Here is a 72,089-nt window from a genome sequence, read left to right on the forward strand (position 1 = left end):
TGCAATAATGGTGTCAATTTCACTTTATGTAATTCAATACCATTTAATGACCCTAACCATTTGATTGACAAGCATCTTTAGATTTATTTATTTTTTTCCTATCACTTTGATCTTGCAAATGGAAGCTGTTGATCAAACTGTAATGAGCAGCTGAGCAATGAGATCAATGGCTATGGCACATTGTGACCTACAGTTTGAATGGTCCATATCATGGGTATTTCATATCCACCTTTGTAGGCCTGTTTGGATGCGAAGAATCTTGAAGAAAACAATCAATTTTCCATTTATTTAACATTTACAAATGTTTCCATTGCAAAGAAAATCTTAAATTTTTGTAGTAGTAACTGTATATAATTTATGTAGTTAGCACAAAATACAAAGTGATTATTGTCTAATAAAAAATATAAATTTTATTAGCTATTCAAATGAAACCAGAATCATTATAGTTATCCATGTTCATGGTATGGATCCCTCGTATCCAAGGAATGCCTAAACGGTTACATAGCAGCCATTAAATAACAGTACCGATGACCATCATGCATAACAGGACCAAAACAAACCTTATAGAAAAATGGCCTATTTCAGCCCCAAAAAGTCCTATAATAGGACTAATAAATATATTTTCAAAACAAAAAAGAACCAAAAAAAAAAAAAAGACTTCTGATGATTGTTGTCGTGGTAGTAATAGTGGTGGCCGTAACAGTATCGTCACGAAATACCTAGCTAATATTCAAGTAGACTCTGAAATAATTAAAAAAAGATGGACTAAAAATACAATGTTGGGCATCTTCAAGCCACTAACATTTTCTAAGATTGTGATTACGAAAAATGGGTGGGAAATGCAACCTTGGCAATGGGTCCCGAACATATCTCGTGGCGAAAATGGAATTGATGAAGGTGGAGGATGCTTCTTCCTTGGATTGAACAACAGTAAGGACCATGATTGCTTGAGCCCGTAAAATCCAATCCAATCTAATTGTAATTTGGTAGGCCTCTATTTATATAAAATGGTAGTATTAGTGAATCCAATTCTTTATTCTTTGCTTGCATTTTTGGCTTTTGGATTGGATTGAGTGGGGTTCTTTGCTTTCTTAAATGGAAATCATGTTTACAAGGACTTGGTTTTTTATTTTTATTTTTAATTCCTTTCGTGCTTAGGCCCATCTAATCATAGTTTGCTTTGAAGAACTGTTTGGTGTTTCTTTACAGGAGAAAAGCTAATATCATAACAAAACATCACAGTCAATCCTTTGGGGCACATCTAATGCGTGTATGGTATAAGGATTTCCTTCCATGTCTTTTTATTGCTTTCTGAGAGAGATCCCCCAGCTAAAGGAATGCACGGTGTTTTTAGTTTGTGCATGTGGGCCCCTAATGAAGTGATAAAGAAGATTAGCCTGTTCTGGGCCCCATTGAGGATGGACCATGCCTCAGAACCTTTCATATTGGAGGGTTCAAGCAACAAATTGAAAGACTAGACCTGTCCAATTAAGGTAAATTTCATGGTATGGTCCATCCATAGGGGCCACAACTGACCAATGGCTTGGATCATAGTTCTAAAACTCGGTAACTCAACTCGGAGCTCAACCCAGTTAACTTGACTCGACGAGATTTCGACCCGAGTCACCCTAAAGCTCGGTTGTAAGCACGACTCGGCCGTGGGTTTTGAACCCAATGCCCTTATGAGAGGTTACAACTAGAGCTGGGCATTGAGCTGAGTTGGACCGAATTAGGGCTGACCCGACCCGACTCGGTATCGAGTCTAGAATGCCTGACCTGATCCGAGTCTGAGTCTGGCTTGGACTAACCCGGATAGAGTCCGACCCGGTCACAAGGATCAAGTTGGGTCGGGTCAGCACTGATTTGGGTTAGGTGTGGCGGGTAGGTTAGATTAGATTTAGGTTTATACACATACACACGCTATCTGAACCTGGGTTGATTCGGGCTTCAGATCGAGTCAAGTTAGTACCCAGTCAGATTTTGGGTCGCGTCAAGTGAGTTACTAGATGACACGAACTCGACTCGGTGTGAGTTCGGATTGGGTTAAGTCTACTTGGCTTGAATTGACTCACCCACTCGGTTCAGATTGAGTCAGGTCTAAACAAGTCCAATGAGTCGAGTCTGCCGAGTTGAGTTGTCCCATGCCCAACTCTTGTTGCTACCTCTCTAATCAAGATTCCATCTGAGTCATTCGAGTTCGGTGTGACCCCAACCCAAGTCCACAAGGCCCGAGTTATGCTCCTCCCAACTTGGTCAAACAAAAACCAAGTATAGTTTAATAATTCAACTAGGAGTATATGAGTATAAAATATGTAGTTTAAAACATGGAACCTGTGTTTGTTCAACTGGAAAATGCTGGTGGTTGGGTTGGGTGAGTTCGAGTCAACTGAGTCCTAACTCGATGAGTCAATCCAAACCTGAACCAAGTCAGACTCTTCAGCGAGTTACACAGTGACTCGGCTCGATTTCTAGTCTCACCGAGTTTTATAACTATGAATTGTGGCCCACCTGACTAAATGGATGGCTTAAATATTTCACATGCTGACATGTGGTGGCGTGTGCATTAGCTTGGGATCATGCACAATGTGAAAATGGAAAACGTCCATGGCCCACTTTATAAAATAAAAATAAAAGAAGCAAAAGTCTGTTAATATCCACTGATGGTCGGATAATCAGAGCCCTTGATTAGAGCAAAAAAGGGTCTTTCCATCTGCAGGCCTTGGATTGGAGGGCTGTAATCATCTAGTTTAGTTGATTTTGGGATCGTGCAATTCATGATGGACCTCTCGTACTTGGGACCCACAGATGGAATGATCGCTTGCGTTGGAATGTATGGTGATTACATTGGAGCTGTGTGGGGCCCACTGTGATTTTATGTGGAATCCAAACCATGAATCTGGTGTGAATCCATGAGCACCGTACATCCTAAGAATCATTCCTATCAGAAGATCATGTGGGACGCACTACAGGGAGCAATGTAAAAATCACGCCTAGAGTCTACATTAATGTTCACTTGTTGTGGCAGACCCACATTTTGAAATGGCTTTGTGTTTCTTGGGTCCCTTACTCCTGGTGAGAAGAACCTGATTGATAGACTGGATGGCATATATACAACACGGTGAACCCCACGTTCCATCTGGAAGTTTCTATGGTGGGCCTCCCCTCCCCAATGTCCCTGATTGTTTCCTTTGGTGTAGCTTACCTGAGTAATGGATTAGGCTGGATTTTGGGATCTAGAACTAACATTGGGAGGCACAGCTAATGGACGGCTTGGATGGTACCCACACGTCACAGTGCACCCCATACAGCTGGAACAAATTACAGTCCCATCCAACGAATGAGATAATTCCCAGGTAAAAAAACCTGGTGGAGATACTCGCAATTGGTCAGCTTCGAGATGGGTTGGGCTGTACTAGGCCCACATATCAATATGCCCGGAATGCCAGTCCTAGGCCTGAAATGCAGGCCTAGGATCCTGACCGTTGAGAAGGATAAATAGGCCAGTACCTCTCATTTGTTATACAACAATTCGGAAAAATCATGGTCCACTGATTCAGGCTGTTGTTATTATGGGCCCCACTAGGAAATGTAAATGCAGCAAAAATCTAGAAAATGAGAAAATTTTAGTCCTTAACAACTTTGCAAGTTGGGTTGGGTTGAGGGTCAACCCAAGCCCAACCTGACATCAAAATGGGTCAACCCATGGCCCAGGCCCAACCCAATTTACAATGTCCTCACCCCTGGCCCTAATTCCTCTCACGTTGATGATATGGAATGTTCGTTTTGGGCCTCATCCAATGTACATGGGACGTCCATCTCAATATTTTGACCCATCACCGATGGCCATGCTTCAAAAAATGGCACGTGTCGAGCTTGTTTGACAACTTATGTTTGGAATGTGTTGATGCAAGAATCTGGACCGCCCTCGTCAGACCTCCGAGCACCTGCACAAGAGAAGAACAAAGGAGACCCTGGCTAGGACAGGGGACCCTCGGATGCCAAAGTCAAGCTAGGAATCTGGGTCTATTCGTGTAAAAGCGTTTAAGGCGAGAGATCCTGCATACCTTTTCATGTAAATGGGCCCCTTATTTATAGTGTTCATACGGCAGGATAGTCCGTAATCTTAGGCACGATCTTAGCCGTTAGACGAGATGTGTACGAGTGATGAATGTCGACAGTTACCCTGAAATCACGTGGTGGACAGTTACATGCAAGTGATGGGCATTAGCGGTTACCTTTGAATCGTACATAGCCGAGGAAGATCATCCGCTCAGTCGAGGAGGTAGGTCGGCACAGTTCTAGTCGGGACGTCATAGGTTGGCACGGTATGGACCCCTTATCTTGTCCGAGAGGTGGACTCGTATATGAGTAATCCGAGGAGGCTATCAGGACTTATGAAGAAGTTAAAGGCTACAGAAATTGGACATCACAAATATTCGAGCTGAACCTTCATTTACTTATGTCGAAACCGAGCTGGATCAACCAATTGACCAAATGAAGTTGACCTAAATTGAGCCGAGCTGATCCCATGGATCAACTAGTCAGGGGTTGCTATGAGGAGCTCAGAAGTTTGGCATTGGTCGTCTGGTATTTTCGATTTTACCGAGCTAAGAGTTAAACCTATCTTCACATCGGTTTCATTTGTTCTCGACAAGCTCTTCTTCAACTTCACCAAGCCGATCAATCCCTTGGGCATGTTCTAGCAGAGGACCTTAGGACAATTCTTGTGAGGTATATGGTGGGGAGCTTGGGGACATATACTGTGGAGGACTAAGCTTGGGGGCGCGAAGTCTTCCATCTCTGGATGAGGTGGTGAATGAGCGTATGCCCGTCAGCCCGAGCCGACACTGAGGATGGTCGGATTATATTTCCCCACAACAAAATGCATTAGATTCAACCTAACAATTACCATGGAAGCTAAGCATTTGATTAAGTAAATCATCATAAATATGTAAGACTCTTATTAGATGGGCCACACATGATCATCGGTTTTGATCTGACCACTGGATTATTTAGATCAAGCGTTTTAGTGTGCCCACTATAGTTGTGATTATTGTCAATAGGTTTGGGGTGAGATGCTTGAACCATAGTCCCTATACATGGTTATTAAGCCGAATATGTAAACCTACCGCGTAGAGACCCTAGAAGAGAGAAGTGTGATGGGTAAGCTTCTCTAGCTCTCTTTCTTATAAATAAATGTCTTGGTTGCCTAACCAACCCAAGAAAGAAAACCCTAATCCCATTGAAGGTTCTCCCAAGAGTGTGAGGCGCGGAAGATCGAGATTTCAGTAGGTTATATTGAAGAATCAGGAATGTCTTTCCACTCAAGTATACTTTAAGGTTATGACTTTGAATCTTTATTATTGATGTATAGACGATCCATCAATTCCGTAATACATGTATAATAAAATACTTCAAAATGGTATATATATGTGGCACTTTAAATATTTGTTATAACAAGATAATTAAAATATATACTTAATGAGTTAATTTTGAACCTTAGTTGGGCCAAAAAATAGGCACATTAGTTTTATAGTAAAGCAAACCTCAAATTCTGGAGATGATTAAAGCTATCCAATCTCCAACATGTATTTAGGATTGATCTAAGAACAAACCACTCTTCAAACAACACTTTATTTGAGAAAGAAAACAAGAAAAAGAAGAAAGAAACTAAACACAATACATAAAGTAATTTATCTAAAGCTCTATTTTAATGATTTTTTTTTCTTACAATGATCTTTTGAAAATAAGAGAGAGAAAAAATTTCTAAAGCTCCAAATCTATAGATCTATGATAAGATGACAAGGATCACTTAATCCAGACTGTTGCATACTTTTTATCAAAGATTGTCAACCAGTAATCGTTTATATTTTTCAATGATGGCCCCTGATAAGATGGCAAGGATTACCTAGTTGGTGTTGTGTAACGCCCTGAAAATCGGGGGTCGCGCATCCGCTCAACTCCCGAGTTTCCGGGAGTCACTATTATCAGGTTACCATTAATGTGCATTATATCTGTTTGAGTAGCGCAGCCGGAAACTCCCTGAACATGAAGCATGAACGCGCATTGCAGCTGAAATGAAGAGGGCTGTCATATACATATATACATATACAAGTCCAAATAAGATAAAATGGGTCGCACAAGGCGTTGCCCAATCCAACTACAAAAAATACTATGGTCCAAAAGAATGAGGCCAAGCCCAACGCCCGGCCATCCCAATCCTGCCGATCATGCCGGCGGAGAACCCTCCATCAGCTGGAAGTACGATAGCTCGTCCAAGCTCGTCTCGCCAGGCTCCTCCAATCCCGGGTCACCTGCATCTATAAGAGGGTCTGGTTGGTGTTTTAAAACACCGTCCCAGAGTGGGAGTGAGTGATCAACTCAGTGGGTGCTATTAATCTCAAGTTATCATATGCATCAATTTTAATACAGTCTTAATGAAAAGCATATAATCACGTACATCTAAGTAGTCTTATTAATGCGCATGTATGCAGCATGATATGATGCATGCCCTCACAACAACGCTCCCTCGTGCGACAACATCTAACGATCGCCAATGCCAACACTCCCTCAGTGCGACCTCGACTGCCGAGTCGCTAACCTACCTAGTGCGATGCGATGCGATCGTGTTAGCCAAGTTATTAGTTAAGTCCATTCATCTAACAGGTTTGGGAATCTATCACACCTCACATATCATATGCCCTGAACTAATTGTGGGGCCAAGGCCCCCCAATGCGTGAGGCCGAGACCCCGCGGTCCTTGACCCCGTCGGGTTTTCCCCATCCCCGACTTCAAGCACATGGGGGTGCTGAACATGAGGTCGCTCGCGGTCACTATGGGGAGGCGCGTCACCCTAGCGTAGGCTGACAGCTCGAACACAGTGTCCCATTCCACCATGCCCGGCTCACGAGGCTGTGGTCCATTTCTAGGTGGATTATTGATGGGCTACCTTGGTTGTAGGGTGTCACAGGTTCCATATAGATGTGAGCAAACAGGGTTAACAATCATGGTTGGTCAACGGTAGGCTAAACCGCACGAGTCCAGGCGAATACATGGCGGTGCGACATCGGGTGCAAGCAACCCATGTAGTCCAACTACTATCGCCCTCCCGCACTCGCCCAAATCCACGGGTTTAACCTCAAGGCGGTCCTACCAACGGGACCACCTCGACTCTCCATGCTTTCTTGACCAATCCCTAGGGTTTGGATGGTGGTCCACAACAAGTCAACGAATAGGGTTATCAACTGGCAAAATCATCATCACAATCTCATACATCCACATATAATTCAAATTTATCTACTAAGCAGAACATCATCATTTATGAGTAATGGTGCATGTATAGTGTGTGTGTGTTAGTGAGGAAGTTGATCACTTCCCACAACTCATGGGAAAACAAATTTGCATAGGAAACCATTAAGGCATGCATGCTATAGGGCAACATCATAAGTGCAATCCAACAAAACATCAACAAGTAATCAACAAATTTACACCAAGTCATGTAAGAAGCAAGTACAAACATCATGTGAGGAAATCAATTAAAACATATAATTCCATAGCACTCCAATAAGCATGAAATGAAATCCTAAGTTTTTCTCTATATTCTCTAAACACACCACCAAGCAATCAAAATCATTAATCTCATATTGAAATTGGTGCTAGACCACCTAGGAGTAATAGTCCGCACCTATGGTTCGTTGGAGATTCGAAAACGCCCTAGGAAAGAGGGCTTTCGGGTCGATCGGTCGGAATTCCTAAATCAAGGTATTGCATGTTAGAATTCCAAACCAAACCCACCTTACTACATGAATTTCAAGAAGGATGGGTGAAAATCTCACCTAGGCAACCCGCGGACGGTTGTTGAAGCTAAGGAAAGGAGCTTCTCCTTGCAAGAGAGGCAACGAGTTGGAAGGGTTGGCTTTTCTTGGGACCCCACCTTGATCTAGGGTCCCACAAATCTCTTTCTTCCCTCTTTCTCCCCTTTACTCTCCTTCTCTCTTGGTGGTTGTAGCAAATAGGAGAGGGATTTATGAGGGATAGGGTTTATTCCCTATACTTGACCCTCTTGGCCTTAAGTTCCCTCAATTTCCCAAATTAGCCTCTTAGGGGGTATTTTTGGGGTTGGTGTGACCCTAATGCTCCTTTGGTCACCAAATTTGGTGGGGAGGTGCCTTATGGCCCGATTAGGGCCCGTGTAAAATTTGGGAATAAACGGACGGACGAAAGTAGGGTCTGAGTCAAAGGTCCTGATCTTTAAACGGCCCTGTGGGGCCCATTCTGGTGATTGGAGAGATTTTAGTGGTCCCTTGGCCATAAAATTTCTAGGTTGGATGCTTCATGGCCCGATGAAGGGCCATGCAAAATTTGGGGACGATCGGACCTGGGGTTTGGTCGTACGGGTCCGATTTGTGATCGACGGTCACCGACCCACGATCGGGTCCCAGAGTTGGTGGACGTGCGTAGGAATATCCACTAGACCTCCACCATAAATATGGAAGAGATCCAATGGTTGGATAGCCTGGAATCTCAATTTCATTTGCAAGCACCAGATTCCGGCCCTAGCGAGGGTGGGGTGCACTAAGTCAGTGCCAGATCCCATTTCTAAGTGTCTGCTGGGCCCGCGGTCCGCGATTGTCCACAAGCCCAGTGAGTCCTAAAATCCCCTGAATTTTTAGATTTTTCTAACCCTCCGGCGTCGCGGTACAGCCCGCACGGGCTGTAGCTCCATGTAAATGGTCATCCGGCTTGGCGGCCCGCACTTGGTCTTGCCATGCCATGTCCGGCATATTCAAGTGGGCTAATCCTAGATTAATTTGCTCATGGCACCCCCACCACAAATGTTTTAAACGCTCGGTCCTGCGAAAAGTCCGTCGTGGATGCCCCAGGACACTGTACCGACTGGACGGGTTGTTACATGTTGATTTTTAATCCTTAGCCGTCTATGGGATGGTCCTTTAGATGAACAGTTCCACTCATACACGTTCCTGTCATCCTAGAGGAGTCAAATGGTTCAACAGTGTCATTTTCCATCCAAGTTTGCAAACATCAATTGAAAACTACTAAAAATTATATGTCTAGGATTTTCTGATCAGAAAATCTTTAGAGTATGATTTGTGTAGTGGTCGATTGTATCAACAATCTAAGAGACATGGTGGGCCTCACTTTTGAAAATGAAAATCGAGGATTCTTTTCTCATTTTTAACTGTCCTTAGGATGGTAATAGAGGGAAGATCGATTCATTTGCTCACGCCATGTTAGTCCATGTTTACATCGATTTTTAGTACATTTACGTAGATCAATGAGATGTTGCCATGTGTTGGAACTATGCGTTAAATAATGGGTGAAATCCTACTCATGCTCAGTGAGAATTCCCTCTCAAGATTACATACCATTACATTAGTCAAGTATAGTTTAAATAAGAAAATATACAAAACAATCCGCGATACAATCTTATTTGAATGCGTGAATGCACATCAATTGGGGATGCTTATCCAATTGGCTTTTAGGAAAAATCTACTGGTGGGGAGAAATCCACATGCAAGTGGTCAGTCACCAACGAAAATACATCAAGTACGTGTGTAGTGACTGGCTCACACAAATTGAGTCGATTGTCGGTGATCTGGGAGCTAGTGACAAAGGATACATGCTACAATATCCAGAATTAGCCATATACTTGTCATCGCCCATATGTCATGAATGTAGAATGCATGATTAGCCCAACCATTATTATTCTAATTGCAAATAACCATATTAAGAAAGCTTGAAGGTCACTGGGGGGTCATCACCCAATATGTTGACAGCTCGAGTATAGTGTCTCATATACCACCATCCTCGACTCATGAGACTCTAACTCTAGGATATTTAATGGTAACCTCTTCACCTAACGGTCAATCATAATTCAACAAGTGGAACTTACCATCACGAGATTATACGAAAATAATCCATCAAAGCCACATAAGGCAAATAGTTTATCAAAGCTACACGGGCCAAATATTCCATCAAAGTCACATAGAACAAATAGTCCATCAAAGGATATGATAAAAATGGATTATTCCCAAAAACCACATAGGCTCAAATGATTTAACAAAAAAAAAGAAGATAGTAAGTCCACAACAAAATTCATTTAATCCATTGGACAAAAATGTCACTAGTTCAAGAGGCCATTATAATCTCAATCAATCAAGTTTGCACCCCAATTCTGGATACATATATAAATAGAATTTTTCACTAATCAATGTAGTAATTCAAGCTTCATAAATAATATACAAGTATAAGAATATATATATTTATGTATAACATAAAAGTATTTGTATTAGATAAATATTAAGCATATGATTTGAGGATCTATTCTCATAACAAACACAAGTAAACATTAAGTATAGATATTAATTATTAGTTAAAATTAAAAAGGAAAACTATCACTTAAACTAACATGAAAGCGGCAAGTCTAGGGGAAAAAGGTTATCACCTTACGAGTCAAATCACCTACTAATCTTGCTAGGGAATGCATATGCCTTTAGATTTGAATTCTCTTATTGATTGACTAAAATACAATTTCGTGCCTTAGGGGCGAATTATACCCTAAATTACCACAATGAATAGTTAGGATTAATATTATGGTCTAAATCATGCAATCTAATGAACTCTAATCTAAACTTTAATATAGAGTTACGGTTTTGAAATATTCGAGTTTTGTAATTATCTAATCAACTTATCAATTCTATATTTCTACACAAGGTCATAGAGGTCACTCACCCTCAACTTGAGATTGTACTTATTAACTCGGATCAACTAGATTGTCGACTTGATATAATTCAATTCTACATGGACATGCATGCATGGTTTTAATTAACAAAGAAGAAATTGAGAGATTTCCAATTCCTTCATAAAATCAGAAAGTTAACTCATTACTCTAGTTTAAAGTTCTTATTTGAACACCCTGAGAGATTAGAGAGATGACATACCTCAATCAACCAAGTCAATCTAACCCGGGACTTAACCCGATCTCAACTTGGCTGAACTCAGCTGAACCGAGTTAAACTAGGCTAAACTCAACTGAACTCGCCTACCATCGCCACCCTTCTCCTTTTTCTTCTCTCACTTCTTCTCTCTTATTAGAATGCACTTTAGCAAATCTGGATTGTGACCAAAAACCTCATTAGAGAGCCCGTGTTAACAAGTTGATATGGTGCTCAACTCAGCAGTGAGTCATGCCAACTGCTCCCAACTCGTCCTGAGATTAGATCCGGCAATGTCCCAAGGTGAATTGGGACCCCTCCCCTGCAAACTGTAGGTACTGCCTGAATCCTTCTAGCAGAGATGACCTGGATCAAGCCAACCTCGACTTGGCAGCGAATCAGGCTCCTGAATCCGATCCATTTCCACAACTGCACCACAGCCACCGCTTCTCTCACACTCCATCTTCTCTCTCATTCACTTCTTCTCTTTTCCTTGTTGCTTCCTCTTCTTTCTCTGCACGGACGGTCTCCACTAGACCTGGACTCGATTTAGATCCAAGACCAAATGTCACAGCGAGTAGGAACTTGACACAGATTTGCTTGACTCAGCAACTACAGCATCGACTTGATTGGGTCAAACTTGATATGACAACCGGCTTGGATTATGGACAAATGTTGGATCAGATCTTGCTTGAGCAACTGATCACTACACCATGATCGAGTGGGCCCAATAAACAATCATGAAGGTTTTAATGGGCAGATAATCCCTCTCAACTGTTGTATGTGGTGTGGCTCACCTAAGTCACGGATTTGACCTGATTTTTAAGCCCATGGCCCACCATGGAATGGTGCATCTGACACACATCACGGTAGGGCCCACACAACTCTTCCCATGAGGTCAAGGTCGACATCATACTACCATCCCCCCCTTCCCCACACACACACACAACTCGAACCCATGTTGAGTCGGATTTCGAATCGAGTCGAGTCGAGGTACTGGGTGACTCGAATTTGACTTGATTTGAGTTTGAATTAGGCGAAGTCTACTCGGTTCAGATCGACTCACCCATTCAATTCAGGTCGAGTCGGGTCTAAAGGAGTCAGACAAGTCGAGTCTGTTGAGTCGACTCATCCTGTGCCCAACTCTATACATAGATGAAGGGAAAACACAAATATCAGCTTGATTCAAAACTTTTATGGCCCATAGAAAGTTTTTAATAGGCATTCACCGGGTTTCCTATAGTTTGGTCCACCTGGGATTTGTATCTGCCTCTTTTTTAGGCTCATGCCATATATGAGTCAGCAAAACAGATAGACATCGTAGATATAGAATGCATGCATCGAGGTGGGCCCCATGGTCAGGTTCCACCCACATCACTGGTTCCAGGGTCCCAGCCTAGTCGCACCGGCTCTTGGAATGGTGAGTATGCAGGTTTCAATGCGTACTATTTTGCATGCTTATGCAGGATGCATGTCGCTAGGGACTGTGGGCCCATCATGATATATGTGTTTTATCCACGCCATCCATCCACTTTGCCAATTTATTTTGGGGCATAATCCCAAAATTGAAGCATATCCAAATCTAAATTGGATCACACCACAGAAATAGTGAGGATAATGATGGCCATCATTAAAACCTTCCTAGGGCCCATACTGACGTTTATTTGTCATCCAACCTGTTCATGAGTCCCAATAGACCTAGATGAAAGGAAAAAACAAATATTAGCTTAATGTAGGCCTTAAGAAGTCTTTAATGATTGGGGTCTAATCCCTATTGTTTGATTAGGGTTGGATGATCTGAGAATGATGACATGCTTATTCTTATATAGAGACGGATTGAGTTGCCTCTTAAACCTATATGAGTTTTTTTTTTTTTTGTAGTGGATTAGGTGTTACCCATATTAATGGGCATTTTCCTGCTCATGGACCCCGCCTTAATGTATGTGTTGTACATCCATGTCATTCATCAATTTTTTTAGTTTATTTTAGGGTAAACTCTTGTGAGTCTACCATAGAGGCATGAGTAAGGACCCCACAGTCGAATTTAATGCCCACGATTATAATTTTTTTGAGGGCTACAAAAGTCATGGATCAACTTCATTCTGACATTGTGATTATTGCCATATCCGCAACAACTGCTTGACTTTGGGTGTGCAGGGTACTTTGTTGTGAGCTCTCCTTCTATTCCAATGTTTTGGGTGTTTGTCTCTCATTTTAGTCTTCTTCCTGACCCGGGATGTGGGCCTAGTGCTGTTCTCCTCCCCAGGATGTGGGACCTTTTGATTTTTCTTTCTTACTCTCCCAGTGTTTTAAGACAAATCTTTGTCTTGCTTTTTTCTTGGTGCTATTAGCTCCTCTATGTATTTCTAGGCTTTTTGCCTCTTGGAAATAATAAATTCTAAGCTTACCTTTTTTTTTAAAAAAAATGTCGTGGATCAGGGTCTATTTTCCTTTCATCTAATCTATTTTTATCCAAATAACCCTAAGGTGTGACCATTTTAAGAAAATAGCTTATATTTTTATTCCTTTTTGACCTTTTTATTTTTTTATTATTTATTTTTTTAAAGAATTAAAATACCCTTACCTTTATGAGCCACCCCTACTTGTTTTTACTTGTAAGAGAAACTTCATAGCCCCCAATTTCATTGCATTATATGGCCATCATGTAGTGGTTGGACCCACTTGAAGGGAAATCCAATTCGTTCATTTTCTGTGGCCCACTATTTAAGCCAAAAGATATTAATTTCAACCCAATATGAGCTCTCTATGGCACATAACAACCGGTGACAATGATAGTTTATTCCCAAGGTGTTTTTTCATGGTAGGGTTCACCTTATCTACAGATGTGACTAATGTTTTGGCTCCTACCCTTAAAATAAATTCTAAATCAAATGAATGGAGTAGATTCAACATATATCCCATGATGGATCTCACAATCCTTAATAAATAAGAACCACAATCCTTAACACATAATAACTATGACCCACATGCCAATCCAGGCCCTTAACACATGACAACTGAACGAGACCCTTAAAACATGATAATCTTAACCCTTAACACTTTAAAACCACGGTCCATGACTAAAGTCATGGTTATTATGTGTTTAGGGTCATGGCTGTCATGTGTTAAGGGTTATGGGGCCTACCATGCGGTATGTATCAAATCCACTTCATTTATTTGATTCATAATTTAATTTAAGGACCAAAAATAATTGGAAGTGAACGACCACCATCATTAGTTGCTGTGGGCCACAAAGAGTTCCTATTTGATTAAAATTAGTGTCTTCCAACTAAAATAATGGTCCATGTTGAGGGTCAAATATTGCATATTAAACCCCAATTATCACATGATTTTGCATACATGATAATGCTTAATGGCCTATTTTAATTGTGTTTTTGTTGCGGGGTGAATTTACGAGCTTAGACTGAAAAAGGGTGCTAAAGGCATAAATTTAATGCTCAAGGATCACTAAGGCAAGGGATGAACTTTAGAGGACCAAGATCGATAAATTTACATGCTAGATACCCGAGAAAATCAAGTCAGTCACATTAAAGGGACCTTAAAATCATCCAGAATGCAAGATCACAGGATTCCCACCATCCGATTGGCTTGAAACTTTAAATATAGCCTGAGGACCCTAAATTAAATGTACATATCGAATTTTAGCCATTATATCCCTGTGGAAGTGACCCAACGGACAGATCATACTATAAACCATTGATTTTGGGCCCACATGATATCTAGATATGCTTCAAAATTGGTGTCGACAGATTAAATTAGATAAGAAAAGGGATGGACAGATCAGATTTCTCATAACCATCACCGTGGACCCCACATTAGTTGTGTGTGCACCGTGCACATGTGCACCAGATGTGCACGGCTAGTCCAAGACGGTCAAACCGCCTTGGACCCGTAATGCATTCAAAAACGGGAACTTCCGTTTTCTCTCGCGTGAAAGAGGGGCGCCGTTTGATCATTAGTGGGCCTCCATCATGGCGCATGAAAACGATCCGAACCGTCCATCATGAAGAGGGGCTCGAAAGATTCAAATTTACGCTAACCCTTGTTAACCATACACACGCACGTGCCCGCTACAGAGGTCACAAGAAAGCTGTTCTGCATCGTCCAAACCTGTTGCAGCGTGATTTCTTCCGTGGGTCACACCGAATCTGATCCAAAACCATTTCTTACCAACCGAAATTTCGAGTATAATGTAATGGACGGAGTGGATTTCACTTTTGATGCTGATCAGGGGCCCACCAAGCAACGCAGCAAGGAGCGACCCTGTTTTCACGTCCGGACGGTGCCCGGCTTTTGCGGCCCACTGCGTGATCTTGGCGGTGATCGGAAGGCCGATCTGGACCGTCCATTCATTGTAACAGGTGGGCACGACTCCATCCATGAAAGCAGAATCAAAGGCAGGTTCTCACCATCCAGATACATAACCTATTCACACGAGTTGCGTAAACAAATCCGGAAGTTTCTAAAGAACTTTTCGCAATCTGTTGCTGTGCGCAACTGGACACCTTTCCACCGTCTCTTTCTATGCACGCCAGCACACCTCTCCACCGCCTGCATTGCCTATAGGAAAGTGAGAGAGAAGACGTGAGATCTGGGGGCTTGAACGTGCAAGAGAGAGAGATAGTTAGAGTGTTTTTTTCTTTTTATTTTTTATTTTTTTTATGTTTTTGAGATTATAGTGAGATGGGAGATTTCTTTTTATGCTTTTGATTCTTGTTTAAACTGAAATCTATTTGATTCTAGTTTGATTATATGGAATGCTTTTAGTTTTTAATGGTTTGCTGTGACTCAAATCACAATGGATCTGCAATATTTTATGGTATTTTATATGCATTATAGGGATTATGAATTTAGGAATTCCTGTTGTTCATCATCGTCTCCTGGGCATGGTTGGATGACGAAATCCTTCCTAATATTCCTAATTCCCTTGGATTGATTGTGGATTGGTTAACTTCTGCTGTTTGCTCTGTCTCGTGAGCATGGTTTTGTGATGGAATTAAGCCGAATTCACACCCTTCTCATCTCTCGAAAACTAGATTAAAAGGAAGTTCAAATTTGAATTTTAATGTTATACCTTTTAACTAGATGAAGATGGGACTCTAAGTCCAGTTGTGTTCTTGAATCAAGCGTAAATCTCCTTGGTCTCTACAAGTGAATTTTCTGAATCTCTAGTTTTTTATCTTTGAATTTACAAGTTTTAGATTAATATTTCACCATTATTCCCTCATATTTCACTTCATTTAGATTTCATCTTATTCTAGTTCTAATTCTGGTTATTTTCAAATTACGTACAAGGTTCAGTCCCTGTGAATTCGACCTCGATTTTACCGAGTTTATTACTACATCACAACCCTATACTTGGGGTGTGAACAGTCCATGAAAAGAATGAGTGGATTTAATCTCTCTTCAAGTGGGCCAATTCACTACAAAATAGGTATAAGATGCATTAGGCATGGGCATTTTGGTCTTATAAAAAGTGGGAATTTGTTATGAGGCCAAATAAAAAACAAATAAAAGGTAAACCACTTTATTAAAATAATTATAATTTACCTTAGGAATATTTTGATAAAAATCCCAATCCCAAATAGAGATAAGGTGATGATTGAAGGCCTTACCATTAAAAATTTTTTAATACACAGCTTAATGTTTTTCAATGCTTATTTGCAATTTAAACCATTGATAAGGTCACATAAGCCCAGACGAAGAGAAAAAACAAATAGCAATTTCATCCAAAACTTATATGGCTAATTAATGGTCAATCACTAATGTTTCCGGTCCACCTGATAATTAGATCTGCTTCATTTTTGGACATTAATGGTCAATCACCACTGTTTCCTATGGTATTGGATCTGCTTTAGCTGTGGGATAAAGCCTAAAACGATCGGGAAAACCGGATGGACGGACGACCATACAGAATACAAGCATGAAGGTATAGGCCCCACAGCAAGGCTGGCAAGAGAGGATTAGATATTGAAAGCTTCAGTGGCATTTTGGCTACTGAAGTGACGTGGTGAAATATAATTAGTTGAATACCGAAAGCATGTTCCCTTACCGTTAATGCTCTTTTCCTTGAAGGTCTGTTGAACATCTCTCTCCATTTGCCAGTGCATGCACTCGGCCACATTAGGGTAAACGTTATTTTCTAAGTCATTTCTTTTCTTGGCTCCCCCTATTGAAGTGACGTCACCACTTTTCATGGACAAAACGATGATGTATGTATTGTATCCACACCATCCATTCATTTCGTGATATCATTTTAGGACATAGTCCAAAGAGTGAGAAAGAGAGTGCACATGCGAGTGTGTGCGTACTTGTATTCCAGTGCCACACACTAAAATATATAATCCGAGCATCTCAATCTCCAAAGCTCCAAGTAAGAATACTACACACATATCCGCATATAAACTCCAAAAACTTCTTATATCATTTTGGATGTGGGACAAAAGCACACACTGCACTTTTCCATTTGAAATTTTTGAAAATCGTTTTGGCTGCAAATTCCCAAAATTTTGAAAATTTGAATTAATTTTTCAAAAACCACAAATTTCAACAATCCCCCACTGATTTTTTTTAAATAATAGAAAAATATTTGCAAGAGATAAAAGAATAATTATTATCTGTAGAGAAAGATATCTTGCAATTTGAATCTTCCCACGGTAGAAAACAATGGAGATTGATGGCCTACCATTAAAACCTCTTTGGGCCACAAAAGCTTTTGATCACGCTAATATTTATGCTTTACGTTATGCCATGTCCTTTTTAACTTATAAAAAGGTTGGATCTCAAATAAACATCTTGGCCTCAAGAAGGTTTCAATTGTGGCTGTCACCTTCCACTGCTTTCTGTGTTGGGGTCCACTTGAACTTTGGATCTGCCTAATTCTTTTGCTCACTCCCTAAAATGATCTCTCCGAATCGATGGATGGTGTGGATACAACACATACATCATGGTGGGGCCCAAAGAACGTGGTGACATAACATCCGTCTGGTTCAGAAGCCAACCTGTTTCCGTTTCCAATTGCTGCCAAAGCCATCCACATGAACTTCCTTCGATGGCAAGCTATGAGGGGGCACACCATGATATTTGTGAGAAATCTACTCTGTCTGTCTCCCAAGGCCGCCAGTAGCTTTTTGGCTTATGAAGCGTTCAGTATCTAATCCGCTCCCAAGGCCGCCAGGATCTCAACTGATTCGACAAAAACGGTTTAAGCTAATACCAGACGCCTCAACATCAAGCGAAAGCACAAACGCATCATACGTGCAAAATTGAATACATGTAAGAAATCTAGAACGTCCATTGGTTTGATCCGCTACAATTTACCCACAATGAAGAAAATATGACCGGATCATCAATCAACTGGGCTACTCTTTACAGAAATGGAAACAATCGATATATAATCGATAATATTAAATGAGATTAGCATATTTTTCTTTCAAAAGTAAATAAAGCTTAGTTGGCCATATGATGAACGTCTCAGATCCCTTGTAGATCTCACACATTTTAACATCATATGCGTTTCTCTTTCGCGCTTGGTGATCCGGCGTCCTATTCGTCTAACCAGAAAGCGGTGAGAGTGAAACATGTGGGGCCCCTTTCTGTCTAAGCAAGCAAAAACGAAGGGAAATTCTCCTGGCGAGCGTCAATATCAGAAACGGCTGTCAATGGGCCGGGCCTTGGGTAGGTCTCGGCCCGGATTTTGTACTGTTTCAGGCCGGGCCGTCGGGCTAGACTATTCAAAATTCTAATTTTCAGACCCGAGACCGACTCATTGAGACCCGCCGAAAAATCAGACTGTTAAAAAGTCGCGCGAAGACTCTTCTCCTGTTCGGCTCAACCCGAACTCTCCTCGTAGTTGCAGCCGGCCTGGATTCACTCAGGTTGGGACCGTGGGGTCCACCTTGATTTATGTATTGTATATCAACACCGTCCATCCTCTTTCTTCAGCTCTTTTTAGGAGTTTTCCTTAAATTGAAAGCAGATCCAAATCTCAAGTGGACCACACTATAGGAAAGAGTGGTGATTGACCGTTAAAAACTTCTTGTGGGCAACAACAGTTTTGGATGAAGCTTATATTTTTATTTCCCTCTTTTCCAGATCTGTTTGATCTTGTCAACGGGTTGGATGGAAAATAAAAATTACGGTGGGCCATAGGAAAATTTTAATGGTAGGCATTGGATCACCATTGTTTCCTACGGTGTGGTCCACCTGAGATATGGATCTTCTTTATTTTTGAGTTAATTCACAAATTGATCTGGAAAAAAAGGATGGACGGCGTGGATATATAATACATACATGAAGGTGGGCCCAGGGTCATGGCCGCACCAAATCCTTCCCATTCTACATCCCTAATCAGTTCGGTGATAGTTCACCACCATTTTGAAAATGCTTGCCACTCACACACCAGCCAAATTGGGGTCCATTGCAGATGGAGCGACTATATAAAATAATACTGATCGAGCAATCATAACCACCCAATTGGTGACCTATTAAATGGACGGTTAAAATGTAAAAAGACTGTCATATATCCATGCATTTGGAAGTATAGAGATCTATACTACTCATCAGGTGGGGCACACTTTAAACATGCCAAGGAACAAATATAAGGTCGTTTTACTAACAGGCCGTTCAAACTTACGTGAAAGAAAAATGGGTGGTCCTAATAAAAGAGTCCATATGTGGAAACGTTCAACATATACGTGTGGCTCACGTGGGGAGCTTACTATTCTGAGATTTGGTACGTGGCATGTTCATAGTTCGCCCTACCTGATGAATGGACAGGATCTCTGACACGTGCCGTACACAAGGATATCTGACAGGAATTCTGCCCCTCGCATGAGGGGCTCCTTGGTAATAGCGACGGGTCCAAATGGCAAGACAAAATCAGATGTTTAATATTTCCGGCTATGATCCATCTCCGGTTGAATCGGCGATTTGGACGGTCTGGATCACCGTACACGTGTACAGCTGAAGAGTCATCAGACTCACCACCATTTATGATAGCAATCGGGCCCGGACGCAGATTAGCGACAGACGACTTTAGTAGCTATCTCCTCCCCAATGAAGTGACGTCACCAAGTTATGTAGGCCCTACCATGATATATGTTTTGTATCCACACCGTCCATTCATTTGGAGAGATCATTTTAGGGCATGATCCAAAGAGTTAGGAAGATCGAAAGCTAAGTGGGCCCCACTACAGAAAACAGTGGGGACAGTGGCGCCCACCGTTGAAACCTTCCTAGTGCCCACCATGATGTTTATATCAGATCCAACCTGTTCATAAATTCACAAAGACATAGACAAAGGGAAAATTCAAATATCAGCTTGATCGAAGACTTCTATGGCCCTCCAAAAATCTTTTAATGGCAGGCGTTCGTACTGTTTTCTCTGGTGGGGTCGACTTGAGATTTGGATCTACTTCAATCTTTGGCTCATAGACTAAAATGGATACAATGAATACATCATAGTGGGGCCCACAGAACTTGGTGACGTCACTTATTAGCGAGATAGCTACTGAAGACGTCAGTAGCGAATCCGCGTCCATGGCGCCTGGCCTTCACAACTTTCAACTACTTAAACTGACTTCTTCCCTGTGCTCTTATAGATTGACTTCGATAGAGAGAGAGAGAGAGAGAGAGAGAGAGAGGCTACGTTTTCTGCAAATTCAAGTTGCTGGGTATGTTTATTACAGTGAAATTCATGTGTTCGTGACATGTATAGATACATCTTTTTGATAGACAGGTACATGTTTTTCTCTTTGGTTTCAATTGCAACTACACAGAAAATGTTCATATATTGTTAAAACTAGTAATTCTTATAGACCATGTTCTCTTTTAGCTTGCTTCTTTTCTTTCTTGTTTTAATCGAGGATTCAAAGAAACCCAATGCTACAATTCCATCCAACTGATGTCTATGAACCTTAGTTTGAAAATCTGTAAACCCAATTCGACTCGGTCTCTGACTATATTTAAATAAACAGAGAGGCTTTTTATGGCTGTGACGATCACCGACTTGCCATTTTTTTTGGAAATGAATAGGAAATTGGTGTGCTGTTCCAATTCCTAAAGTGGGGAAGTGGGTATGAAAAATCATTTGGGTTGGGTGTAGATATCAATTCCCAATAGCAGAAAACCGATAAAAAGGTTGTGAGTGGCCAAATACCGCTTTAGGTAATGCCCCCATCTGTAGAAAAGGATTTCTGGAATAAGGGTGTGTTTGGTTGCATCATATTTCTTGATTCATCAGTCTAATTTGTTGCAGAATTTCATGATGTTTGGTGCAACCAAACACACCATAAACTTTTTCTTTTTGCAATTTTTACTTCAAAATTCCTCCCAGAATTGGATTTTACCAAATAGTGCCTCTAGAACCGATATTTCCGGGGAGTGCTTTTTCAGAGTTGAAATTACACTACTTCCTTTGTTTATATTTATTCACAAAGTGGGGATTAAGGATCATGGGGCCCATGTGTTATGCGTGTAAAATCCAACCTGTCAGCAGATGCAAACCAAAATTATTATTAGATTAACCAAAATTATGGAGGATCCAAACATGAAGTGGGCCAATCCATAAAAAATAATATACACCACTCAAATATCCAAATTCAATTGCAGCCATTGTTCTGAGTATCGGGGATATTATCGATAATATCACTGATATTATCGGTATCACCTGCTCGGCAATACAACTGACATTGGTAATATCAGAAATTTCAGGTATCGGCGATCTATTGCTAAATATCGCCAATATATCAATGTTGCCAACGTATTTTACTGTCTAAATTCCAAGTGTCGCTTGTATTACCAATGTATCACGGATATTTCGATAATATTGCCAAGGTAATGATATCGCCAAAAATCTGTTTATTAAAAAAATTCATTTCATTTTATTTTATTTTATGGGTGCACGGTTGTATGATGAAATGGATGTTTTTTTTTTTTTTTTTTGGGTTAGCTTGTTAGTACACACCGCACTATCAGTTTACGCTTCACTGTTAGCCACCCCACTAGGGAATCGATACTAAGACCTCAGTGTTGAAGCGAGGTATTTTCAATCAGTCTACCACTTGAGCTATGGATTAGGGTGTTGCTGAAATGGATGTTGTTGCAACTAAGACTACCGCTTACCGGCCTCCAAAACCGAAATACCACGTTATAAAATCGGCTTCGACGACTCGCAAAATAACCCAAGCACTATTTATCCACAATATTGAAGAAAATGTGAAAAATAACAACAACAACAACAACAAAAACAACACAAGCCACAACACAAGAAATTTACGTGGTTCACCACTTCGGCTACCCCATGGGCAATCCAGCAAGGAAATAATTCATTATGACAGAGAGAGATTACAAGGAATCTCTCTATTTATGTTGGTTAAATGAACCTACAGAGTGAGTTGACCTGACATGAAATTCATCTGAGCTGTGTTGTTTCAGCTGAGTTTTGAGTTGACTTCATGAAATCTCAGTAGGCTCTAAATGGTCATATAAGGAAATTGAATTGGAGTTGTCGGCAGTGGTTAGTTTGAATGCTAATTAAGGAAATCACAATTCAGTTAGTTTAAATAATAATCAGTCCAATTTGAGCAAAATTTCATGATATTTGGTGCAACCAAACGTACTCCAAACAATTTTTATTTTTATTTTTTCAATTTACGTTGGTTAAATTGACTCAGCTCAGTTTTGAGTTGATTTGATGAATTTTGGGTAGGCTCGGAATGGTTTTTTAAGAAAATTGAATCAGAGTTGTTGGCAATGTTTAGTTTGAATGTTAATGAAGGGAAACACAATTCAGTTAATTCTACTTTATTAGACAGATAATGGCAATCCAATTCTGCATGGAACCCAAATGCACCAATACATTCTCAATATGCATGCTGTTTTGGTGGTGTGGAAACGGAACCTGCACTAAGTGGGCATCCGTTTTCCCACTTTTCCACCCTAAGTGACTATTGAGATAAGAACAGGAAGTTCCCGTTTCATCTCAACCATGTTTTGGAGTTGTGCTTCCTGTTTGTTGTGGGAACTGGAAACACCCAAGTGTACCGTTCGACTGCAAATTCACTCTTGATACTTTTTGGTAGGAGCTTATTTTGGATTATGAATAACATGAATAATAGAGGGATTTGTATTCCTAAACCTGCTTACTGTCATAGACTTATGATTTTGTGTTTTATTGCAGTTCCAGTGCTTGAGAAATGGCTGGTGATTCGGATGATAAGGTACCAATGCTATTGGATAGTCATTCTCAACTATCCGATGATTCCATGGAAGTTCAATTAACAAGGTTTAATGCTAGGCGTACTACTCGGAGTGTATCATGTGTGCCAATGTCTGCTACGAATTCCATGGGGCCCTACGGAAGTGAAAATAGCCCTTTATCTCATACTAGTCGTTTGAATGGCAAAAAACAGGCCCTGTTTATACCCATGAGCGGTCCTTTATATAGTAATACGAAGCCTGAGAACTTCTCTCAGCCTATGAATGGGACATTGGGTGGAAGAACAGCAGCTGTCAAGGAATATGTTATAGAAACAGGCCAGATGGACTATCCAGATGACAGCTATGGAGGAAAGAATGAACATTTGTTGAAGTCTGGGCAATTGGGTAGATGCAACGATCCTTTCTGCACCACGTGCCCAACATATTATGATTTTGAAGCAGAGCGTAAGAAGTATAAAAAGGCTTCAACTTCTAAAATTAAGGTGATTCCCTTTGCTGAGTTCGCTCTTCTTATCTAGTTGTTTATGCTTTTTAATATGCTGAGGTAGTGATTTTGATTCTTCAAAAGATATCAAACCGAATGGTTTGTTAGAGATAGTTTATCGAGGTCAAAGTCATTTTGCCGTTATTATGAAAATGACAATACATATTTTTCATTCCCTCCTAGTTGTATCTATGATACTACAAATAAGACTACCCATTAAATATACATTATATATTCAGAACACAGTTAGATACAGTTCTCCATTTCCTAAATTATCCAGCAACATGAATGCATGTATGCTGCTTGTAGTAGGGTGTTTATATTTAGCGGTATAATGAAATATTTCAGGTGTTGTTTTTAATCTGTTAACATGATGAAATAATGAAAATGTTATTACTTATGATTTTTACGATACACAAGCAATATATTAGATGAGATTGATAAATTTTTAGGATTTCATAAATGACTTTCTATTAAAACAGGATTCAGTTATATATTTCTTACGAGTATCTCAAAGTATCCAATACCAATATCAGTCTCATGTTGTTTCCAACACACTTGTGAACTTATGCATGACTTTGGGTAGGCATCTCCACCGTGCATGTGTTGTGGCCCAAAACGCCCAAAACTCAGTCCAGTCTGTTCGTCAGGTGGGCTAAACATGTACATTTAATGTAGAAAATTGATCATGTTTTAAGCTTTCTGTTTCTTACATTTGTCGTGCACATGATGTCCTGACCAGCCTAATTTTTGGGATATGGCACATGCATAGAGGGGCCACCAAATGAATGACCTTGATCTCACACATGCATGCTACATTGGCATGCGAAGGGAGTGGATTACTCTTTATAGTAGACATCACATTTTTCATCCCACTGATATTGGTTTTATCTTCACATGTTCATGGAGTATGCTTATGCCTTATGCCTTACAAACGTGTTTGATTATCTTTTTATACAGTTACATAATGCACTTTATGGGGATGCCAAAGGTTGGGCGCAAAAATCAACTTCCTCTCTAAAAAGATGTATTCCTGGCATCGTGAATCCTCATACCAAGGTTGTTCAACAATGGAACCAATTTTTTGCCATTTTTTGCTTGGTGGCGGTTTTTGTGGACCCACTGTTTTTCTTTCTACTGTCCGTGGAAAAGGTATAATTTTGTTCTCTTCCATGTTAATGACATACAATTTAGATTGCATTTAAAACTTTTTTTTAAACATTCAATTGGATTTAGAACTTTTCACATCTTTACCTTGAATATATGATGAAAATTTGTATTGCTGGGTATGTGTATGTGTTTTTAGCTTTCTCGGCAAAGTTCTGAATATAGGTGTTGGAGGGCCTATCAGCCGAGCCAAAAATGATAAGATACTGGCATGATTTTTTTCACCAAAAATGTGAAAAATGTAAGGGAAAGGGAGGAAAAAAAAGGGAAACACAAGAATCTTTCATCTGTTTGTATTTTTTTTTTTTTAATGTCTCAATGATGTATCGGACCTGTCAGCCTAACCTGTTGAAAGCTGAGTTTTTGTGCCTTTGACATCTAAAATTAGGGCCTGTTTGGATTGGAAGAATCCAAGGTCACATGGAAAAATGTAACCACAATAAGTATAGTGGAAATGGAATTGAAGATTCCTTACCATTTCTTGCAATCCAGACGGTGAAAAACAGTGATTTTGTGGAAAAAGTAATTATGATTTTTTCCAAGAGAAATCCTCAGTAAATGCTAGAGATGATTTCTCAGTGATTCTTGTGATCCAAACAGTGTGAAATAGTGATTTTGTGGTGAACTGTAATCATGATTTCAAAACCAGAATATATAGAGTGGAAGTAGAATTGGGGATTCTTTTTTTCTTCTTTTTTTTTTAATTAATCCAAACATTGGACAATAGTGATTTTTTTGCAAAAAAAATTCTTTTCCTGCGGATTCCTCCTATCCAAATAGGGTCACTGGTATTAACAGTATCGTGGATTAGACATCCTTATGCATAAACTATAGAATCATTCATCCTCATGTATAAAGGATTTGGTTACATTATTACTACTTGGAATTTAGAATCTAGTAAAACTCGGAAAATATAAACATAGGACAATCCTAATAATTCAAGTCCTGGCTGGGAAATTAATGGTTAAGAAGATAAATGTAGCACTGGTCCACATTCGCATGGAAGGAGCCCTGCAATTGGTGGATATCTTCAAATCTGGGAGTTTCGTGCGGCATAGTCCATCTGTAGTGGGCAGGGCTGCAACTTGGTTAAGGTCAACCTGAGTTTGGACTGGGTTGGGTCAGTTTGTCGAGGTCCTCGAGTCAGGTTCAGGTTGGAAAATGTTGTATTTGATATCTTTAATCAAGTTTTATGTTTCCCTTTCCGTTTGGGATTCTTCCCAGTTTCCTTTTCCATTTGGGATTCTTCCCAAGGCTATATATATGGGTGTAAACGGGAATAGAAAATATTCCTAGGGTTTTTCAAATTCGTCCAAGGGGCTCAAAGGGTGTAGCAAGGGTGAGATTCGAGGTTGTTTGAATCGGGTAAGCTCTTTCTCTTTGTAATTTTTGATTTCATAGTGTTTATCTGTCGCTTTATGCCGTGGTTTTTTTTCCCGCAAGGGTTTTTCTATGCTAAAATCATTGTGTTCTCTTGGTGCTTGGTTTGTGCGATTGGATTACTCTTCTAGATTCATCTCTGTGTGCTTCCACGGTCCCCCAACAGAAAACACCCTCAATTTGGAATCAGGTTTGGGTTGAGCACATTTGAAATTAGGGTCGAGTGGGGTTGTGGTTTGGGTCTCCTTTAGTTTGGGCCGAGTTTGGGTTGACCCTCAACCCAACGCAACCCGCCCAAGTTGCAATCCTAGTTGTGGGTCAAATATCTATCAGGCAGGTGGTAACAAAACTTATTCACTCCATGACCATGAGAGATTTTGGGACCAGTGGTCTGGATCACTAAATTATGGGCCCACCTGTACAAACTAAAAACTTGAGTATGTTGGCACCTCCTTGGAGGGAGGATCATATCATTCCTTTGGTTTTTTATTTAGGTCCATGGAGAACCTGGAGATTGAGCTGAAATTTTTATGCATTCATATTCATTTTTGCATATAATGCACAATTACCATTGCTAGGATCCATTAATGGCGACCATTTTGTGGACCTTGAAATCAAGTCCAGGTTGGGCCCACAGGTCAAAGTTGCAGCCCAATCCAGTAGCAAGAAGGCCCCAAAGCCCAACGGGCTAGCACAATCCATTGACAGTGCTACTATGCTGCATGGATTTTTAGTTATATGTGCCTTTTCTTTCCATATCTTTAACTATCTAATTTTATTTTTACAACAGGATGATAAGTGTATTATCTTTGATTGGTCCTTGGCAAAAGCAATTGTGACTATGAGAAGCATTACTGATTTCATCTATGTTCTTCACATGCTTCTACAGGTAAGCCACAGTTACATAATTTTTTTATTTTTATTTTTATTTTGGAATTCATTTATGATTTTAGGGTTCTAATTGAAGGTGTGGCCCTTGATAGAGTGGAATGCCGGAACAGGATTCATGTAGCCAACCCCAATTAGTTGGGCTAATGCGATGATGATGATGATTTGGGATTTTAGGGATGAAATTTTCTTTATCATTTTTTTTTGTGACATTTCATTTCTACCATTCTATTTTATCACAAGTATGGAATCCATGCAATGCACTGATGTGCAAATGTGGAAAACACCTTTAATGTGCCAAATTTTTTAGTTTGTTGAGAACCCAATTGTTCATCAAGTAGACTCCACTATGCTTCTGTAGTGGTCTAATGACCGGAGCAATCTAGTCATATGGGGGCCATGTGGTACTAATGGTCTCAAACCCTTCATCTGATCTCACAAGCATGATTTGCCAGTTTACAAAGTGCTCATCTCCGAGGCCCACGTAGTTACTTCACAGCCTCTGCTTGAAGTAATGCCACATTTCAACACCCTATGGTCCCGCACAAACACACCACAACTTGCATTGATGAAATTTGGGTCTGATTTTTCTAATTCCAATTCATTAGAAATAAAATGAACTTTTGCAAAAAGCATGCAATGACCAATATGTATAATATTTGTGGGTTGCAGTTCAGGTTGGCTTATATTGCTCCCGAATCAAGAGTGGTGGGTGCCGGAGATTTAGTTGATCACCCGAAAAAAATTGCTCTTCATTACTTACGTGGCTACTTTCTACTCGATTTTTTTGTTGTATTACCACTACCGCAGGTATGGCTTCCCTCTTGTGTATACCATCATATCTTCTATTAGGGCTTGTTTGGATTGATGGAATCAAGTTTTCTACCATAGAAAAGAAATAAATTTCCACTAATGTGACATTTCTGCCTTTTGCCACAATGAAGTATGCCGTGGAAAACAAGATTCATTTACACGGTTTTCCTTCAAAAAACACTTTCCATTTCCTTAAAAAAAATGATATCCTCATTTCCACATTGTAGAATCATCGATTAAAGAGAGAAGAAGAGAAGACAAGAAAAGAGAGAGGAAAGAAAGTTGGGAGAAGAGAGGAGGGTGAGCCAGGGTTGGATGCCACTCTCTCCCCTTTATATTAATAGAATGTCAATATGACAAAAATGCCCTTAATAACAAAAGCAAAGATACCCTATGTGTCCCAAACTAAAATAAACAACTAATAACAAGAAGAAATAACAAAAAATAAAGTCTAGGTGGGTCATGTAGTGCTATGGCCCACATCTCCACATCCGTTAACACTCCCCCTCAAGCTAGAGCTTAAACGTTATCGATGCCAAGCTTGGAGTATATGGGCGTAAACTAACTATTGACTAAAGGCCTTGATGAACACATCAGCTAGTTTACCCTAAAACCGGACACATGGCATATAAATTTCTCATTGGAGACCTTCTCATATATGAACTAACGGTCAACTTCAATATGTTTAGTTCTCTCATGATAGATCGGATTGCTTACAATGTGGAATGTTGTTGATTATTACAAAATAACTATGCAAGTAGCTTCACTATAAACATCATTTCCAGTAACAATTTCTTGATCCACACTAACTTACAAGTACTATGCGCCGTTGCTTTATATTCTAATCCAATGTTTGATTGGGCCATAACATCGCTTCTTACATTTCCACATAACTAGATTTCCTCCTACAAACATACAGTACCAGTAGTAGATCGCCTATCTATTAAAGAACTCGCACAGTCCACATCAGAGTACCCTATGATCTAAAGATGATTGTTGTGTCTATATAGAATTCCCTGTCCTGATGCTTCTTTAAGATACCATAGAATTCGTACAACTGGATCCATGTGAGGTACCCTTGGAGAGCTCATAAATTGGCTCACCACACTCATGGCATAAGATATGCTCGACCAAGTGATAGTTAAATAAGTAAATTTCCTAGCCAATCTTCTATAGCTCCCTGGGGTCTTCCAATACATCAGGTTAATCACCAACTAGCTTATGATTCAGATCCATTGGTGTATCAACTAGGTTGATATGAAGAAGACCAATCTCCATGAGTAGATTCATCCAAAATATATTTTCATTAAGACAAATTAATTCTTTCGGTGGATCTAACAACTTCCATAACAAGAAAATATTGAAGATTACCAAGATCTTTTGTGAGAAAATATCTCTGAAGATAGTTCTTAAGTTTAACAATCCCTCTATTGTCACTTCTTATAACAAAAATATAATCAACATACACCACTAATATAATAAGACCCTAGGCGCCTTTCTGTATAAAGATAGAATGACTTTGAATGAAGTCATAGTTCAACACAACCTTACTAAATTTGTCAAACCATGCATGTGGTGATTGTTTCAGCCCATACATCGTCTTGTTTAGTTTACATACCTTGTCTAACTCCCCTTAAGCAACAAACCCAAGTGGCTACTCCATATAGATCTTGTCTGTGAGATCACCATGAAGAAAGCATTTTTTTCGTCCAATTAGAAGAGGAGACAACCATGATTAATGGCCGCACAGAGGATAACAAATAGAGTTCAACTTGGTAATTGGAGAGAATGTTTCAGTATAAACAACACTAAGGGTCTAAGTATATTTCTTTCCAACTAATAGTGCCTTCAAACTTTCAAATGTACCATTAGGGTGAAACTCAATGGTGTATACCCACTTGTAACCAACAACACATTTACCGATAAGTAGATTGGTGAGTTCCCAAGTATTGATCTGATAAAGAGCATCCATTTCCTCTTCCATCACCTACTTCCACCCCTTGTAACTGTTAGACAAGCTCACATGCCTTGTATACCTTGTATACCTTGTATAGTTCGTTTCCATAGGTAGAGAATTCTGATTTTATTATTTTCCTTGTACAGATGACTGTAATCTTTATATATTCAACCCCTTTGGGTTGTCTCAAAAACAGAAAATCTTTCAGTTCCTCTCTATTTTCGTGGTATCAAAGCTTCCCTAATCCAAAACCGGCACCACCTGTCACATCCAACCATCCCTGCGTCCAGTCACCATCCCTGCTGCGTCCGACCCCCATCCCTGCTGCGTCCAGCCACCATCCCTGCTCGTCCGATTGCCCCTGCATCGTTCAACCACCCCTCTTGCTTCGTCTGACCGCAACTGCTCGTCCGACTACCCCTACAGTGTCGCCCCTGCTCGTCCAACCACCCCTATTACACGCCCCTCTGCTCTTCGATCTGTTGTTGTTGTCGAACTTTGTTCCAGATCCAGTAACCCCTATTGCTGTTCCAGATCTACATTTTTCAAATCCTGCGCCCTTGTTGTTGTTGCTCCAGATCTAGATTTTCCAAGATTCAGCACCCCTGTTGCTGTTGCTGTTCTGCCGAATCCAGAAACTGCAATCCCTTGGGTATCTCCTGTTGTACAGTACATCTAAAACCTTCTTCTGTTGCACTCTTTATGTGCTTTACATTACTTCAGATCAATGGACAAGGACTCATCACGTACAGAGGCCCCACGTTGTAGTTTTGATGGTTCGAACTATTCTCTATGGGCCATCCATTTTCAGAACTTCCTCAAGGGTCGTGGTTTGTGGGGACTAATTGATGGATCTCTTACTATCCCCACTTCCACAGATGTTGACAAATTAGCTGATTGGGAAATGAACAATGGACGGATTATTACCTGGATTCTCGATTCGGTCGATCGGTCCATTGTTGTTGGCCTCACACCTCATCGCACTGCTAAGGCAATGTGGGAGCATCTCCAGACAATTTATCAACAGAGTAATGCGGCCCGGTTATACCGCCTGGAACAGGATCTCGTTAACCTTACTCAGGGTGATGACAGTATTCAATCATTTTACTCCAAAATTGTCATACTTTGGACAGAGATGGCTATGATGGATCCAACATTTCTTCATGACTTTAAGATATTCCAAACTATGCTCGAGAGTGAGCAAGTTCGAAAATTTCTTATGAAGCTGCATCCGAAATTTGAGCATTGTCAGGCTGCTCTCTTGAACCGTAGCCCTACTCCTTCATTGAATTCGGTTATTAATGATTTATTGGCTGAAGAACAACGACTGAAAGTTTTCTCTCTTCCTTCCTCAACTCCGGGATCATCTGATATGGTGCTTGTTGTGTCCACCACTACACTAACACGTGGTTCCACTCCTTTGACTTGTCACAGCTGCAACAAGGTGGGTCATGTCGTCGCTCAATGCAAAGAATGATGTGCTTATTATCGACGGACTGGTCATGGTATTCAGGACTGTCGTACACGTGCCTATGCATCTTCTTTCGGCCGTGTACATGGTGATCGTGGTCGTGGCCGTGGTCGTGCTTTTTCTGCTACTGCTGCCACTATTTCTTTCGAGCCGTCTGTTAGTGATACTGCATCTACTGTTTCTGCTGAAGGTCTTTCATCACTTTTGACTCCTGCGATGCTCTAGCAAATCGTTCAGGCCCTTTCTACGGCCGGTATGTCAGGTATATCCCCATCTTCTACATGGTTCTTCGATTCGGGTGCTTCCAATCATATGACTGGTATTGTATCCCATCTTCGTGACATTCGTCCCTACACCAGAAATCAGACTATTTCTACTGCGGATGGCACTAAACTACCCATTCAGTCCGTTGGATCATTGACTTTCTCTCCTTCTGCCCATCGCCAGTTCACCCTTCGTGATGTGTTTCATATCCCTAACCTCTCCTCCAATTTAATTTCAGTTGGTCAACTCACATCCAATAACTGTTTAGTCATATTTCTTCCCAACTGTTGTTTGTGCAGGATCTGGCAACGGGGAAGGTATTTGCGATGGGTAGGCGGCATGGTCGTCTGTACGTGCTGGACTTTGATCCATCTGTCACTCCGGCTCGTTGTTTCTTTTCCCCATCTTCATCAGATATTTGTTCGACAAATAAATTGTGGAAACTGTGGCACTTTTGCTTGGGTCATCCACATTCCGATCGGTTAATTCAGTTATTTTCTTTTGGCATGTTAGGGAACGTTTCTCTTAATAAAAATGATTTGGATTATTCTTGTTCATCTTGTTATCTTTCAAAAAGTAAGTGTATTCCTTTTCCTATAAGTACTACAAAATCATCTTCTATGTTTAAACTAGTGCATACAGATGTCTGGGGTCCTTCACCAATTATGTCTCTCTCTGAGTTACGGTACTATGTGGCTTACCTCCTGCATATTCCACATTTCGTGTTTTTGGTTATGTCTGTTATGTTCACCTGGCTTCACATGAACATAACAAACTATCTCCAAAATCGATCAAATGTGTGTACTTGGGGTTTGGAGAAACTCAGAAGGGTTTTCGATGTTATGATCCGGTTTCTCGTTGTATTCGGGTTTCACGACATATTGTTTTTCTTGAACATATTGCTTTTCATTCATCTCTTCCTCCTCCGCACACCCCAAAATCTCCTAATCTAACCACCTTTCCTGATATTCCTTTTGCCTCGAGTACTCTCCCTCGTCCATTGCAGGTTTACTCACGTCGACCACGTACAGCTCCACCACCGATTACTCAACCCGAACCTACTGTACCTGTTGCAGATCCTGAACCTACCTCAATACGTCGTTCCGCTCGTGTACATCGAGCGCCTGATCGCTTGATATGCTCTATGTCTGTCATGAATGCTACTCTGGATACTATCTCTATTCCTACTTCATACACTCAGGCAGTCACTCATGATTGTTGGAAGAAGGCTATGGCAGAAGAACTTGCGGCATTGGATGATAATCATACGTGGGACATTGTCAATTTGTCACTCGACCCGCTGACTAACAACTAATTGGTAACAAATGGATTTATTCTGTCAAGCTCAAGTCTGATGGATCATTGGATCGATACAAGGCTCGACTTATCGCTCAGGGATACAAATAGGAATACGGAATTGATTATGATGAGACATTCGCTCCCGTGGCCAAGATGAAAACTGTTCGTACTCTTCTTGCGATATCTTTCATTCGCTCTTGGCCACTTGCTCAGATGGATGTGAAAAATTCTTTTCTTCATAGAGACCTCCAAGAAACAGTATATTTGAAACCTCCTCCTAGCTCTTTAATCCCTGACAATAAGGTATGTCGCCTAAAGAAAGCCCTGTATGGCCTCAAACAGGCACCTCATGTATGGTTCCAACGCTTTCACGATGTTGTTACAGGTACTGGCTTTACTCAAAGTAGTCATGACCCATCCTTATTTTTGCGCACCACTGCTCGCAGAATTGTCATTGTTCTCGTTTATGTCGATGACCTACTTCTGACTGGTAGCGATGCTACTGGCATCTCGGCTTTAAAGGAAGTTCTGCAATCATCCTTCAAGATGAAAGACCTCGGCCATCTAACATACTTTCTTAGGCTTGAAATTTCACGTTTTAAACGTGGGATCTCGGTCAGCCAGCGTAAATATACCAAGGATCTTCTTGCCTTGGCATCATTGACGGATTAGAAGACAGTTCAGACTTCCTTAGAACTTAACGTTCAATATGGCTGTGACGATGGTGATCTCCTTGCACAGCCCGACTTATACCGCCGTTTGGTTAGGAGTGGTTTACTTAACTATGACTTGCCATGATATTACCTACGCTGTCCAAGTCGTCAGTCAGTTTATTTCTACTCCTCGGACTCTTCATATGACTGCAGTGTTGCACATCCTATGGTACCTACGTGGAACTCTAGATCGATCACTGTTCTTCTCCTCCACGGCGACTCTGGACCTTCGTGCTTATTCGGATGTTGATTGGGCCGGTTGTGCTCTCACACGAAGATCTACCACTGGCTACTGTGTTTTTCTCGGCACTTCTCTCATCTCTTGGAAGTGTAAGAAGTAGGCACTGTTTCCAAATCAAGCACAGAAGCCGAGTATCGGGCGATGTCCGCTGCGTGTAGTGAGCTTGTCTGGTTACATGGACTTCTTTCCGACTTCGGCATTCCTCTGTAGAATCCTACTCCACTCCATGTCGATAATCTAAGTGCCATTCAGATTGTCTCTAACCCGGTTTTTCATGAACGAACGAAGCATATTAAAGTTGACTGTCACTTTATCCGCGAGAAATTTCAGTTTGAGCTTATTTCTCTTCCACATGTTGCATCCCATGATCAGATTGTCGACATTCTCACCAAGTCCCTCACTTCTGCACATCACTCATTTCTTGTTGGCAAACTATTACTTGTCGATGACTAGCATTAGTTTGAGAGGGGATGTTAGACAGGCTCACACACCTTGTATACCTTGTATAGTTCGTTTTCATATGTAGAGGATTCTGACTTTATTATTTTCCTTGCATAGATGACTGTAATCTCTATATATTCAACCCCTTCGGGTTGTCTTAAAAACAGAAAATCTTTCAGCTCCTCTCTGTTTTCAGTAACAATGCTTCCGTGTATGACCTATGAATAGAATGAGAAGACAAGGATAAGACAAATTTATAGAAAGTGGGAGATAAACATTGAAAGGATACATATTTGGAGATAGGGTGGTCAATACATACATGCTTACATTTTCTTAAAGCAATAAGAACATCATACCTATCTAGAGAAGTCATTGAATCACTTGGCTCGAAAGAGGATATGGTTGATAGCACATCATGATTGGTGGCACTATCTGTCCGTTTTCTTCATGAGTAGACTTTTAGTTGAGGCACTATAGGAATAGAGGAGTTAGAAGGAGGAGATTGGGTTATGTCTTCTTCAACCTCAATAGGTACCAATATAGCTTCCACATCAAGAGATTTATTGTCTTTTGAGAAGAATGGAGTGGACTTGAGAAATGTTACATCTGCACATACATATTGTCTTCAAAGGAAGGACTGTGAGAACAATAACCTCTTTGTGTTCGGGAGTACTTAAGAAGAATACATTTGATGACTCTAGGATCTAATTTAACATGGCCTGACCCTAATTGATTGATAAAGCACGGACATAAAAAAAAAAAAACTTTGGGAGGTAAAGAAAACAACAAGTTATCTGGGAGTAAAACTTCATGAGGGGATTTACCCATTAAAACAATTGAGGGCATTTAATTCATCAGAAAACATCGTGAATACTGCATTACTCCTAAAACTTTTGGGAACATTCATGTAATTTAATAACGAGTGACCTTAAGTATGTGTCTATTTTTCACTTTGCAACATCGTTTGTTTGGGGTGTGAGACATGGTATTGATACAATATGCCTATTTCAGAAAAATACAAACTAAAAGATTGAGACATATATTTGTTGGCATTATTTTAACAAAACACAAATACCTTTTGGGTTAAATTAGTTTTGTACTTCCATGTGGAAGGTCTTCAAAGTAGAGAATAATTTAGATCAATCTTTCATTAAGTAGATCCAAGTCATTCGCGAAAAATCATCAACAGATATAACAAAATATTTAATACCTTGACCTACTGGAAATTAACCTATGCCCAAACATCTGAATGGACTAAAGAAGAAGGAATCAAACTACGCTTTTCCACATGTGAAAAATGAACATAATGATGTTTTTACACACGTGAAAAATGAACATAATGATGTTTACTTAAGCTCACACACTTCACACTCTAGAACTGATATGAATGATAAGGAAGGAACAACACTTTCAAGAATCTTCATGGATCAGTGACCGGGACAATAGTGCTAATGATAGGGAGGGATTTTCTTCTATGTTGTTGCTTCAACAACTTCACAGTCAAGATAGTACAACTCATCATTTTTATGTTTTCCATCAATCTTCTTCTTTGTCTTTAAATCATGAAAAATACAATGTGAAGGATAAAAAGGTTATAAAGCAATTAAGAGATTTGGTAAGCTTGCTAACAGACAAAAGACTTAAAGAAATTTAAGGATATAAAGGCCAAATGACAATGAGAGGGGAGAACTTGGGTGAACAATACCCATTCCGCATACTTTGGACTGGGTACTATTGCTAGAGTGACAATTGAAACCGTTCACAATGTATTAATAGAGGAGAACTCACTAGATTTACTTGTCGTATGGTCAAATGCTCCAGAGTTAATGACCCATGGAGTAGGAAACTTGGATCTTAAACAGGTCATACCCGAGGTCACGGATGTAGCCGTAGGAGTGAATGTAGCAAAAGCAATGGTAGGAACATGCCGATTCTATAGATTTTTCAATAACTTAGAATACTCTTCTTGAGTAAGCGTAACCATCTCTTCATACATACGTGGCTATTGAGTTGTTGACGTAGTAGTAGTTTGATGAGATCCACTACTCTCTTCAATGTGAGATGCTTGATTAGTCCATGCTGGCTTTCCATGAAAATCCTAACATTTTTCTACAGAATGATTCGTAAGCCTATGATGGGTGCACTTCTTAGGTCCACGACCTCCTCCCGCTTCACCGCAACCACCTTAATTACCTCTGCCACCATGGCCACCACCTTGGCCTCAACTAGTAAAGGTTGCTAAAGCAGAGTTGTCAATGGATCCACTTGTAAAGCCAAGAGATATGTGTTGGAGGAGAGCATACACTTCATTAAAAAAATGGCACATTCTTGCCACAAAAAAATCTGTGCACAAACCTGTTCATATTCACGTTTTAAGATGGATAAAAACTTGGCCATACAAAACTCATTGTTGATGTTGCTTCTTTAAATCAGTAGTAAGGGGTTGATACACATTCAACCCCTCCCATTTTTCTTTTAATTTTGAATAATATTTCACCTAGTGATTTATCTCTTTCTTTAAGCCCATATATTTCCTAAATAACTGATATGTCGGAGAAATGTTTTTTGTCTGATGAATACATCTCTCGTAATCCATCACACACAACCACATCATAATTTGAGAATTCTCTTATTAGATCCATTGATCATAAGCACCAACACTCTCATCAGTCTTTTCAGTGGTCAAGTATTTTAATTTGCCTTTGGCAGTTAAAAAGATTTGGATCACTGAAGATTATTTGTTTCATTGAATTTAATAGATGTTATTTGGACCTTTACAAACACGGGCTGATCTTTTGCAACCAACGAACACCCAACTTGTACACTTCACATGGTCTGCATTCTACACTTGAAGAGAATAACCAGCCCACATCTCCATATGTTCCAACAAATCACAAGAGCCGATGATCACAAACACGGCATCCAACGAAGCCAATTAGTCCACACAGCCACACGTCCCACACACGAGAGGTGACAATCATGAACAGTCATCCCCTTCTCACACATGAACAATTATTAAGGCCCGATACAAAAAAAAAAAAAAAATTTAGAAGAAGAAGAAGAAGAAGAAGAAGAAGAAGAAGAGAGAGAGAGAGAGAGAGAGAAGGTTTCTTAAAAGATTTTCAGCACAAGAGGGATGAAGAGACTAAAAATGAATGAATGAAAAAGAATTATAGGATAGAATGGAGAAAGATGGATTAGATCATAAACAAGGATGCTCTAATACTATGTAGAATTATAAATTAGAGAAAGAAGAAGAGAAGAGAAGAAAAGAGAGAAGAAAGTTGAGAGGAGAGTAAAGTTGAGTTAGGGTCGGATGCTCACCTTCTCCCCTTTATATTTATAAAAAAAAGTCAATATGACAAAATTAGTCTTAATAACAAAAGAAAAAATACCCATTGCATCTTGGAAAAAAAACAACTGATGACAAGAAAAAAATGACTAAAAACAAAGTCCAGGCGTTTAGGTGGGCTGTATAGTGGTATGGATCACATCTTCACATCCGTTAACACACTTTTTGAGAGACAGATTTCACTTTTTGACCTATTGACCATTCTACATTTCCCAGGAAATCAAGGAAACTACAACAAACCACCTTTTTAGGATTCTTTTACATGGATTATGTCATCTGCAGTATTCCTTAAATATGATGTTTTCCTTTCAGAATCTACTTCTTGGAACATCTGACCCATGCATCAGATGGACCTCAAAGTTTAGAAGACCTGGTCTGAAAATCAGGCTGGTCAGCTCACCAGGTTGCCCAATATTGTTAGAAAGCAACGGACAGTATACAACTGTCCACATTAAGCGTGCACTTGCAGCATCTTTGATGAGTAGAACAGCCTGTTTTTGGGCCCAGTCATCTCCAAGGAAGGCTCACTTGCCGAGTAGTTGATTTTGATATGAGAAAATGTCCTAAATTTTTTTTTGTGCTCTACTAACTTTTTTCATTATCTTTGGTATGAAGATCATGATATTTGTGATCATCCCCAAGTCCTTGGGATCATCAACGGCAAATGATGCAAAGAATCTTCTACGTGCCACGATTATTCTCAATTATATACCAAGGATAATACGATTTCTACCATTGCTTGCGAGTCAATCTGCTAGTGGCTTCATTTTTGAGTCGGCATGGGCAAACTTCATCATTAATCTTCTGATTTTTGTATTGGCTGGGCATGCCGTGGGGTCATTTTGGTATCTCTTTGGAGTACAGGTCAGTGAAATCTTTATGCAACATTAGTATCTGGTTACTGCAGTTTAACTGAGGATATGATCCTCAATAGGACGGAATGGCAGAATGGGATTCGTGTAGCCAACCCGAAGTAGTTGGGATAAGGCTTAGATGATGATTAGTAGTTGGTTCTTAGTTGCAGGATCCTTCTATCTATGGCTCCTGCTTCAAATTGTGCTTCGAACTCTCACTCCCGCTCCTGCTTCCTTTCTATTTATACTTGTTTATATTTTAAATAGACGCTTCCCTGCTCCTACATCCAAATTTGTTGCCAATTCGCTTCACGCTTTGTGCTACTATAAGCTGGTTGCTGCACCTCACTACTTTACAAATGTCATGAATCATGCTACATTATGCCTTTCAAAGCTTCTGTTATTTATTGTATAATGTGGTGAACATTTCTTCTTATGTGCTTGCAATCATCTTTAAAAATAAAAAATAAAAATAAAAAATAAAAATAAAAATAAAAAAATCATTGGGTGATGAGAATTTTATTTAAAGAGAGGAAAAAAGAAAGAAACGACAAGAAACACACACACACACACACACACAGAGCAAGAGAGAAAAAAGGCAAAGCAGCACTTTGCAACAAAACGGAAGAAAATACAACTCATCTAGGACTGGACCTCCCGTCTTCAATATAAAGTGACACTCTGTCAAGACTCGCCTTAGTAAGTTCATCTGCCTTGGCATTAGCTTTCCTGGGAACATGCTCGCTCATATAGAAACACTTGGTTCTAGCAAAGATCCGCTGCTTCCTCAAAAAAATCAGCCGACTTCCACAAATAAGAAACGAAGGAGACCCATGAAATGGTGTTGGCAAAATCTCCTTCAAAGTAGTATCCTTGGGCCTCGAGCTCTTAGAAGTGGAGGCCATGGTCTTATGATCTAGAACGTTAACAAGATGGGCTCCATTGTGGATGATCCATGCCCGGAAAAATGCAAATAGGATGATTGTGAACCTTCAATTGGTCTTCCATAGAGGGATGGTTAAATTAAATAATACAGCAACAATCCACATTCCTTGGAAAATGAACCTAAATTGGTTAATTAGGATCTTCCAATGGGGGAAAATTTTGGTGCATGGTGGGACCCATTAGATGACTGGCTTGGATCACCAAACCATGTGTCACAGTTGTACAAACTCAAGACTTGAGAATACTATTTGTATTCTCGTGTCAATGTTCATATAATTCCTCCCCAAGTTTTGTTGTTGGCTTTGATGTTCTTGTTTACTTGAATAGGAATGAAACCATTATGAAACTCACAATCAATGGGTTGATGGAAAATGTGAAAGCAATAAGGAAAATTACAGAACGCAAGAATTTAACGTGGTTTGTCAATTGTCATGAAAGTAACTATGAGATGATCAAGTAGATTTAACCATATGAAGATTACAAGCACAAGCTGAGAACACTTCGTTTTTAGTGTTCTCAAACCCTATTTCAATTGGCAACAGAAAGGAAAATTCTTAAGCAAACCCAAAAAATCTCCAATACAAAAGTTTCATCCAAACAAGGAAACTATCTAGCTTTTACATGACGAAATCTCCCACAGGACCCCTCTAGCAAAGGTTGTAAAGGGTGGCCCTTCAGGTCCCCACCATTGATCTCGCTGGGATAATGGGAATGTAACATAGAATTTTGAGGCACACATAACAGAAATACACGTGATGTTCGGTTCTTTTTTTTATTCATTCTCCATGCCTAGGCGTACTTTGTAGTATTTTCTGTAATTATATTCATTGTATAATTTCTAATGGAAGAATATAATAATTTTGGGATTGTTGGGGTGGATATTAGTGATGCAAAGAGACAGGTGCAATAATAATTTACTTATGATCCTCTACCACTATTGAATTAGATACACTCCCATGGAAGCTCAAATTGCACAGTTTTTTCTTGTCTAAAATAGTTCATCTCATCACCGGTATGCCTTTTCTAATGGATGTGAAGAATGTGTTTCTTCATGAGGCCCTAAAGAGCAATACAACATATCAAACCACTTCTATGCACCGGTTCAACAGTGTTTACCTGTATTTTGATGCAGAACATGGAAAATTAAATATGATATGCAAGATCTCAGGCTTTAGATCATATTAATTCAAAGCAATCCATATTAATTCCACATCCTACACAAAAGCTCAAACATTCAAGTAAAGGGGAATCTGCACGAGTCCAGGCCTACACAGGTTAGGGCTGGATCTGTTAAAATTATGATCCAAACGATGCTCAAAGATAAGCAGTAATCATCCACACATGCACAACAATCAGTCCCTAATCCAAGGGATTCACCAATTTCAATTCAAGGAACCCTAGGGTGAGAAAAGGGGCAAACAAATTACGGATAATGCAATCTAGGGTTAGGGTTTATGAAAAACTAGTATGAGAGGGTAAAATAAGAAGAAAACTTGAACCGGAAGACAGTTCCCGCGCGCGGACAACAACAATGGCCCAGACGTACGTGCGTGTAATCACGGCCGCACGTGTGTGGGGCCCACTATTCAGAAAAAGGTCACCTTGGCCCTGGTCATCCAGGGATGGACTCCAAAACTCCCAAATCTCAGCTCGATCCGATGCACGGTTTGTGCATGGTGCTCTGTCGAAGTTTCAGCCCTCCTGCAAAACCAGATTTTGAAAATCTGCTGTAGAGAGAAAAACAGCTGCAACTATTGATGGATTTGTAGATGGAATGTTTGTAGGAGAAGAGAAATATGGATAGAAGAAGGTGGGGGTGAATCGGGATAGATGTGGTTTCGCACCACGGTAGTTAGCCCTTCGAAGAAGGGAGGGCTTCGCACCCAATTAGGTTTTCATAACTCGAAACGGAGCAGGAAAACGCAACAATTTTTATTCATCTTCATTGACTCAAAAGAACTACAAGGGGTGCCTATTTATAAGAAAACCCTATACCCCAAAACTCGTGCCATGTGCGCAACCTATACTTGGCGATGAAGTAAACTAAAATAAAAATCAATCAAAGAAATCTAAAGCGTTCATGATGTTCTAAATAATATAAATAAGCAAAATCTAAAATATGAAATCAATCCGACCAGTGGGCCACGATCATGAGATCCCATGATGGGATTTTCTTGACTATCGGGTCCACTCTTTTGAATCAAAACTTCTTCTTCTATCTAAAAGGCCCTCCCTGGACGTCGTCATCGAGCCAGATCGACAGCGGGGCCCTCCGTCGTACATAAGTACGTAGAGGGGGTGGTGTGCGTGCACATGTGGACGGCGTGCGGGCATGCGTGTGCACGATGTCCTCATCATATTTTCAGTGGAAGACCATGTTGAAGGTGAACATATCATTGCATGATTTTTCTTCATTTTTGCAATTGTGTAAATGTGTCATGAAGAATGTATTTCTTCATACAAACTTAATGCAATTTCCGTGAGCTCTTGAACTTGATGCACAAAATTCCACATTTTACTTCGATTTGTCAGACTCCTATCCTGTTTTTGTTTTGGTATATATTACAATCTGATTGCTTTGTGTCAGTATTTTATATCTTTGATTTTAAGATATGGCTTTTCAACATTGATTTGATTTAATGCCTGCTTTGCAGATTGTTTTTGTTATTATGCATTCAGAAAGATGGATCTGATTTTGATTTTAACCTTTTGTAAACTTGTCTTAGAGGGTAAATCAGTGCCTTCGAGATGTCTGCTACAAAGACGACTTTAAAGTTTGTACAAGATTAATAAACTGTGGGCATTGGAAAAATATCCCAGACTTCAATTGGACACAGTGGCAAACTAATGGGAATGCGAGCGATTGCTTTAATACTACAGATCATGGTCATTTCCTTTATGGAATTTATAAAGAAGTGGTTCTTATTTCTACAAAGCGAAGTATTCTTACAAGATATACATACTCTTTATTTTGGGGTTTCCAGGTAATCCAATACTTCCTACATCTGCCTTCCTTTGGATGCTTTCTTCTTTATTGATTTGGTTATAGTCTACGAAAATTTGGTTCTGTTAAAAAGGAAAACAAGGTATTCAATAACAATGATGAGGGCTGTAATGGCCAGCCTTATGGTTGTTAAGATATAGACTGTAACGGTTGATATTTTTTGAAGGAAAAAAATATTGTACAGGCCCCATGTGGGCCCGTTACGAGCATTACAAGCATGTTACAAGCCATTTTGTTTATAAAAAAAATCAAGCGTTACAGCCCCATGTCACATAATGGGCACCACCATTATTGTTACAAAACAACCGTTATGGCCGTAATGTAACCATTTTTTATTACCACGAAGTTAAAAGTGAGCTTTTCTTGTTGAGTTCCATGTGATTTGTCCAATATCACCTTTTCAAAATGTGGAAAAGATCTAAGGCCCTAATTGGGAGCTTGGAAAATAAAAGGAGAGGAAGTGCAATTTTTCTTTTTAGTTACTATCTGTTTACACTAGATCTGACACTGTCAAATCAGACAGCTCGGAAGATGACACATGGCAACATCATAAAGATGGGATCTTTATGGCTGATGTGGTCAGAAGAAAGAGAGTCTAAGGGAAGCAGTAAAAGATTAAGTCAAGATAGCCATTGGGACATGTGTCACACATAGAATGAAGAACCGCCATCAATGCATGGCGAAATATGAGGCTACAACAGCTTGGTGGCCTAAAGGAGTTAAAATACAGGAGGCCATGATCACTTAGTGGGCTAAGCAGTTGCACACATATTAAAGAACGTGGTGGAACGGTTACAAGGTCAACCATTCCTGTAACTGCTCCAAGCCATCTATAAAAAGGGCTAAGAATGAATATCTCTAGGCCCTCGCCAACTCAACCAAACCAATATAGCACAATGCTGCAATCTCCATCCTCAGGGATGCTTATCTTTAGTTTAGTCTGCTTTAACTCTCCATCACTCATAGGCGCAATGCTACTCTCAACATGGATCGTAGTTTTTTGGTTTTAGCACACAAACATAATAAAAACAAGTGAGGGGACAAACCCCTTCACCATGGCCATCCAACTGTATGTCTTGGCCACGTGTGACATGAGCAATCATATATGTCTAACGGGAAAAGGCACTACAATTCCAGTAGCCTACTTAAAAGACTTTACAATTCCAATAGCCTATCGTTGAACTCTACATGTAAAAGGCTAGTGGTTACTCCAAGATTGACTTACAAGGATCTACAAGTCATGTAGGCCTTTGTCGCTACATCAACACTACAATTTCAGGACGCACTCAACGGTTCCACTTTTGTAGGATGTGCATGGATCTTTGCAAATTTCATTCCATTCTCATTCTAAGGACATTCCAAGCCTTTACCTCCAAGAGCACATCTTGAATGTGCCCAGGGAGTATAGAGAGTTGGTGCACACATTCTTCTACCATCCAAATGAAAGTTGGTAGGAATCTATAATCATTTCAAAATTCAAAATTTCCCTCCATTCACATTAAGTGCACACATTCTTTCAGCTTACCTTTGATCTTGTTGTCCATGTTATATTTTTAATTCTATTATGCATATTATGAGTGCTTATTTGCAAACTATCTTTGTTATTTGTTTTTTTCTCAGAAGGAGAAATCCCTTCATTTCATTGAGACATGCTCTGTACTTTCTTCCACCATGACAATAATGTGGAATGTGTCACTAAAAATTTCATCCTTACTATTATTATTATTTATTTATTTTTATGTATCTTTGATGTATCATTCACAGCAACTTTATGACATCATAGTGTTATTTTTATATAAATGCCTTGAGATTTCTGATTTTATAAGTAGGTTGTCAAAACTCCTAATGACATTCTCTTTTCATGATGATGTTATTGCCATAGCAAATCAGTACTCTAGCAGGCAACCAAGTGCCCAGTGACTTTGTTTGGGAAGTTCTATTCACTATGAGCATTGTTGGACTTGGCCTGTTTCTTTTTGCTTTACTCATCGGAAATATGCAGAATTTTCTCCAATCCCTCGGGCGGAGGTATGAAAGTCTCTCTCTCTCTCTCTCTCTCTCTCTCTCTCTCTCTCTCTCTCTCTCTCTCTCTCTCTCTCCCTATCTCATTTCACCAGACATTAAACCCATGCAACCCATGCATTCTTTCTGAAATCTACTTCTTTTCATCCTGAATGGTGAGTGCTGCATTAGACCATGCTATGTAGTTGACCTGGCCGCAAAACCAGAAGTCAGGCAGTCAGCTCATCAAGTGGGCCACATGTATGAATCAAAACTGCATGATTTTTCTGACCACCACATGTTGAATGGTCTTGAATATGTAATTTATTGGTATGAACTGTTTCTTTGGTTATTTTCTTTTTCATGTGGACCTCTATATTTACTACTTGCACTCATTTGTTTCTCAAGGAGGCTAGAAATGCAACTAAGGCTTCGTGATGTCGAACGGTGGATGAGCCATCGGCGGTTGCCAAAAGGCTTGAGAAGGTATCACTTTTTTCTTTTGCACATCAAAATTTGGGTTTCTAAAATTCATGGAACTTTTCTTTCTCAAGGTTTCACTATTGTATATTTTGCTATAATTTAATCTACAAGGATTGTTTGGTTTGTCATGAATATCAATGTTAGAGATGCAAAACTTTGATATTTTACTATTTCATTTATTTTTTTTGGTTCCGTTTTGTCCATTATTTCATACAACTTTGGAATTAGCCAATTTTGAGGTCATGTAGGCAAGTGCTACAATCTGAAAGGTTTAATTGGGCTGCCAATCGTGGTGTAAAGGAAGAAGCACTATTGGAGAATTTACCAGAGGATCTACAAAGAGAAATACGCCGCCACCTCTTTAAATTTCTCAAGAAGGTGAACATTGGAACTTTTCTGCAACTTTTATTACCTTTATAGGAACGAAAGAGATGTTGTTCTTTAAGTTCCGTTAACTTTTCATGCACCTTGTCATGCGACCGCATGTGTGTGGGGCTTCGAGCCTTCCAATAGTGGGCCCTAAGGTGTAGATGACCTTGCCTAAAGATCACACGAGTCCATTCTTAATGTGCCCCCTATATGTATTAAAACAACAAATAATCTAAAAGAAATTGTCAACGATCCACATTCATTGTACACATCCTGCACAATTGTTGAGCAGCCAGTTCATCGACATAGAGGGTTTCACTTGATGCATGGAAGGATGTCGTATGGAGCTGCATGTGAACTTACCAAAACTTTGTTTTCTAATACTGCAGTCCCATAGGGGAATCTACTGAACTACTAACAAAGAGTCATACACCGCCATCTCTTTAAATTTTTCAAGAAAGGGAACTTTAGAACATGTTGTTGCAGCATTTATTATAAAACTGGAAAGGATAGATTTGTTGGTTTTGCATAGTTTATCATTCATGATGATTGTAATAACTAAATCTTTTTGTCTTCTAAATGTAGCTTGTCTTTATAAAAACAAGATGTTTTAATGCATGGGCATACCAGTGTTTTCAGTATCAGTATCGACACATGTATTGCACCCATCGGATATGGAAAGATATTGGGTGTTGCATATGAAATATTGTTAGAAATATATGATTGCTCATGTCACACGTGCCCCACGTGGTTGGGACGTACAGCTAGATGGCCGTGGTGGAGGGGTTTGTCCCCTCACATGTTTATGTTATATTTGTATTATTGCTTGTAATATAATTTTCCTCTTTTATCCATTGACCCCATATTGAGTGGCTATGTCTATGTACGGGTATTCTTGTACATTGTTCTCTTCATAAGGTTGATATATATTGTTGCTTTCTTTAAGGGTTTGGCATTAGGGCAAACCTTACCAATCTGGAATTCTGTTATGTGTGGTGATTTGTCCTGGTTTTCTCAAAAGGCCATCAAATATCGCGTGTATCACGTAACGCATCACTTTTTTTTTTTTTGAAACATTGGGAAATTGGTCGAATTTTTCAATGAAACTTCAGGGAATGTTAAAAAAGACATTATTACACTTAAAACTCAAAAAATTATATATAAAAAAACAAGTACTCATAATAAGTTTCATTTGTATAGGGTCTTGAACTATGTGCTATTAGACGAAAGCGATGCAACTTTATTAAGATCAATTAACACTCATAAACACATGAATATTAAGGGTAAATAACATTGGGTGATTATTTTTAAATATTTTTCAATATTTTAATTAAATATTTTTGTTTTTCAAAATTTCCAAAAAGTTTCATCAATCTGTAGATAAGCCTCCAACCATTTTAATGTGATTTTCTACACTCTATTTGTAAGTTAAATGGGTTAAATGGGGGGGATTTTGGATTTTCTTCAATTTCTCCTATTTTCCCCAAATTCGCAAATTGGAGGTTGTAATCCATGATTGAGCATGCAAAATTATGGATTATCATCTTTGATATAATAATTCCAAGTAATTTAAAATAGAAAAAATTGATTAAATTCCAAAAAAAAAAAAAACATATTGTTTTTATCTGCAGTCCACTCGCTCTCCAATCTTGGTTTCCACACCCAAATTCCCTTTTCTCTTCAAACAATCGAAAAGGAGTGGTCAAAATCATCTTAGGAGGCTAATGAAAGAAGAAAAAAAAATGGATTTTTGGCGATTTTGGTGATTTAAAACAAGAAACACAAGGGGTTGATGTTGTATCGCATAAGGGTTGATATTGACAAAAGAATCGACAACGTCAATACAAAGTATTTTTGAACTGAGATATTGATGATATATCAATATCTCATTGATACACTGCGATATGTAGGGAAATATCGCATGATATTGAAGGTTTTCATAATCACACGTGTCGGTTTAGTACCACCCATGTGTGATATTGATAGTATCGGCCGATGCTATTGATACTGGAATCACTGGGCATATGACATCCATCTTTTCTCGACATATTTGATGGGGTCCTACCTACACATCTTGCACCGCTAAACAACCAACAATGCTTCTTAAGAAAAGGAATCAAATTTAAACTTAGACGAACAATACACTAGAATTGTGTGGTCATGTCAGCTTCAATGTGGATATTTTTCCCCTCATCATTGATAATCTTTACCCTTCTCAACCATAAAAGACAAGTGGAGTGGGGAAAAGGTTAGTGGCTAAACCTTCTCAATAATTGTTCCTGTCACAATATCACAAAAACCTTAAAACTTACATGGCCACACACATTACGTGACCCTTTTTCAATACCTTGATGTCGCCGCCACTCGGATTTGAGTTCAAGTTAGCTCGGTATGTTAAGCAACCAAAACACTTTCTTTAACCTGTATTTGTTGGTGTCTTGGAGTTGCAAAATTGTTAGATTGATGTCATATTCAACATATTCTATATCATTCTATTAGAATGTATCAGACAGCATCTAGCTTAGTCATTTACTATAATATGATAGGGCAATTTCGTTCGGGTCAACCCAAACCCTATGGACCCAACCTGAGTTTGGGTCAGGTTGGGTCGAGTTGTCAGGGTCCTCTGGTAGGGTTAGGGTTGGAAAGGGTTGAGCAAATTCAGTTATGGTAGTAGGGTTGGGACTATTCACATGTATTGGAGTTGGGTTGGCTTGAATCAGGCTGGGTTGTGCTGGTTTAGGGTTTGAGCATAGAGGAATTCACATTGGGCACCTCTGGTTGGAATACAGGTTGGGTCAATTTGCAGGTTCGGTCCTCTCAAGATTGGGTCAGGCTCAGGTTGACCCTCAACCTAACCCAACCTGCCTGAGTTGCACCCCCATAATATGATGGATTTGTTTAGTGAAACATTGCAATATCATCTGAGAAAATACAATAACGCCAATTATAAAATAATATTACTGATGCATCATTGATGTCATGTATCATGAAAACTGCTCCTTATAGGTCCATAACGTGTTACCATTCACATGGATGCTACACTGCATGGTCATAGTTTCAACAGCCTGGCAGCAACGCACTAGATGGCCGGTAGAGGAGGTAGATGTCAGGTGGGCAGCTAGTTTCCAAACAAGTGATAATGAGACTTCCCATTTTGAATATTGCAAATCCTAAATAGTTGTATTAAGCACTACGCAAACAACTTCACCGAATAATAGCCTCATTTTTTAGCCATAGCATTTAAAGCTTCACACCAATGTTGTCAAAATCGTTATTGTATCGCAAATCGTAATAGGGTTTGAATCATATCGTATCGCAAATCATATCATAAATTGTAAGATTTTTTTTAATGATTTTCTTAAAAATATGAATAAACTAGAAAAAATTAAAAACTTGGCAAATCTTTTTGCCATCAATATGCACCAAGTAATACCATGTCATGATAGTGTAAAAGGATTCTTATCTTTACTTCATTTTATCTTTCAAGAAATTTTCCTTAAAAAACATCCAAGGATCCTTTAATAACTTGTGTTCTTGTTAACTTTCTTGAATGTAGAATCACGTTGGAAAAGCGGCAATTGATTCTATAGATCAACGAAAAAGATATTTTGATTTTTTTTTTTTAATTTGAAGAGAGATATTTTGATTCTTAAAGCCCCCACCAATTTAAAAACATAAAATGAAAGCCAGGTGAAGCTTAAAACAAAAGAGAACAAGTATAATTTGAATCGTAAATCAAGATTTGAATTGTAAATCGTAGGATTCATATAAAAAGGGATTCAAATCGTTTTGCTTAAGATTCGACTCAAATTGTAAATCATGAATCGTAAATTGTAGGATTTTGACAACACTGCTTCACACTAACACTTTTCACCTTGGCCTGTTGTGGTTTAGAAATTATAGTGGAACCATGGGTCTAATCCAGGAGTTTTGGGTGCCCAAATTATGAACTACCATTCGTTGCCACAATGCCATTTCATCTGGAACATGGTTCTACAAATTTATGACTTCTAAGTATATTATGTTTATGCTGTGGATTTAAAGTAGTGGGTTTGGAGTGTGAATCACCTGGAGACCAAAACAGTACAACTCACCCTCAGTGTTTGAAATATTGGTATCGCGTTACGTATCACATCCTTGGGATGCTAATATGTATTGGTTATTGCACGAGATATATCGTTTGAATCGGATAATTTATCGCACTTTTTGAGAAACATGGGGAAACATTGGGAAAATGGTTGAATTTTTCAATGAAACTTCAGGGGTTATTAAAAAAGACCTTAATACACACTTTTAAATCATAACATCTCAAAAAAGAAGTGAAAATAATAGTTTTCCTTTGTATAAGGTCCTAAGTTATGCGTTGTCTAACTAAACTATACAACTATATTCAAATTGAATGCATACCATTTAGAGTGTATGTGATGATCATTTCATCAAACATTCCTAAATACTTCAAAATTAGTCTCAATTGACAGCTGTTTGAAGGGAAATTTTGAAAAAAAATAAAATATTTTATTAATTTTTAATTAAAAATAATTTTTATTTTCCGAAAGTAGACAAGGACTTAACAAATCAGTAAATCAGTACTCATGCATGCTTGATTTCATGTTTGGAGTGCAACATTGCAAGCAATTTGGGAGAAATTAGGAAAATTTTGAATTTTCCCCAAATCGAACCACCTACACTCAAATTTTGAAATTAGTCTCAATTGACGGTTGGTTGAAGGAAAATTTCAAAATTAACATGGAGAACATGAAGAACCAATGGATATCAAAATCAAAGCTCCAACTCCATGATTTTTCATGCAAAACATGAAGAACTAATGGGTTTGTAACCATTTGACACTAATTTAACATAATCTTTAAAAAAAAAGGGGATCGGAAATTGAAAATGTTCACAGGATCGAACATGTGAGATATATCGGCACTACCTGTGTGTTTCGTATCACACAAGTGGGACACAAGATATATCGTGGGATATATCAATTGATATTGTCAATATTTAAAACATTGCTCACCCTCACTTGGTCTGATTTGCTCCATATTAGTGTGGTGACTCATTTCATTTCGGACTGAAACTGATACAAATTGGACATTTACCAAGTTGTATCGGATGATTGTCAAACCATGGTTTAATCATGGTTCAGGTGTCTCCTATGATTAAGTCTTGGAACGCATTTGATGGCAGACGATGTATTGGACATCGCCTCATGAATTTTCCTAATCTAGTGCCTTAACAAAAAGATGCAAACTCACATTGTATGACAAGGCCCACTGAATGAGATTGCAAATAAATGCAAATCCAATACATAGCATATCATTTTTATCTGTGTATGGGTGCTCCCAACTCACTACTGTCTTTGATGCTTTTGCCTCCATTTATCCTTTCTGCTCATTGCTTGTAAGGTATTCATGAGTGATAGTTCATGTGCATGAGAGTGCACAATATCCTAGCAAGCTCATATCTGGCCAAAGCCATGAATACAGAAATAAATGTTCTTGTACAACTCATGCATAACAAAGTCAAAATCTGCAGCTGTTTGGTGGCATTCATTCCAATCCCTCCAACTTGTTTAAAGAACCTAAAATGATATTGATTCACAGGTGCATATTTTCAGAGCAATGGATGCTCCCATCTTAGATGCTATTGGTGAAAGATTGAAGCAAAAAGTGTATATAGAAGAAAGCAAAATACTATATCAAGAAGGTCCAATTGACAAGATGGTTTTCATTGTCCGGGGAAAAATGGAGAGCGTTGGAGGAGATGGAAATCCAACCCCCTTATCAGAAGGCGACGTTTGTGGGGAGGAGCTACTCACTTGGTGTCTTGAGCATTCTTCACTAAGTAAAAGTATGAGCTCAATGCCGTCTTATTCATTCTTTTATTACACAGCTTAAGGTCAAGTAGATCTTTAAATTTAAACGTAACACTAACTTCAATGGCTCCGAATTAGTGGGTGGAAAGTTTTTCTGGACTTGGTAAGCGTTTGTGATTTGTTAATTAACATATGAGGTATTATATGATGCTCGATCGAGCGAAACTGCAATATTTTGTTCAACCCAACACTGGGCCCACCTTCAGTAAACTAACTGATTGACCAGTGGACCCATTCATAGGATGGGCTATCCTAAATATCTGTTCTACAGATGGAAATGGACAATTACCACAAAGGTCCATTTGATGGGGCACAATCCAATGGTTAGGATTGCCCAAATGAGGAAGGTTTTTGAGGTACATCATGTCATGGGGTCCACTGTATGAATGATATGGATCATCAATGCACCCCCATTGGTGTAGTTCACTTAGCCAAGCAAATGTGCAATCGAGTATTGTGTATTTCCTCTAAACGTGTTCTCTTCCAAACTCCTTTATTGTCCTCTCTCCGGTGTAGGATGGTTGCATATCCTTTTATGGCCTTTATACATCAGACTATCGGCAATTGTATGAATCACTTTGCTCTATCAGACCCTTCGCGAGCCGACCCCCTTTCTGCGGAAGAGATTGGGCTCAACACTGGAAGTTCATCCGGTCAGGTGCTAGGCTTAGCTCTCAACCCAAGTGCCCCTCCTATGGTGTTCCTTACATGGCATTTAGTCTGATCTTCAAGCGGGGGAAGGGGTATGGCCCCCTTGCATGTAACCAATTTGTTTTTCATTTCGGTTGGCGGAAACTAGACAACCAAACGTAGAAATTTTTGTTGACTAGAACCTTGCTAAGATAATTAGAGAATGGTATTAAATAGTGGTTTGAGGGTGCAGCTCGCTTTGAGAATGAAACCATACCAACTTCCCCCAACTCATGGTTTTCATCTGTCTCTGTCCTGTTTCAGTTTGGTGACCTGCTTCATTGCCCATCTAAACCGAGACAACTTGGCTTGACTCAGTTTTGGATGATATTTAGAACCATCATTTGGAGAGAATTTAGCTGTCTTCATATTTTAATGCTCTGTCAGCTTGTGGCCATAAATTGCTTTTCGTAACTATGAATTCACCAATCAAGTTCTTGCTTTTTTGAGGTTGAAAACACAATCTTTATTTATTTTTTATTATTACTTTTTTTCAGATGGAAAGAAAATCAGGTCATTGGGACAGCGGTTATTGTCTAACAGGACTGTGAAGTGTTTGACAAATGTGGAAGCTTTTGTACTGCGAGCGGATGATCTGGAAGAAGTCACCACCACTTTTGTGCAGTTCTTGCGGAGCCCACGTGTTCAAGGGGCCTTAAGGTTATACAGAACCTCATCTCATACATTTTTAGGATAGCACTAGAAAATCACGCAGCCAATGGCGGGCCATGGTTATGAGGGTTGGTTTTAGGCCATTATGGACCCAAAAGACCAATTACAGCCTTACAGGATCAAGGCCTGCACAACCAAGCAATTTGCACCATTTGTTTTAGGTTTCTCAACTTCTACACGGTATTAAAATTTGCTAATATGCAGGACCCATGTGGGAGTCTGCACGTGGCCATTGGTTCAGGGGATCCAAACCATTTATCTAATAGGCTGTGGTTGGGGGATGCCTCAAAAGTTATTTAGATAGGAAGATTCTAATCCATTGATTAGTATCCTACAAACAGATATTTGAGGAGAAAAATATATCAGTGTCCACATTTAAAGGAGTGTGGTCCAAGGATCAAAGGGTGAGGATCTTCCACTATTGGAGATTTTTAGTAGGGCCCATCATATCAGTAGTTATGGATCACAAAGCCATTGTCCCCAAGTGCAACAGGTCTTGTGCATAAGAAAAATGTACTTTTGAGACCTTACAATTCCTCATTGCAACACTTCTGGTGGGCCACCTTTAAGTAAGCAGTTGACTTGATGGGCCAATGTCCCCCATCAGATAATCCTAGCCATCCAATAAAAATTGACAATTACAACCAATGATCCACAGTTAACAGGGGCCAATCAGGCAGTTAGGATCATCAACCGTGGGGCCCAACATATGAAGAATCTGTAACTAATGTTATGCCTCTTATGCAGGTATGAATCGCCGTATTGGAGAGCAAATGCAGCAACTTGCATTCAAGTAGCATGGAGGTACAGGAAGAAGCGTTTGAGTGGGGGGAGCAAGCAGGATATCTCAAGCTAATAATCCCACAAGAAAATAGCCTTCATAGTAATTTTTGTAAGTGATACTCTACTTTTCCATGAAAAAATGTATGTAATTGTATAATTGATCTCATTGATTGGCCCCTTTATAATGGGCCCACATATCTGTAATAAATACGGGGCATTTAACAAATCCCACTCAGTTGTATCTAAGCAAGTTTTCATTTCTCTTATGGTTATTGTACCACAAAAACATCAATGTAGATCAATGATTGCATGTTGTGATTGAAACAAATGGTATTTTTCTACTCAGATCAATAGTAGATGGGACCCAACTATCGGTAACCCACACTCGATTTGGTGGGTCCCATCATAGATTGGATGCGATCTGTTATCTTCCCTTATTAGATGACTGCTGCCATCTTGACAAAAATTATGACCAGTGCTCTGCATTTAACAGCATAGTTCTAAAACTCAGGACCTGACACCAAACTCGACCGAGTCAACTCGTGTTGACGAGATTTCGAGCTGAATCGCCGTGAAACTCGATTGGGAGAGTGACTCATTGAGTCAGCCCAATGACTCATTGAGTCCGCTGCAGTTTCTTAAGCTGATCATATGCTCACTCAAAGATGGAACATCTCTCTTGTAGACTTTGGGGAATATATGATACACAACCTGCATCTTTGCAGAGTGTCGTGCGTTTTGAAAAGTGGGGCCATGGTTGGGTAATCCGGTCCATTGGTCTGATGTGCTCTAGTGTTTTAAATATCTACAATATTAGTTGATATATTCCTCTATATATCTTCTATCCCACTTGTGCCATACGAAACATATATGGGATATATCCCACATATTAGTGAGTGTTTTTTATTTTCAATCCTTTTTTTTAATCATATTAAATTAATATCAAGTTGTTACAAATCCATGATATTTTATGTTTTGTAGGAAAAATCATAAATCAAGGATTTCAATTTCGAGATTTGGAGGAGATGAGCTAAATTACAGAATATTAAAATTCAAAATCAAAATTTCCCAATTTCTCCCAAATAAATTGCAATCTTTATGTCCAAATATAAAATCAAATATGTATATAACCTAATCTAGTGATTCTTATTTTGCTTTTGAATGTATTATTTGCATTTCCATACGTTTTTTTACACCTATCAATTATATTAATAGACTTTGAATATACTTGCATCAATTTAGCCAACGCATAGATTAAGACCTAATAAAAAGAAAACTTATTATTGCATTTGTTTATATATATATATATATATATATATATATATATATATATATATATATATATATATACACTAAACCCTAATTTCTTCGTATGTACTGCATACGAACTTTTTTGAGAACCCATCATACGTGATGTGGATCTAAAATCTGAACCGTTCATGTGAAGCAACACCTCGTGAAACCCCCGTGGACCAAGTTTTACTTTGATCTAAAACTTTAATGGGCCATGAAAAATGAAAACAGTTTCCTCACTTGATTTGCATTTCTCTTTGCTATGGCCCACAAGAATTTTAGATCAGGGTGAGAATTTGTTACAGGGGGTTTCATGGGATTCCGCATCACATGGACCGTTCAGATTAGACACCTATCACACGTGTGAAAAGGTGCACACGTGCGTAGGTGCGCAGGGGAGCATGACTCATATATATATATATATATATATATATATATATATATATATATATATATATATATATATATATGGGAAAAGGTTCTATACGGTCGAGTTCATGGGAACTCCCCATGAGGTTGAGCTATGTGGGCCCCACCATGATGTATGTCGAACATCAACACCGTGCATTTGATGGGTCCCCTTTAAATTATGGGATATCCCAAAAATCAACCGTATACAGAACTCCGGTGGGCCATACCATCTAAAATCATGTGAAGACATGCCTAAAACATATAAAAGCACTTGGTGGGGCCCACCTGAAATTTGGATGCGTTTGAAACTTGGTCTAACCCCTCATCCAAGTGGGACACATAATGGATGGGCTGGATTTGTGAACCACATCTCGGTGGGCGCAAAACCGATTGTGAATGTTTTAATGGAGGGTAACCCCTCTCAATTTTTGTATGTGGTGTGGCCCACACAAGTCACAGATTGACTTGATTTTTAATCCCTAGATCCACTATGCAATGGTGCATCTGACTGATAGGGTAAATGTCACGCTCTAAACTTGGAAACTGGGCTCACAAAATTTTCGATCGTCCAATCCGGCGATGAGAGCCTCCGTAGTACCTCATTCTCAGCTCCCGACACCCATATACCGGATTCCGATCCTAGGATCTTATAAGGAGGATTTTCAGCATGAATTTGTTATCGTAAGAAGCATAACCATAAGCATAACCCACAAACAAAGAACATCACCATATATCCACTATAGCCGAAACTTTGAGTACAATACATAAAGGGAAATACAAGATAGGTATCAAAAACTCCAGAAGCTCTGACGCATGCTCCTGCCTCAGCTCGGCTGCGTCCTAGCGTCATCTGCACGCATCTATTGTGCATAAGCTTATAAAAAGCTTAAAGGGTGGTGTAAGTGTTTGCGCAATATATATGTCAAGTATGCAATATCAGAGTAATGCGGAAAATACTGGCAAGTCCATGAATGAGTAGATGCTGGCAAGTCCATGAATGCTATCAGTCATATCAAGACTATGCGATGCAAGGCATATATGGCCAAATGTCATATGCAAGATGCAAATCGCAAGCAGACCAGTCCTCAGCTGAAATCCACAAATTAGCACAGTTCCTCTCTGGAATATCATCGGGGTCCAGTACACTCTATGCCAGCTTGCCGCCCCATCTAAGCGCACAACTGGGTAAGTGGAAGAGACATCACTATCTGCTTGCTAATATCGGTCCGGCTCGTCGATAGCGGACTCATTTCTCAAGCTAGTCAAACTTAGCTTAACATTGCACCTTCACTCGGGCGGGTAAGGCCACACTCCCTTCCAACCGACCACAACACAGTAGGAGACGCGACCTTCTGGTATTCGGCCCTCATGCGCTCATGCATCCACTCGGTCTAAACGTTGGAGCAACTTCCTGGTAATCATTTTCGGTGTCCAATCCTGTCATCCACGATATGCCTGTGGAAGCTACGGCCTTGATGTCGCTAAGGCGTACAGTAATCATGTCACACAATGCAATATGTATAAGTCATACTATCTAGTTATGCACCAATCCTGCGCGTACCGCGCGCTCATGTAAGATAACTCCATCTCCAGAGAGTCCCAAAAACAACCAACCCAACGGCATGTGTTATGATCAATCACTTCTCATATCAAGCATGCAAATGATGTGTATGGGCATATATTATGATGTTCTACTAAGCATATCCAACGGTGATGTTGTATTCTTCTGTATTTAATCGATGGCCCAAATGGCATACTTATATCAAGGATGAGCCTAAGTACAAAGAGTGAGTTTCCTCACCCTTTCCATCACGTAGTAAACTGGGCTTCCTATGGGGCCCAATAAGCACAAGATAGGCTTATGCCTTGGACAATTCTTCAAGACTTGGTGGAAGCACTATCAATAATGGGGGCCCAACAGTTTGGATTAGCCCACTAAGACTAAATAAGTAACACTTATGGGGGCCCAAATAGATGAGAATGGGCCTAACAATGGGCCCTAGAGAGGTTCACAACATGGACATTTAACCACCATTATCCCCTAGAGTGCGGCCCATCATGAAATCTAACTTATAATGGGGCCCATGGCCCGAATAGTACTTGAGAAACAAATGGGTAGCACTCATAACATCTCACACAACATGGTGGGCCTCAAGAAATGGCCCAAAGTCTACATATATCAAAAGGGGCTATTTGGGACAGCCCATAGCCCAAAAATACCATGGCCAAAGGAAACATACAATACATACATTATGGTGGGCCTCATGGGCAGCCCATATGCCCCAGAAAATATTTGGGCTAGGTATAGATCACAAGTGCTATTGTGGGCCTTATAAGTCATTCTAAAACTTGGCAAATTAGATGGGCAATCATAGATACAATCACATAAATCAAAGTGGGCTTACAACCAGCCCACAAGGCCCAGCACAATGGATGGGCAACACTTGCATATAGAAAGTCACTAAGGCTGGACGTCCAACCCATCTGGGCTTGCCTGGACGTCCAAAAATTTGGACAGCATGGTCTAATTCAACCAGATGGATGGTGGGCTCATCAAGCCACAAATGGGGCCCGTAATCTCAAGAAATACAGGCATGGTATGTATACACAACACCTCCAATCTGGTGGGCCTCACAACTTCAAAACATTCAGCTATATGCAGCAAATTCGGGCTCTTGCTGGACATGTGGCCCACCTAACTTCCTGGGCCTGCTAAGGTTCAGTAAATAATTTATCTAGGTAAAATAGACGCTCCCTAGTAGCCCAATAAGGAAATTGGGTGACACTAACATCAATAGGGGCCCAATGGTTTGGGATAGCCCAATAAGGATAGATGGGGAATGGGCTTAGCAATGGGCACTAGGAAGTTTACAACGTAGACATTTAACTACCATTGCCTCTTAGAATGCGGCCCGCCATAGAATCTAACTTACAATGGGGCCCATGGCCCTAATACATGGGCTTAACAATGGGCGCTAAGGAGTTTACAATGTGGACGTTTAACTACCATTGCCTCCTAGAATGCGGCCCGCTATAGAAACTATCTCACAATGGGGCTCATGGCCCTTAAACTAGCTAGAAGATGAATGGGCAGCATATATATTATCTCATACATCATGGTGGGCTCACACATCACACTTGGGCCTCACACAAGGGTCTCATACATTACAATGAGCCTCATCACATGGGCTTCATATACACCACAATGGGCCTCAACACATAGGCCTTATATACATCACAATGGGCCTCAACACATAGGCCTCATATACATCACAATGGGCCTCAACATATAGGCCTCATATATATCATAATGGGCCTCATCATATGGGCCTCATATACATCACAATGGCCTAAGCATGGGCCTCATATACATCACAATGGGCCTCGACACATAGGCCTCATATACATCACAATGGGCCTCAACACATAGGCCTCATATACATCACAATGGCCTCATCACATGGGCCTCATATACATCACAATGGGCCTCATGAAACAACCCATGGCCTAGGAACAATGGGTGGATAGTGTGTGTAACACATACATCATAGTGGGCCTTATGGGGCAGCCCATATGCTCCAGAAAATGGTCAAGCAAGGTGTACATCACATATAACACATACAACAAGGTGGGCTCCAATGGCTGACGTCCAGCCCATCTGGGCCTGCTGAACGTCCAAAAATCTGGACAGTCTGGTCCTCATGTACATAAGGTGGGCCTTACATAGTAATGGGGCCCACGACCCTAAAAAATGGCCTAACAGAGTGCATGAAACATATACATCAAGGTGGGCCTCTGCACAACATAAATGGGAAGCATGGATATAGAATATACAGTAGGTGGGCCCTGCACATGCAGCAAATGGGCCCTGCTCATACCATAGGTGGGCCTTGCATGTGTCAGATGGGCTCCACCATATGGACGACATGGATATACAACGCATACATCACGGTGGGTTGCTTGCCCTGGACGACGTGAATAAAATACATCATGGCGGACCGCTGCCCTGGACGGCGTGGATCTCACACATTTGGTGGGTCCCACACATGGCAGGTGGGCTTCACATGAAATGGACAATGTGGATGTAGAATACATACATCAGGGTGTGTCTCACTGTCCATCTACTAGACGGTGCAGATACAACAGATACATTAAGGTGGATCCCACCGTCCCTATAAAATTTTCGATCGCCGAATCTGGCATTGACAGCCTTCGTAGTATCCCATTCTCGGCTCTCGGCACCCATACACTGAATTCCGATCCTGAGATGTGACAGTAGATGTTCAACATACATCATGGTGGGGCCCACACAGCTCAACCTCATGGGGAGTTCCCATGAGCTCGACTCGTGTAGAACCTTTGCCCTAAATGTGTGTGTGTGCGGTCATGTCTTTTTTTTAATAATTACTAAATTTTCATTGAAAAATTCAACCAATTTCTCAATATTTCTCCTTGTTTTCAATAACAGCGATACAACCGATATACATATAATGTGATACCATTGAACAGTGTTGTGCTCGACCATAGATATAGTTTCCTCATATATCTCTTCAATAGGAAATCTTACTCTTTGGATTTGTAGTCCATGGATGGATGGTTAAAAAACGAGATACAGCAGTGATCCACGTTCAATTGAAAGACATCCTAATATTGGTCAAATCTGAGAGATTTTTGGGCACCTGTGTGTTGATTCAGACTGTTGGTTGCCCATGATTAACGGACCGTCCTGATTCTTTTGCTAGGTGATCTTCATAGCGGGGGCCAGCGTTTCCATGATACGGATGTCCTATGCAATCGGCACGTTGTTAGATTGCCGTGACGTGGCTTGTAGCTGGTCTGTACTCTCTCGAGAAAGGATGGACGCGGATTGCATGCCTGCTGCACCCTGTGGCAGAAGTAATTACTTTCATATGCTAGGAGGGGCCACCGTGATGTTTGTGAGAAATCCACTCCATCCTTCCGCTTTTCCATATCATATTAGGACATGAGCTCAAAAATGAGGCAGATTAAAAGCTCAAGTGGGCCACACGATAGAAAATAGTGAGGATTGAACGGCCACCGTTTAAACATTCTTGGGGCCACAGAAGTTTTGGATCAGGCTAATATTTTGTGTTTTCAGTGCATCCTAATAGGAATGACATTATGAACGGGTTGGATGGCATATAAACATCATGATGGACTCCAAGTAGGTTTCAACGGTGGGCATTTCTCTACCCACTTTATCATGTTGTGAGGCCATGTTCATGGCCTAGAAAAATGGATGGCCGGGATGGACGTCTCACAAGCAATATGATCATATCATAACATCACCTAGAAAAACGGATGGACGGGATGGATTTCTCACAAACATCGTTGTGAGCCCCACCTAGGTTGTGCCCACAGGAACTTCGTGCGACAGGTGTGGCAGGCAATCAGCGTCAAGGAAGGATTGCCACCCCCAAAGCCAAAGGTCGTATTGGCCGCGGGAGACACGTGTATTGTCACACGTGCCAAAAGTTCCAGACTGATTTGAACCGTGTGCATTGATTTCGATATGGTGTTTGGAAACAACTCTCAGTTGAATCGTGAAATCACGATCAACGGCATGGATCTAGCACAGGCCTGCCAAGTTCACACGTACTACAGGAGTCATGTTAAGATCTACAATCGGATCAGTAACTTGCACGGTAAACTGGCCATATATATTGTTAGAGACTCGTGCGGTTACCTATCACAGGAGCATTATCCAAAACCAGGAACTTGGACTCGGTTCGGTCCACCAATGAGTCAAGACTCGGACGAGTTGACTTGTTGACTAGGGTGAGCCTCGTGAATATTTGACTGAGGTCTATTATATAATACTAGTGTACTCTGTTGGGGTGTAGAAGCAACCCCAGATCATATCGAACAATGCAAAAGAGAAAAAATAAATAAATAAATCCAAGCAAATATAAAGAACACAGATTTTATGTAAAAAACTCTTGTAGGGAAAAAACTACGACACAAAGCAACGATTAATCCACTATAATAAGAAGAATACACGAGATAGAATAATTAACAGATGAAACCCTAGTTTCTCCCTTCAAAATCCTTTTTTGCTCTCAAGCTCTATTCGTCTTGCTTAACGCTAGTTGCGTAATTACAAGAATATTTATACATTCTGTACCCGATTAGAAACAAAACTTATGCTTACATATTATATAGGGTTGAACCGAATGGAACCGACTCACAAACTTTCAATCGAACAAAAAATGTGCAAAAAATCACAACGAGCAACAAGGTTGAATATGAAATTTTCAATCGAACCATGATAGGCTCTAGTCGGATCGAAAATTGCCTCTCCGCAACAAGTTAAAGGTACTCGATCAACAATTTTTACCGTGGCTTTAATCCTCCAGCTCCACTATCAAAGTTGTTATCACCATCTCTAATTATCTTCATATTAACACCATCATCATCACTTCTCGTGTACACTTTGTCTTCATTTCTTCTTTGCCAAACTCAGAAAAGTTGAGCAAAACCTAAACTTTTCTACAGGAACCATATTCGTAAGCATATCCGTCGAATTTTCGCTGGTGTAAATCTTCTCAAGAGTAACATCCCATTCTTTTAGCATCTGTTAGATAAAGTGATGACACAGATCAATGTATTTAGTCTAGGAGTGGTACACCGAGTTCTTTGCCAAATAAATTATGTTCTCGCTATCACAATAAACATGCACAACTTCCTTCTGAAGCCTCAACTCATTCAACATTCATTTAAACCAAACTATTTCCTTAAATGCTTACATCATTGACATATATTCAGCTTCGGTTGTGAAAAATGCAACCACAAACTAAAGGTTCAACATCCAACCTATAGCTCCACCCGCTAACACAAACAAGTAAGTGGAAGTCGACATTTTATTGTCCATATTCCTTGAATAATCCACATTCACATTGCCTATGAGTATTTCCTTAGAATTGCTAAATGTCAAGACATAGTCCGTCATACCTCATATATGTAATGAAGTAATCATTTCACTGCTTCCTAATGTTGCTTACTGGGGTTTAACATGTATCTACTCACAACACCCACTACATGTGAAATACTTGGTCTAGTACAGACCATACCAAGTGCGCTCATGTAGGACATACGAGACATATACCACTTTTCTCCATCTAATATACGACATTGCTTTGAAGAAAGCCGAAAGTGAGGAATGTGGGGTGTGTTAACCAATTTTGCCTTTTCTAGTTCAAACTTGACCAAAACCTTCTCAAGATACTCCTCCTGAGATAAACATAGCATGTTCATTTCTCTGTCTCTGTGTATATCAATGCCAAGAATCCTCTTTACTGCCCCCAGATCCTTCATCTCAAATGTCTTGGATAACTAAGCATTCAATATATTAATTTCATACATGATATGGCTGGCGATAAGCATATCATTAACATACAACATCAGAATAATAAATTTCCCATTACTCAATGCTCTAAAGCAAACACGATGATCGAATTCGCTTCTGATAAACCATTAACTCATCACGAAAGAATTAAATTTCTTGTATTACTACTTATGCGACTGTTTTAGACCGTATAACAACATCTTTAACTTGCAAACCATATTCTCATTTCCCGGCACCTCGAACCTTAAGGTTAATTTATATAGATCTACTCTTGTAGTTCCCCATATAGAAACGTAATCTTCACATCTAGCTATTTCAATTTAAGATTGTTTTGGAAAACCAACGCCAATACAAATCTAATAGATATTTACTTTGCCATTGGCGTGAAAATCTTACTGAAGTCAACACCCTCCTTTTGAGCATAATTCTTCGCTTCCAGCCGAGTTTTGTACCTATATAGTTTCTTCCAATAAATCCATTAACACCCGATCGCTTTACACCCAAGCGTAGCTCCACCAACTCCTATGTTTCATTCTTGTACAGAGAATCTATTTTATTATGCATTGCTACTATCCACTTCTCTACTCCTCCATCTTCTAGAGCTTCCTGAAAAGTGAACGGATCCCCCTCATCTGTAATGAGAGCAAATGTAACGTTTGAGTCATCATTATATCTCACCGATAACCTTCGATCCGTTGGTGGATTTCTCTTGACAAGTGGTGTAGCCACCTCTTCCTATATCTATATTTGTAGCTTAACTTTTTCAAGTGTTTCATACTTGTTTGTTTCAACATCAATCATTGATTTTTCCGTTTCCTTGTGCCCATCATTCCAAAACAAGGAACCTTCATCAAATTTAATATCTTGACTAAGTATGATTTTTCGTGAAACACTCTCATACAATCTGTATCCTTTCACCCCATCACCATAGTCGAAAAAAGTACACATTTTAGATCTTTGGTCTAGCTTATCTCTCTCAACTAATGGTATACGAGTAAGCATCATAAACTAAATATCCATAGCACTAAGTAATCAACTACCTAACCACTCTATTCTTCTTTTAGAATTTTGCAATTGATAAATGTAGATGGATATCAATTCACAAAATAATTAGACGTAGAGACGACCTCAGCCCATACCTCTTTGCCCAACATAGAATTACTCAACATACTCCAGGCTATTTTCAAAAAAGTTTGATTCATATGTTCAGCCACACCATTCTGCTATGGTGTGTACCTCACCATGTTGTGTTTCACTATCCCCTCATTCTTACAATATTGATTAAATTCTCTATAAGTAAATTATTCATCGTTATCAGTCCTCAGAATTTTCACCTTCCATCATGTCTAATTTTCAACCATTGCATTTCACATCTTAAAAGTGATAAAAACATCGGATTTATGTTTAATAAAATAAACACAAACCTATCTAAAGAAATCATCAATGAATGTAACAAAGAATGACGACCCTCCTTAAAAAAATAACAGGTAACAACCCTTATATATCCGAATGTACATAATCCAGCTGACATTCACTAACATATTTCTCAGTTTTAAAACTTAACCTTAATTGTTTCCAATATATGCAATGCTCTCATATATTTAATCAAAACTTTTAAATGAGAAATTAAACAATAATGATAAAGAAGTACCTTTATACCTCGCTTGCTTACGTGACTTAGGCACGCATGTCACAAACATGCTAACGTGGACTCCACCACAAATGCTGCAGCTCCACCCGATATAGTATTCTGGATCAACTTATAAATATTTATACGCCTCTGTGCATTCATTATTATGAGTGCCCCTTTTAAAACTATTAAGACACCTTCATAATTGATGAACTTGCACTAAGTGCAACTAAAGCTCCTAGAAAGATTAGATTCTTCTTTAAATCCAGAACATGCCTTACACCGGTCAAAGTACACTCCACGACATCAAACATCCTGATACAAACCGATTCAATTTCGATCATCTTACAGGCATGATCATTGCACTTAAGAACCAGCCCATCGTCATACTCGTTATATGTGGTGAATCAACTCTGATGAGGACACATGTAGTACGGTGCCTTGTATCCAAAATCCACTCATGATAGAAGTGACCAGCCTTAGACACTAACAATATGTTACCACTACTCGTTCCTTCACCCGATTCTGCTAAATTGGCTTCCTTTGGCAAATCATTTGATTTCTCATCCTTCTAAGTTTTTGGATATGTATAGTCCTTCATATGTCATAACTTCTGACAATTTCAACACATCAACTTGTATTTGCCTTTTGGCTTGGATCTAGATTGCGACTTCTCATTCTCTCGTTCAAACGATTTTTCTCGAGCAAACAATGCTCCTGTAAAAGTATCTTCACCTCTGTTATTCTTTCTCAACTGCTTCAACTGAAGAGTTGAGTTAACAGTCTCAACGTCCAAGGTATCCCTACCATAGTAGAGAGTATCAACCAGATACTCGTAGGACTTCAAGAGAGACGTCAACAAAATTAAGACTTTGCCTTCTTCATCGATCTTCACCTCCATACTTGTCAACTTGCAAAATCAGTTTGTTGAAGACGTTAATGTGCCATCTTTAGAGTATACAACTGTCTCTTCAGATATACACGATTGGTGAATGATTTTGTCATGTAAATGCTCTCTAACTTCGCTCATATGCCTGTGGTAGTCGTCTCATCAATAAAATTATTAAGGACTTCATTGGCCAAGCATAATTAGATTGTGTTAATTGCCCTCTAATCAAGTTTATTACAATCATCTGCCTTCAAATATTATATACGTTTTGCTTTCCCAATGAGTGCATGTTGTAACCCTTGCTTAACTAGGATGGCTTTCATATTTAACGTCAACAGTTTAAAATTATTTTTATTTATGAATTTCTCTGTCTCGAATTTCACATTCAATCCATTAGATGCCATATTTTCAGATTCAATCTGATAACCTAACCTACTTTCTAATACCCCTTGTTGGGCACCAATACCCCTTAATGGGCGCGGAAACAACTTCAAAACGAATCAAACACACAATAAAGAATAAAAAAGAACAAGTAGACACAGAGAACACAAACATTTATGTGCAAAACTCTTGCAGGTAAAAACCATAATACAAAGTGACGATCAATCCACTATAATCAGAGATGGAACAACTCACATATGAAACACCTAGCTTATTCCTTTAAAACCCTATTAGGCTCTCATGCTCTATTCATCTTGCTTAACCCTAATCATGTAATCACAAGAACATTTATACATCCCATACCCAATTAGAAACAAAATCCGCACTTACGCATTATGTCCGATCGATCTGAATGGACCTTCAGTCGGACCGGATGGAACCGACTCACAAACTTTCAATCGAATGGAAAACGTGCAAAACATCACAGCGAGCAACAATGTCAAATATGAAATTTTCAATCGAATCAAAACAGGCTCTGGTCGAACCAAAAATTGCCTCTTTGCAACAGATTAAAGGCACTTAATCAATATATTCAAAATACCAATTAATAGTATTTAGAAAGGAAATTATTCATTTCAATGCCTATTTGGTTCATCTATACAAACAGGGGCCAATCAAATTTGCCTTCAAATAACATTATCTTAAGCATTTGATTGCTATTTAAAAAAATCATAGATCACTCGTACAGGAAATCTTTTGTTTGGATACTTGCATTGGCAAAATTCTGATTCACTAATATGAGATGTTAAAATCATGGATCACTCGTACATGAAATCTTTTGTTTTGATACTTGCATTAGAAAATTTCTGATTCACTAATTTAAGATGTTAGTCAAGCAACCAAGCTAGGAGCCATCAATCCCTTGGGATTGACCATACAAAGATCCAAACCTTCCATTGTGTTTACACTCGTTTGGTGCATCCACGCGAACCAATGAGATGCTGCCACATGTCAGCACTAAACACTTAATGATGGACGAATCCTACTGTGTACCTAGGATATCTTTTGCCCCACATCCTTCGATGGCACGCCACCTACCAAAAGTGAAACAGTTCAGAACTATACACATGCCGGCAAATAAGACATTGCGACGAATGGCACGTAACTTTAACCCAAGTGGCATGTGTAATTAAGGCAGTATGTCCAACAAATCTATAAAGACCCATCGAGATAGAAATCTTATCATAAATCCGGATATACTTGGTAAAGTCGTCTCACATAATCCTTCCAAATTGGAGATTGTCACGCCCCAAACTCGGAAACCGGGCTCACAAAATTCCCGATCGCCGAATCTGGCGCCGACAGCCTCCGTAGAACCCCATTCTCGGCTCCCAGCGCCCATTCGCCAGGTTCCGATCCTGGGATGCTACAAGGAGGATTTTTAACATCAGTTTGATTCGTAATAAGCATAACCAAAGGCATAACCCACAAACAACAACCAAAAACTCCATCACATTTCCACTATAATCAAAAACTTTACAGGTACAATGAGCATAAGGGAAATACAATGAAGATAGACCAAAACTCCAAAAGAAGATCAGCCACGCGTCCAAGCCTCAGCGCTGCTGCGATCCAACGTCACCTGCACGCAACGGTCGTGCATAAGCTTATAGAAAGCTTAGAGGGTGGTGAAAGTGTATGCCCAAGGTGATAATGTAGTCATGCAGTATCAGAGTAATGCGGAACATGCTGATGAATGCTAAGAATCCCATTAGCCGTACCAAGGCCATGCGGTGCAAAGAATGATGTCGGCCATACCAAGGCCATGCAATGCAAAATGCAAGTCAAGCATACAAATCCTCATCTAAGTCCACATGTCAATACGGCTCAAATCTGGAATATCACCGGGGTCTAGTACACTCCAAGCCAGATTGCCGCCCCATCGCGCGCAATAAGGTGAGTGGAAAAGACCTCACTATCCGCCTGCCAATATCGGGCTCGGCTCGTCGATAGCGGACCCATTCCTCGAGCTGGTCAGACTCAGCCTAGCATTGCCCCCTACTCTCGGGCGGGTAAGGCCGCACCCCCTTCCAACCGACCACGACACAATGGAAAGCGCAACCGTCTGGTAATCGGCACCCAGCGCTCATGCACCCACTCGGTCTAGACGTTGGAGCAACCTCCTGGTACCATAAGGGTTTAGGGACTTTCACCCAGGGATATCTATCGCACCCCATGTAGAACAGTATTTCCGGTATCCAATCCTGCCAACCACGATGCGTCTGTGGAGGCTATGGCCCTGATGTCGCTAGGGCGTAGAGTAACCATATCACACAATGCGAATGCATGAATCACACTATTCAGTCATGCAGCAATCCTGCGCGTATCGTGCGCTCATGTAGGGCAACACCCCTTGTACGGGAGCCCCTAAACAATCTGCCCGAAGGCCATGCTATGATCAGTCATTTCTCATATCAAGCACACGTATGATGCATATGATCATGAATCATGGAATTAAATATGTTATATGGGGTGGATGATGTTCATAATGAAGATGGGCCTAGACGGCCTACACACTACACATGAGAAGATGGGCCTAGACGGCCTACACACTACACATATGGGCCTAACAGTGGACCCAAGGGAAAGTCATAATGCGGACATTTAACCACACTACACTTACAATGTGGACGTCAAACCAACATTGCTCCCAAGGCACGACTGCCACAAATATCAGTTCATAAGCTATTTTGGGATCACACATTGCAATGGACCTTAGGTACATCCATTGGGCCCTTAAATACATCAAATTAGCCAAGTCATATGGGCCTTATATTCATTAAGTGAGCCACACCAATGGGCCTTATGTACATTGCAATGGGCTATAACCCGGGGGCTTCAGAACCTATCAAATAGGCCTAAGCTTATGGGCCTTACACGTGTCAAATGGGCCTCGACAGTTGGGCTCCATACGTACATCAAATGGGTCTACTCACCTGGGCCTTATATGTATCAAATGGGCCTCACCAATTGGGCCCCATGTGCACATCAAATGGGCCTCAACTCATTGGCCCCATTACATCAAATGGGCCTCGACCCATGGGCCCCTAATACATTGAATGGGCCTCGACCCATGGCCTTTTTATATACATCAAAGTGGGCCTCAACCATGGGTCACAAGTACTGAGGTGGGCCTCCCACCATCAATAAATTATATATAATATAATATATATACACACACACACACACACACACACACACATATATATATATATATATATAAAACATATAATATTATATTTAATATAACATTATATATATATATAACATATATTATACATAATACAATATTATATATATATATAACATATGATATTATATATATAATATAACATTATATCTATACATATAATATATATTATATGTAATATAATATTATATATAAATATATATATATACACACGCCAGCACACACACGCACGCAGCAACACACGCACACACGTACACAGTGGGCTCCACCGTCCAGGCGGACGGTGGAGGTAAAACACATACATCGCTGTGGGCTCCATGTGGGGCCCACCATAACGTTTATATTTCATCCAACCCATTGATATTGACCCGCGGGCCCAAAAGAATTGGGAGAACAAATTTCGGCCGGATCCAAAACTTCTGTGGCCCAGAGCAGTAGTTTCAATGGTAGACGCTCAACCTCACTATTTCCCTTCGTGTGGGCCACCTAAGTTTCGGATTGAGCTGATATTTTGAGTGGGCCCTCTTAGGGAAGGGACCCACCTCATGAACGGGTTGGATGACATGCAACATCAAGGTGGGGCCCACGGCTACAGCCGTGCTTGGCTGTACGTCGGCCTGCGCTACTGACACAGCAGCAGCAGCTGCGGCTGCTGTTTTTTATTTTTTTTTTTGATTTTTTTGTTTTTTGATGGGTTTTGCAGGTGGGGTCCATATCCAAGCCATCCACTCCATCCAATGGCCTTCCATGGCCCTAGACAAGTTAAACGAGTCCAATATTGGACCTGTTTCGATGCATAAAACCAATAGGGAAAGTTTTAATGGTAAAGACCATCATTTGCTACGGTATGGCCCGCCTGAAAGTCTGATGGATCCCATCTTTCAGGTCAACGGCTAAAAAGAGCTTGGGAAGGGAATGGATGGTGTGGATTTAATACATGCATCAAGGTGGAGCCTACACAAGTGGGCCATCCCCAAATCAAGCAAATATATATATATATATATTTTTTTTTTACATTTACCATGGAACGTCCAGCGTCCCTGGACGCTGGACTCTGCAACTATTATAGAGGTGGGCCTTGCTTAGGTGGGCCACCTCATGGAGGATGGTGTGTATACTACACATAAGGTGGGCCCCACTCGTAGGTGAATTGGATGGAATACATGCCCTATGGTGGGGTCCATTCAAGTGGGCCACATAATCTCATTAACATAAAAATAAAAAATAAAAATAAAAATAAAACAATTAAAAATAAAAAGGGAGAGAGATAGAGAGTGAGACCGTGTGATGGAGGGACCCCGGCACTATGGGCCCTCCCTTGCACTAAATCATACATCGAGTGGGTCCCATTTTATGTGGCCCATTAAAATTAAATCCAACGGAGGAGATCCCTTCTCCACCAAATTAAACGGTCTAGATGACCCTAAATATTCAAGAAGGTAAACATCATGATGGGGTCCATGGAGGATGGCCCCGTCATGGAATGATCATGATGATCCAAGTGGGCCATCGGCCACACCTTAGGGTCCAAAGCGAGATCCAAACCATTGATCGGTTGGCCTCACTTGGCCCATCTTAAAAACATCAAAAACTATCCTATCCAAACACCCACCGCTTGATCTTCTTGCTCCCTTGGCTTCCTTAGTTCCTTGAGCTCCTCTTTGATGGTGGAAGATGAGAAATGGATGGTTGAGATGAGAGATGAAGGGGTGGGAAAGGTGGACCTCACAAATGAAGTTTTCTCACCATGGGGGACTCATGGTGCTCTCTCTTGGATTTGGATTTTTCTTTTGAAAAAAAAGAATAAGAGAGATAGTTGTAAAGGGAGGGAGAGAGAGAGAAAGAGATGGGTGATGGAGTGATGGGGGATGGTTTGGGTTGAAAATTGTGAAAAGGTGTATGGTTGTTGTTGAAATTTGGAAAAGAGGAGTGGTGAGGTGGAAAGAATGGTGGACTTTTGTAAAAGGTGGAGATGGGTTGATGTACTTGAGGTATGGGATGCTTTAATGGTTGATTGATGGGACTAATAGTAGAGATTCCCTCGAAATCCGCAACGCGCGGTGTTTCTTCGAAATAAACGCTGATCGGCATCTTCTAGCCTGGGTATCGGTTCGGTGCGCAAGTCACGGCGTTGGAACCGCGGCGACGACGCGGTCGCTATGATATATCTTTCAGACCAAGCCGACGTCGGTGCGCGGGACCTGGCTTAGGATCGTGCGCAAACACCGAATACGGTGCGAAGGTTGCCGGAATTTGACCGAAAGGACCGCGGAAGCTAACGGAACAGTACGGATTAGGACACGGGTCTTACAGAGATCCTCCCAGAGACGATCGGTTCTCTCGCAAGGATTAGAAAGGCTCGAGAAATGGATTCTTCTCAAAACAAATAAATATCAAAGACATCACTAGGAATCCAAATCCAGTGAAATTGATCCAGTGATATCTATAGATCTCTGCAATCATGCTGGCAATGAAATCTGAAAATGTTTCTGACCTTCAAAGATCTCTTAGCTAGGTTGGATGATCAGAAAACAACTATATCGTGACTGCCAAGGATCCTGAACTAATTAGGCCACCTGAAAAGGGTTTGCCTCTCCTTGGGCAAACACAATCTCTCTACACAGTGTAACGCTACTTAGTTTCTAAATCCTTCACTTTTGTTCAGCCACATTGTATAACATCCAGAGTTTAGGTTAGCTTAAATTGCTACTGTCCAGCGCCATCGTTACAGTACGCTTAGGAGTAATATAAATATCCATGACTTAACGTCATTAGATCCCCAATTAACCAAGTCCTTACTTGGAAGATCACACCCCGGACACATCCTGCTGACCAATCTGCCTCAATTGTTTGTCCTTACAAGCGATTGTAGGTATTTATTTTTCTACTTATTTTGTTTAACTGTTGATTGTACTGGGCTTCAAATACACATCAATAAAATAAGCATTTTTAGCCTTTAGTTTTAAATATTTTGATCCACCATTGCTCTTCTAAGAAATACAAAGCCTGTTATCATTGGTGAAAGAAAAGTCATTAATGCAAGGCAAAAATGATCAATTTGAATGGACTAACCCATACGCTTATAAAATCGCTTGATCATTGTAAATGTCGGTGGCTGAGAAGGCAGCCAATCCCCATATCCAGTCTTTATCACTCTATCTCAATGCAGGGGGCACCGACATTCTATTAGACTCAAGTCAAGTATGACTCTAGCATACTTGTGTTGGCGTGAGTTGTTAAATCAATCAATGAGTTGTCAATTAAGAGAAAATTAGAAAGATTATATTTGTGATTGTACAATATCTATGTATAGCCAAGAATAGGGTTGCTAATCTCCCTATATATTTGTACAATATCTCTGTAAAGAAAGTATGAAAGAAATATGATAATAGAAAATCTAATATGGTATCAAAGCTAGTCGATTTTTGGCTCTTGGTTTACGTCTAACCCTTGTTCATAGCCTCCTTCTGCTGCCACCTTCACATATGGGAGACACTGAAACCCCGACGAAGTCTAGTG

At 40.0% G+C, this 72,089-nt stretch overlaps 2 protein-coding genes across 5 annotated transcripts in view; one reads left to right on the plus strand and one right to left on the minus strand.

Moving 5' to 3' along the window:
- The window catches only part of LOC131250700 (glutamate decarboxylase 4-like), a 5,468-nt gene extending 4,487 nt beyond the window's left edge, over positions 1-981 (minus strand). Inside the window, exon 1 of the mRNA XM_058250980.1 lies at positions 847-981. Coding sequence (XP_058106963.1) covers positions 847-941 — 95 coding nt within the window. The 5' untranslated portion in view covers positions 942-981. The remainder of the gene's footprint in view (positions 1-846) is intronic.
- A 19,516-nt stretch (positions 982-20,497) lies between these two features.
- LOC131251632 (probable cyclic nucleotide-gated ion channel 20, chloroplastic) lies at positions 20,498-53,616 on the plus strand. 4 transcript variants are annotated; one of them, XM_058252473.1, is made up of 14 exons: positions 20,565-20,715; positions 23,158-23,342; positions 23,382-23,680; positions 24,643-24,834; positions 27,020-27,118; positions 27,790-27,927; positions 38,284-38,532; positions 42,194-42,451; positions 44,354-44,499; positions 44,881-44,958; positions 45,204-45,333; positions 50,934-51,180; positions 52,393-52,555; positions 53,315-53,616. In XM_058252473.1, exons 2-14 carry the CDS (start codon positions 23,174-23,176, stop codon positions 53,421-53,423), a joined length of 2,277 nt encoding a protein of 758 aa, XP_058108456.1. In that variant the 5' UTR covers positions 20,565-20,715; positions 23,158-23,173; the 3' UTR covers positions 53,424-53,616. The 4 variants fall into 4 exon arrangements, with proteins under 4 accessions (XP_058108455.1, XP_058108456.1, XP_058108454.1 ...); XM_058252472.1 differs by having other exon boundaries at positions 20,498-20,650; positions 23,158-23,680; XM_058252471.1 differs by having other exon boundaries at positions 23,158-23,680.
- Positions 53,617-72,089: the final 18,473 nt, after the last annotated feature.

This window comes from Magnolia sinica, chromosome 7 (genome assembly GCF_029962835.1).
Source record: "Magnolia sinica isolate HGM2019 chromosome 7, MsV1, whole genome shotgun sequence".
Classification (NCBI taxonomy): domain Eukaryota; kingdom Viridiplantae; phylum Streptophyta; class Magnoliopsida; order Magnoliales; family Magnoliaceae; genus Magnolia; species Magnolia sinica.

What these genes read in the sequence shown, in the direction of transcription:
- LOC131251632 (XM_058252472.1), top strand. Translation starts at nt 23,174, where the DNA reads ATGGCTGGTGATTCGGATGATAAGGTACCAATGCTATTGGATAGTCAT. An exon ending in TTCTTCACATGCTTCTACAG is followed by an intron (nt 27,119 to 27,789) that starts GTAAGCCACAGT and finishes TGTGGGTTGCAG; the next exon opens with TTCAGGTTGGCTTATATTGC. An exon ending in TTGCCAAAAGGCTTGAGAAG is followed by an intron (nt 44,959 to 45,203) that starts GTATCACTTTTT and finishes GAGGTCATGTAG; the next exon opens with GCAAGTGCTACAATCTGAAA.